Source organism: Salminus brasiliensis, chromosome 16 (assembly GCF_030463535.1).
Source record: "Salminus brasiliensis chromosome 16, fSalBra1.hap2, whole genome shotgun sequence".
NCBI classification, from domain to species: domain Eukaryota; kingdom Metazoa; phylum Chordata; class Actinopteri; order Characiformes; family Bryconidae; genus Salminus; species Salminus brasiliensis.
In genome coordinates, this window is record NC_132893.1 from 13,949,370 (window position 1) to 14,021,458 (window position 72,089).

The window sequence follows — 72,089 nt, forward strand, 5'->3', positions numbered from 1 at the left end:
ACCCCCGTGAGCAAGCCAACGGCGACAGTGGCAAGGAAAAACTCCCTCAGAGCTGGAGGAAGAAACCTTGGGAGGAACCAAGACTCACAGGGGGGACCCATCCTCCTCTGGCCAGATTGTTTTAAACATTAATGATAAAAATTACCAAAGCAGGTACAACAGAAAGTTAATAGTCGTGATATTAATAGTGTCAGACAGGCACGAGTCCATCTAGGTTTCAGCACGGCCACCAAACAGGCAGCAGCAGCTGGCGGGTGAGCCATGGGTGGTGGCGGGTTGGGGGGGGACCCGCTGGCCGGACTGGTAGGTGGCAGCTGGTTAGATGCAGGTAGAGGGGACCTCAGCGGGCAATCTTCCTGCAGATCGGGCTGGGTGGCCATTTACTCGGGGAAGGTAAAGAGAGAGAAGTTAGTTCTAAGAGGAATTTTATGGAGTGCAGAGAATGTTGAGAATCAGCATCTGGGTATGTTTGATGACTCCGGCAGGTCTGATTATCACAGCATAATTAAAAGGAGAGAGCCAGAAGGTAACACGGACACGGGCGTACCCTGAGAACACCAGCATCTGTCTGCTCCACCGTCAACAAACCTGAGTGATCGCGTGTAAGCAGCGAGACGACAGCTCCAGCATCTCAGTGTACTACAATTCCCTGGGTCCGCGAACCCCTGGACCTGCAGCCCTTATCTAAGAAACATTAATTACCAAAAGCTAAACTAAACATATAAGTTTTCAGCTTAGATTTAAAGATTGAGACTGTGTCTGAGTCCCGAACATTATCTGGAAGGTTATTCCAGAGCTGGGGGGCTTTATAAGAAAAGGCTCTTCCCCCTGCTGAGGTTTTCTGAATTTTGGGAACGCGTAAGGCCAGCACCCTGAGATCTAAGTAGTCTTGATGGTTCGTAATATACTATAAGATCCTGCAGGTACTCAGGAGCGAGGCCATGTAGGGCTTTATATGTTAATAAAAGAATTTTGTATTCGATACGAAATTTAACTGGGAGCCAATGAAGTGCAGCATTTTGCACCAGCTGAAGTTTATTGAGGTTCCTGCTGGAACAACCTGACAGTAATGCGTTACAATAATCTAGCCTTGAGGTAATAAAAGCATGTACTAGCTTTTCTGCGTCTTGTAGTGATAAGGAGTTTCTTAGTTTGGAGATGTTCCTAAGCTGCATAAAGGCTGTTCTACTAATATTAGCTATATGTTGCTCAAATGATAAATCTGAGTCGAAGGAAGGAGGAGAAGGAAGTTATGTGACATCCAGAGTTTTATATCCTTTACACAGTCCTCCATTTTCTGTAATCTAAATTTATCGTCAGGTTTGGCTGATATATAGAGCTGTGTGTCATCTGCATAGAAATGGAAATTAACGCCATGTCTGCTTATAACTGAGCCCAGTGGTAACATGTAGTATAAATAATAGTGGTCCTAAAATTGAGGCTTGCGGAACTCCATATCTTACTTCTGCGTAGTTTGAAGATAAATCATTTATCTTTACAAATTGGAAGTGTCCCGTTAGATATGATTGGAACCATGATAGGGCTGTCCCTGTGATTCCAACCATTTTCTCTAATCTTTCTAGTAATATAGAATGATCTATTGTATCAAAGGCTGCACTAAGGTCTAGTAGGACTAATAAAGATACGTAGCCTTGATCAGAGGCAAGAAGGAGATCATTCGTAATCTTCACTAGGGCTGTCTCTGTGCTGTGATTGAGTCTAAATCCAGACTGGAATTTTTCATACATGTAATTTTTACTCAGGTATAAGCAGAGTTGTTGGGCCACAGCTTTTTCTAATATCTTAGATACGAATGTTAAGTTTGAGATGGGTCTATAATTAGATAATACGCTAGGATCAAGATTTGGTTTTTTGATCAAAGGTTTTATAACTGCTATTTTAAAGGTTTGGGGTACATGCCCAAGGCTAAGGGATGAATTTACAATTGTTAAAAGAGGTCCGATTATAATTGGGAGAATTTCTTTTAGCAATTTAGAGGGAATCGGGTCGAGTGTACATGTTGTACAATTAGCTGAGGATATAATTTTTTCTAGTTCAGGCTGTGGAAGTGGGTAGAAGGCTTCCAGCCTTTGTTCTACAACTAAGTTTTGTTCTAAAGCAACTACATCAGGTGACGGCCATGTTTGATTTAATAAGCAGGGTTGGATTTGTTGTCTAATATTTTCTATTTTATTATTAAAATAGTCCATAAAAACATGACTAGTTAAAGATGTTGGGATCTGGGGTTGAGTATCTGCCTGGCTTTTAGTAAGTTTAGAGATCTCATTAAAAAGAACTTTGGGATTGTTTTTGTTTTTGTTTTTCTCGATCAGCGAGGCCAGATACACTGAGCGAGCTTTAATGAGTGCCTTTCTATATTGACTAAGGCTGTCCTTCCACGCAGAGTGGAACACCTGTAGTTTGGTCGTCCGCCATTTACGCTCTAGTTTCCGCACTGATTGTTTTTAGGTACGGGTTTGATCACTGTACCACGGTGCGAGCCTTTTTTGCCTCATCATTTTATTTTTGAACGATGCTACTTTGTCTAAGGTTGATCGAAGGGTATTCTCTAGATCGTTTGTTAATTTGACGAGCTCCGTTTGGTCTGACGGAGTGTAAGCTAAGGTTGATAGGGGTGGGAGATTTTTTGTAAACTGTACAGCTGTCATTGGTGTTATTGTGCGCTTTAGGCAGTGTTGGGGAGAAGAATTTACATTTTGCCTAAGATGTAGCTCAAAGGAGATTAGATAATGATCTGATATTACTGAGCTTTGAGGTAGAATATTTAGCTGATCAATGCTAACACCCAGGGTCAGGACTAAATCTAAGGTATGATTACAGTAATGTGTGGGTCCAGTTACGTTTTGTACGTTTTGTACGTTTTGTATGGAGACCTTCTACCAGTCTGTTGTTGCTAGTGCTGTCTTTTTTGCTGCAATCTGCTGGGGAGGCAGCATCAGGAGTGGAGATGCCAGAAAGCTCAACAAACTGATCAGGAAAGCTGGATCAGTCCTGGGCTGCTCTCTGGAAGGCTTTGAGGTGGTTGTGGAAAGGAGGACTCTGAGCAAACTCACTGCCATTCTGGAGAACACTTCCCACCCCCTCCATGATCTACTGGTCAAGCAGCGGAGCACTTTCAGTAACAGGCTCCTTCAGCTCTGCAGCAGTAAGGAACGGTACAGGAGATCGTTTCTCCCAACAGCGATCTCGCTGTACAACGCCTAGTCACTGTGCCGGGACATTATTGTGCACTGAGTGTACTAATAGAACAGTCCCGCTGTTTCTCAATCGGACACTATTCTGTTCATCAGTATGTACTGCCACACAGCTCTGTCATCTGCACTGCCACTTTAAAACTCTATACTGTAATGATACCCCAGGATGCCTTACATCACTACATTATATTAATGTAGTTACTGCACTGTTACATTACACATAATTCATTCTGTATATTACATTATATTAATGTAATTATTACTGCACTACAATCACTTTTTACGCTTTTATGCCTCTATCATGCTGCTCTCTTGTTTTGATTTTGCTGCTGTAAAAACTGACTTTCCCTGTGGGATAAATAAAGTGATCTATCTATCTATCTATCTATCTATCTAATGCCAACAGAATCTAAAATTGATACAAACGCCTTTGTTAATGGATCGTCTGCTTTTTCAAAGTGAATATTAAAATCTCCTACTATTATAACTTTGTTGCTGCACACTGCCAAGTCTGCAGAAAAATTACTGAATTCTTTTAAAAATTCAGAGTAGGGCCCTGGAGGCCTATAAATATTAATCAGTGAGAAAACATTTTTATTTGTGGCCGGATTTGATATATTAATGTAGATAAGCTCAAAAGAGGTGAAGGTGTTACAGTGTTTATGAATAATATCTAGTGTATTCTGGTAGATTATACATACTCCACCTCCTCTGCCTGATAATCTAGGGCTATGTACATATTTATAGCCTGCGGGGGTGGCTTCATTTAGAGCTATATATTGATCAGGTCTAATCCAGGTTTCGGTGAGGCAGAAAACATCTAGTTTCTGATCACATATAATTTCATTTACGATCACTGCTTTCGAGGATAGTGATCTAATGTTAAGTAGACCGAGCTTTAGGTCTGAGGTGCTGCTGTTATCGTTGAAATGAGAGATTTTAACACTGATTAAATTATTAAAACGAGCTGATCTAGATGTTCTATGTTTGGGTTTATTTCGGGGCAAAGACACAGTCTCAATACAGTGAAACCTGGGTGACGCCTCAAAGCAGCTCGCAGACGGTCGGTTTAGCCGGTCTGTCTGCGGCCTGGTCTCGGCTCTGGATTGTCAGCAGCCTTTTACGCTCCTCTGCCGACTAACTAGCAGACTATGGGCTATGCTGCACGAAAGTAAGGCAGCACCCTCCCGCGTGGGGTGGACACCATCCCTACCAAAAAAAACAGGCTTGCCCTCAAACTTTAACCAATTATCTATGAAGCCCACATGATTTTCGGAACACCACTTGGACATCCAGCGGTTCAGCGCTGTGAGTCGGCTGTAGGACTCAGCGCCGCGCCTCATTGGGATGGGACCAGAGCAAATCACGGCATCGGACATCGTCTGGGCCAGTTTAACCACCTCTTTAATATTATCCTTAGTTATTTCTGACTGCCGCAGACGGATATCATTGGCCCCTACATGAATCACTATCCTCGAATATCTCCTGTTCGCTTAAGGTTGCCGCTAATGTCCGGCGCTCTGGCTCCCGGTAAACAGCTAACGGTCACTGCTGGAGCCCCTAAAGGACGAGCTATTTTCACGTGTCGAACAATAGAGTCTCCTATTACCAGAGTACTGTGAACAGGCTCCTCAGCGGGTGTTTCGCTGAGCGGGGCAAACCTGTTTGACACGCGAATCGGGGGGGGGGAGCGTGGTGTTCCGGTGGGCTAGCTTCGGCCTTTGCGCTAGCATTAGCCTTAGCTTTCCGGCTATGCCGCCGAGACGTCACCCATTCGCCCCGCTGTGAGGGCTCTAACGCCGGAGTGGGGGGGGTGCTAGCTCTCCCTGAGGCAACGGGGGGCAACTCTTGCTCTCTATCCTTCAGTAACCCCATGATGCACACCTCTAACTGGTCCACCTTTTCCACCAGAGAGCTAACTAACTCACATTTAGTGCAAACACTATCATTATCACTAGCGGTGGGAAAAGGGTCTAGACTAAACATGCCACACTTCTCACACTCAAAAAGTCCAGCAACAGCCATAATAAAATACAAACTTACCGCTTTCAGCTGATTTAGGCACCGAAATAAGGTTGTTGTTGTGGGGTACTCCGCTTTTTTAATAAACCTGTGGACTGTAAACACAATCTAAAAGCAGTTACGAGGAAAAGCGCTAGAAAGTGATAGAAAGCAGAAAGAACAAGCTAAACACGGAGACAGTGATTCCTCCAAGGACCGGGTCTGGAGTAAGGATTTCCCACAAGCGTTTCCTTAGTCTTAGCCAGCACCTTTTGAACAAGATTTCCCCAGATAAAGCCCCTGAGGAGTCACCCCGAATATTGCTGTTGTGGGGGAAGGCTGGGTTGGCCGTTTGAAGACTCCTGACATAATTCCAAAAGACTGTCATTTTTAGACAAAACCAGAACGTGTGCCTGTGTTGATTCTGTTTGAGATCTATCACACATTAGATTCATGTTTTAAACCAATTCTGCCAGCCTTGTCTTAGTCCAGAGTAAGAAATGCACTATTTTAAATTGAATTATAATGTGTTTAAACACATACATGAGGAGCGTTATCTACAATATTTTACCACCATTCAGTAAATATATTGATGGACAGATGAATCCTGCACCTACTGCTGCTTTAATACTTGTAAGGGTTTCATATGAAATGAGTTCAGTAACAGATATGGTGCCAGTTACATTTTTTTATCTGTGGGTTGACTTTCAGAACCGTATCTAATAATGACGAGGAAGTTTGTGGACACAAAACTACGTAGCTGCAAATACCTGAAAAAAGGGGCTTGAGGATTAAATTCAGTTCTAAGTTCAAAGGATACAAACTTTTTATCAATAAACGGATCCTTTAAGACATTTCCTCCTTTTTCTCTCCAAGATGAAAAGGCCTTATCAATGGTAGAGGTAGTGAACATTGTTTTTCATCATCAGGCTCTATGTAGATAATTCATTTAGTGAAAAGACTCTTCCAAACTGCAGCCAGATTTTCAGGGACTGTTTCACAGTCTGGTTTAGTGAACAGCTAGACAAAGATTCTGGTATGGGATTATCTGGTAACGATAAGCAGATGTAGGGGCAGTTAGAGCTCCGGGCTATTGATGACCGTGATTCTCAGTCAATTCAGGCGCTCTACTGACTCTGAGACTCTGTACCCGAGATGACTGTAAGTAAATTAATTAGGCCGCTTGCCCTACGAATTTAGATGTTTTTTAGATTTAAATAAACGGGAGGAGACGGAAATCTGAAAGCTTTTTGTATCCTTCCCCACCTAGTTTTGTCTCTGGTGAAGGAGGTGTGTTAAGGACGACTGTTAAGGGTTGATGTGGATATTAATTGGTGGAGTATGTATGTGTTTATAAATATTTATGCACCTAATTGGGGGGGGGGGGGGAGAGTGGCTGTTTTCACGTCCTTACAAAAAGAAGTCAAGTTTCCCAAGATGCTTTTATTGTTTTAGGTGGTGACTGGAACTGCACAACTAATAGTGTAATGGTTAGACCGGGACGAGAGCCTCATGCTTCATCTGCTGGGATATTAACAGATGTAGAGCGCCACTTTAATTTGGTTGATTCTTGGAGGCTGAAAAACCCCTCTAAAACAATTTACTTGGGTTAAAGTGGTGGATGGGGTGGGTCAGTGCTGCTCGTTTAGATGGCTTATATCTACTGAAAGACCACGTTAATAGTTTGCTTAGAGCCTCAATTTTTCCTGTAGGTTTTGTCAGACCATCATTTTGTGTTGGTTCAGTTGTCCACTGTGTACGGCAGCACAGAGCAACTGTGCTTAATTTACAGCTCTTGCAAGATGCTGCCTTTTGCTCTGCTTTTCAGCAGTTTTGGGAAATGTGGAGGTTAAGGAAAGGGGACTATGATTCGCTCAGACAGGGGTGGGATGTTGGGAAAGCTCAAATCTGACTATTCTGCCAACAATATACAGCCCTATCCACCATGGGAAGGAGGAGGGTTCTTTTGGACCTTGAAGCTGACTTGGCGGCGCTGCGCAGAGAACTGGGAACTTTTCTGCAAGAGAGAGCAAAAGGTGCTCTTGAGAGCTTGTTTTAAACTGTTCAGTGAAATGGATGCCCCTACGTCTTTTTGTTTTTGGATTGTTTTTGGCTGTAATGAACCCAAACAGATACATGGGTTGGACATGTCTGATGGGAGACTAACTTCCCATGTGGGGGAAATGCAGGAGAGGGCGGTTGAGTTTCATTCTGCTTTATTTACAGCTGATCCAGGTGATACTGCATGCATGAAATCCTTGCTGTTAAACCTGCATAAGTTGTCCTTGGATCAGAAGTGTAGCCTGGATCAACCAATCTCAGTACATGAACTTCACACCTCGACATTCCAGAGGGCGGGTGGATGGTCTGCCTGTGGAGTTTTATAAAGCGTTCTGGAAATTGGTTGGTTCTGACCTGTATGAAATGTTATGTGAATGCATTGTGCAGGAGAACTGCCTCTGGGCCTCTGGGCGGTTCTGTCTGTTCTCCCAAAAAAGGGAGATCTGTGTGACATTAGAAACTGGCGTCCAGTAGCTCTTCTGTGCTGTGACTACAAAATCTTCTCGAAGCTTCTGGCCAACCGCCTTAAAGATCATCTTAATCATCTTAAGTCATCCATTGTGCACACGGGCCAATCGTACTGTATACCAGGGCGCTCGATTATGGACACTATGGATTATGGATTATGTTTTTAATACAGGATCTGATCAATCTTTCCAACCTTACTGATGTAAACTTTTGCCTGATTTCCTTGGATCAGGTGAAGGCGTTTGATCGAGTGGACCATGACTACCTTTTCGAGATTTCGTGACAAACTGCTCCCCAAATCCGAAATTGGTCAGTTACATTGAGCTGTTGTATTCTAATGTTTATTGTCTGGTTCAGGTGGGAAGGGGATTGAGTCGGCCTGTTGGTCACTGTTTCAGGATGGGGTTGGGTTAGAAAGCTGGAGGAGTGAAAATGGCTGCTCCCTCAAGTGTCATACTTGGTAGGGTGCTGAACCTAGTGACATCAACACTGTGGCACTGATTGATTGTTTTAAATGCTCCATCTGGTCTGCTGACTGAGGTCCAGACCAGACCAGACTGAGGTTTTTTTTTTGGACTGGATACCACTGGATGAAGGTTGCAGTGCTACTACCTACTCTACCTACTCATGAGGGTGGGCAAGGTTTGGTGGACCTTGAAAGTGGGGTTTTGGCTTTCAGGTTGAAGGCTGCACAGAGGCTGCTGTACCATGATGTGGAGTGGAGTGAGTCTGCGTGTGCTCTGCTGAGGAGGATTGGGGGTAAGGGGGCTGGACCTCCAGTTGTTCCTCATGAATCTGGAAGGATTGAACCTTGCTGGACGATGTCTTGGAGATGTTCAAATTTTCTTGGGATGGAGGACTAGGAGTGGGCCCCTGGGGGTGGGAGTAACCTATCTTTCACAATCCTGAAATAAGGATGGACATGGATCTATCACCGAGCTTCAGGAACTGCTTCATGTCAGCGGGGGACACTAAGTTGGGCCACCTGCTGATTCCAGGTGAAGGCGGATGGAACACACTGCAGCTCTTCTCGGCAGACTGGTGTGAAGTCATTGAGGCTGCTGGAAGTCACCAGCGTCCAGAGGGATGTTGGACCAACTGTCGAAAGAGAAGAGTCCTCCCTTTCCATGGCTACAAGTGTCTGCGGCTGTTGGTGACTGGCAGGAGGGTAGGGGTAACCTCCTGACCTTCTCTTCTCCGAGCCGAGGGGAGTTCTCGACTGTCAGCAGTAAGGCACTGTATGGAGTGGCTGTGAAGATGAGGAATTTTGGTGCCTTGAGGGAGGTAAGAGAGCACTGGTGGCAGGGTCTCTTGGGTAAGCACAGCATGGCAAATTTCAGGTGGCGAATTTTGTATAAACTGCCTGTGCCCAAAAGAATTCGGGACCTGCAGTGGAGGATAATCCATGGGGCCTTGGCCACGAACAAGCATGCTGCTCACTTGAACCTCCTTGTTGATGTCCATATTGTAGGAGGCCTGAGACGGTAGAGCACGTGCTTGCTGGGTGCATGTGCCTGGAACCCCTGCTGGACTTGCTGAGGGGTGTGTGCGAAGGTTGGGGACCCTTTCAGATTAGACATATTCATACTGGGTCCACCCTACTCTGTCTCTCAGCGTCAGAGATCCTGCCTACTGAACTTTCTGTTTGGACAGGCAAAATTATCCATCTGGCTTACAAGGCGGAATAGCCTTCGAGGTGAAGGTGTGACTGACCCGGTGCTGCTGTTGAAGACACTGGTCAGATCTCGCGTCAGTGTGGAATTTGCATATTATAAACTGCTGAAGTTCCAGACTGTGTGGCGTGTTGGTGATGCTGTGTGTGCTGTGGTAGATGATCAGTTAGCTGTTTGTGTGTGACGTTTGGTGGGTTTTATTGTTTATGTCTGTCCGTCTGTCTCTCTCTCACTCTCGCACTCACTGAGATGCCCTGCCATCCTGTCTGGAGGTGTCCATTTATCCATGTTCCAGAATCAGGCCTGTCCCTTTACTCAGTATGGACTTTAACATGAACCTCATAACCTGCTTCTACATTATCTAGAGCTCTTCATTATCTCTGTCTAGTTCTTTGGGTAATGTTATTTGTTTGTGCTGTGCGGGTCGACCTAAGGCAGATGGGTTCCTTGGACCATTGTGGTGCTTGCTCATAAGAGGTGTGGACCCGGATCTCTGTGAAGCGCTTTGTGACATTTGTTGTTAAAGGCTCTATATAAATAAACTTAGAATTGAATTGGCAGCATGAATCCTTCAGTACCATCATTCTCTACTGGAACACTGCTGCACGCTTCTGGACATAGTCTTCTGCCCCCTGCCCACCTATCGATGAGTGAGCGAGCCGTTTACCCAGCTTTTTGAGCTCCACTGCTGGCTGCGGGACAGATGCGTCACATAGTGGGCAGGTAAGTTATTTACATGATTTACTGGATTTTATATTTATTCTGTCATTTCTCTGCTTGTTTTAAAAAGTAATCCATCAGTGTCCCTTATAGTATCTCAGAAAAACCCTGCAGTATGGAGACTGTCTGTCCTCCACATTTGTTTGTATTTGGAGCTTCAGAAAATTTGCTTTAAAAATCTTAGCAGAATTGAAATAAATTCTTTTGCTACAACATCATTATTCAATACTGCGACTCTTAATGATATTCGAGGATTGTGTTACTGCTGCCTCCATCCTAAGGGTAGGAAAACTGGTAAATGATCATACACCCAGATTATCAGTATTATCCTCCTGATTTCAGTGTAAAGCCATTTTCATCTAGATCACGTTTCTGGTCCATCTACAGTTTTAAATCTTAGACCCACCTTCCCCTCACTGCATGCTCAGCTTCTGGGAGAGGGGTCAGAGTAAATGTGTCATACACTGGATCTATAGGAGCAGCTAGGTCAGTATGTACTAGTTCAAGTACTGCTTTTGCTCGAGCATCAGGTTCTGTTTCTACTCTGAGCAGATTTCTCTTGTCTGCAGACTTCACAGTTCAGTTTATCAATCTTACCCTTGATCTTCATGCTCTCTACTGCATAATGTGAAACATCATAGTTACTGTGAACAAGGATTGTACTCTTTAATGGGGAACTTGGTACCGTATTTTTGGCTGTGTTTGTTACGTCCTTGGTGAGAGTTCAGAGGCTGTCGCTGTTTTGTTCTGAATGCATCGACGACTCCCAGGTTTAGCTATTGCAGTTACTCATGCAGAAGTTGTCGTGGCGGAGTCACCACGATTTATGATTCAGTTCTATGCACAACCCAAGCCTCAGGTTCTGAAGCTAAATGCTGGACAGCTAGTGTTTTCATTAATAAACTTCTAGATTTCTCCATCTCCATCTCATTTCCCCCTAAAGATCTAGAGCATGTAACAGATGATCTGCAGACTGTACTCCGTTCTTGCCTTGAAAATGTTGCTTCAATCAGAGTCAAACAAATTAGCAAGGCAAAGTTAGCACCATGTTATAATGACCACACGACCACACATGCAGTATGAACCTGGTTACTCATAGCTGTGAACGTCGATAGTGACTCGAATGGTATCAATTTGGCCAAGCGGCCATCCCTACTTTATAATCTTTTTAAGTTTGCGTTTCTGTCTCTGTGTTTACTCTGGAGGAACATGGTGGCCGCGGAGGATTAATATCTCCTGACCGGCAGATCCAGCTGCTGTTGTAGAGGCAGTCGAAACTCCACCGATGGAACATGAGGCTTGAGGCTGCCTGTGACTCCAACAGTATTAACATGTAACCTATCAGACCTGTACCTTTCTTAAGAAGCTCTACTTTCCTCCACTCGTTACCTGTATTAATGGCACCTGTTTGGGGCTGTGGACAGGTGTTTTTTATACATTTAACGGGGTCAAACAGTCAGACTCCAATCTTGTGTGTCCCCCTGCTTAAGCCAGTACATGTCCAGGCCCATCTGAAATGAACCACCTTAATTCACTAGATCTCTGTGAAACTAAATCAAAGGCGCAGGTCTGTTTATTACATTGGTGGGGGTCATAAAATCAGTTCACACAGAGACCCCTGGAAGCGAAGTCTTTTTACATTTATGATGAACTTAAAACTCTAACTAAAAATACAGGTAATTTCTGAATATGAAGTTATAAAAGCACATACAAGTGACCAAAGAAACGCAAAGGGTAAGAGAGTAAATGTAAATGACTGCAGAATTTTAAATAGTGAAATAGATTTCAGACTGGGAGCTAACCAGTCAATTAATCCTCAGAGTCCATATTGTCTATTTAAGTCAAGACAGGTTGCCAAGTAGTATTAAATTCACCACTGCACCCAGTTTTAGGTAGGAGGGGTTTTCCTCTTTCTCTTTAAGTAATCTAAGCAGTCTTAGCCAGCCCCTTTTGAACAGATAAAGCCCTTGAGGAGTCACCACGAATATTGCTGTTGTAGACTGAATGTTTATTTTCATCATCAAGCTGTATATAGATAATTAATTTAGTGAAAAGGCTTCTCCAAACTGCAAACTGCTGTTTCACAGTCTGGTTTAGTGAACAGTCAGACAAATATTCTGGTATGGGTAGTTCTGAGAAGAGCAACATGTGGAACAAAAAGGAACAGCCCTGATGTTCAAAGCCCAGTAATAATGGCGAAAATCTGGTAACGATAAGCAGCTGTAGGGGGCAGTGGCAGCTCAGCGATTAGAGCTCCGGGCTACTGATGACAGCGTTGTGGGTTCAATACCTGGGCTCTGCAAACTGCCACTCTTGAGCAAGGCCCTGGCTGCTCATTGTGTGTGTGTGTGTGTGTGTGTGAGAGTGAGTTACAGGGGGAAGCCAAATTCCATCTATGTCACAAAAAAAGTCAAATGGTGAATCTGGTGTTCTTGTCTGGTACGTCGACGCTGCAATATTGTGGGGGGATCTTTTCAGATATTTCAATATTCTATGTATACGTTGTTTTCAGGAACAGACAGATGGTGGCTTTTGATACTGTGAATCAATGGAGTCTATCATCTTCACACCAGCCTCATCACCGGTTGTTTACTTCAGGATTAAAGGGTTTCTCTACATTCCTAAGACTGACTGATCGAGTTGATTCTTTAAGTGCAGAGAAGCAAATCCCACTACCACAGTTCTGGAGGTTCCACCAAGATCCCAATATTCCTCTGGGTCCAGAGTTTTCAGAGACAGGATCAGAAACAGACAGAGGCGGCCGCCGTCATCCCAATGAGTGATTCTGAGTCAATTCAGGCGCTCTACTGACTCCGACACTCTGTACCCGAGGTGACTGTAAGTAAATTAATTATACAGCTTGCCTTATGAATTACGAGCTGCCATATTCTTAGACCTTCGAGTTACTTTAATCCGGATGCCTTTTGTAACCCAGGTTATAAAAGCCTGATTAAAGTACATTTTTTTAGTAAAAGTAAATAGTATTAAGCAGATTTAATAATAATTAATTCTTAATTAAAAAATAAATAAATAGCAGATAACCTATTTATAATAAATACCTAAACTAGATCCAAGCTAAGTTGAGAAAATAATGTAAATAAACAGACACTTTAAAAAAAAAAAAAAAACTTTATTAAGTCCAGAAATAATAATTTTTTTTTTTTTTTTTTAGATTATTTTACATATTTAAGCATTATGTTACACCTACCAGCCAATAAGGTGATTAGTTAGATTTACATGCGCAGGAAATTCGGCTGACCTTGACCGAGATCTTCCTGCTGGTCAAGCAGCCGCCATGAGCAGTGGTGTTCCCTGGAGGAGAAAGTGTCAGAAAGTTAGAAAGGTTGGATTTATGTGATAAAAGCCATCGTAATATCTAGCTAAGCCTTCAGTTACTTAAAGCGCTGGGTCGTCGGACCCGAAAAACACTCCGCTGGTGAAAGAGGAGCGTTATTAGCTGGGATTTACTGGATTTTCACATCGGTGAGTTAGCTTTAGCCGGCTATGCTAAGCTAGCCGTGTATTTTCTGTGGGGTTCAGTGCTGGGCATGCCCGTGCTTAGACAGCTCTGTGTAACTGTATTAAATGATTTATGGTGGTGATAACTGAGTATGCTTAAAAATGATATCCGTTGGACATTAAAACGTTTATTTTTATTCTTATTTGAGATTTCTTCAGCGTGTGTAGCCACAGGCTGGGCCGCGTGAGGCTGGAAAAAAGGCGCGTAGTTTTAGCCTCGCGCTGCCGAGAGGTTAACCCCTTAAAAGCCAAACCATGCAGTCCACTCTGCTTCTTCATAGAAGCTTCATATACTGTAAATAAGCTCATTTAATTGTTAAAGAAACTGTAAATACTGTGTATAAGTGCTGTTAAATGTATATTTCTGTGGTTAAGTTGATGTTCACAGTCAGTTAAAACTTGAAATTAACTGAGATTTATGACCTTTTATAGGTCAGGTTTTTTTGCCAGTGTTCAAATGGGACCTTTCTACGCTGGATGGCGAGCCTCTCTGAACTGGGACCGTGTGTAAAGCAGTTCACACACCCTGAGGACATCACTGACCTGAGAAGCATTCTTTTTTATTTAATGTTTTCATCTGTAGCGCGGTAGGAGGAAATACTTACCTTTCCACAGACTGGACCTTTTGCACATTCACACCTCAAACTACAACCTGTGAACCACAAAGACATTCACACACACACAAACAAAAGGTATTCATATTGAATTGTACATATTTTTATTTTCTTTGTTTTATTAACATTTCCTATTTTTAATGAAAAAACAGGTAAGTGGATGTTATCCAAATCCCTCCGAATCTCAGTGAAGTGGTGAAGTGTTGCTTGCTTTTTTACTTGGGGTCATCTTTAGCTTGTAAGGTAGGCTGGTTTTTAAATATACTTCTAAGTAGATTCTGCTAACACTCTTGTCTTAAGGTTAACATAGAAGCTTGGTGCTTACTAGTTGATTGAGGTGCTGATTCAGGTGTAGTTTCAGGCCAGCTAGAAGTGTGAATTGCAGAGGAGGAGCCAAGTGCCTCCAGTCTTGATAAATTAGGTGTGGTTTGTTAGACGTTATGACTCCTCACTAGAATATCAGCTGCAAAACATTTTTACCTAACTCTATTCTGTTGTACTTGAAGATGTGCTTTGCAATTCCTGTCCACACCTCTGACAGCAGCCGGAGGTGCAGATACCGATGCAGACGCTGCAGTTCCGGTAACCTCATTTACCCACCTTGTTCTAATACCAATGTGATGGTAACTGGAGGACTGTGGAATTGCCAGTCTGCAGTGCAGAAGGCAGATTTCATTTCAGCTTTTACTTCTGCTCGGTCTCTAAACTTCCTGGCACTGACTGAGACGTGGATCACCCCGGACAACTCTGCAACTCCAGCTGCCTTGTCGTCTGCCTTTGCCTTCTCCCACTCTCCACGAAAGACTGGCAGGGGCGGCGGCACCGGTTTACTTCTCTCTGTGGCGCTTCACCCCGCTCTCTTTTTCTAATCTTGACATTTCCTCTTTTGAATACCATGCTGTTACTGTCTCTTCTCCCACTAGACTTCAAATCATTGTTCTCTATCATCCTCCTGGTCCTTTGGGCAGTTTCGTTGATGAACTGGATGTTCTCTTGAGTGGACTCCCTGTTGACGCCCCACTTATTCTACTCGGCGACTTCAACCTTCCATCAGAGAAACTCCAGTCTTCATGCCTTCTCCCAATCCTATCCTCCTTTGATCTCGCGTTCAACCAGTCTGCACCAACACAGAGCAGGGAACACTCTGGACCTGATCTTCAGCAGACCTGTCCCTGCTCTGGATGTGGCTGTGACTCCTTTGTACTTCTCTGATCACCACTTTCTCTCCTTCTCACTCTCCCTCTCTGCTCCTTCAACCACCACTTCTGCAAGCTCTTCCACTCTTTACCGCACTCTTCGCTCTGTTTCCCCTTCAGCTCTTGCCTCAACTGTCCTGACCACTCTTCCTCATCTTGAATCTTTCTCCTCTCTCCCACTTGAAACTGCTACAGACACACTCCTCTCATCTATCTCCACCTCTGTCGACCTTCTCTGCCCTTTCTCTACTAGGTCAGCAAATTCTTCTCCACCTTCCCCGTGGCTGTCAGATGTTCTCTGCAACAACCGTAGAGAGCTAAGACTGGCTGAAAGGAAGTGGTGGAAGTCACAACACGACTCCGACCTCCACTCCTATCAGTCTCTTCTCTCCAGGTTTAGAACAGAAGTTGCTGCCGCTAAAGCATCCTACTACAGGGGGAAATTGGAATCATCCGCGTCTGACCCACACAAACTCTTCACCATCTTCTACTCTCTCCTCAACCCTCCTACTCCCCCACCTCCCACTACCCTGTCTACAGAAGATTTTGTCTCCTTCTTTGAAGAAAAGGTTGACAAGATCCGCCGATCTTTCCCCCTGCCTCTACCCCCCTCTCTAGGCACTGCCCTCCTCCTCCCTCTTCTCTGACCTGCTTCTCTCCTCTTTCCACAGATGACCTCCTACATCTTCTCATCTCCAGTAATCCTACCACCTGTCCACTAGACCCTGTTCCATCCCCTCTGTTCCAAACAATCGCTCCAAACCTCCTTCCTTTCATCTCCTCTATCATAAACAGCTCTTTGTTGTCAGGTCTAGACTTAATATTGTCTGATACAAAATATTAAAGGAAAAAGCTTTTTGTCTTTTTGCCTTTTATCTTCATCTGAGACAGCTGTTGTGATGCTTGTGCTCTCTGCTTCCTGTGTTACTTTACAGTACTCTCACTGACCATTGTTTGCGTTTCTGTCTGTGTTTACTCTGTAGGAACCGTGGAGGAGCAAGATCTCCAGGTGCTCTGCAAAGAGGTCGAGCTTTACTGCTGCTGTTGTAGAGGCAGTCTAAACTCCACCAACGGAAGACGAGACTGGAGGCTGCTCGTAACTCCTCCAACGCTGGCCATCTTAAATCCAGCAGTACCTGCGTGGTGAACACAGAGGGTGGTTGTCTCCACTCCCGCACCGGAGAGGACCTGGGGCCGTCGACGTGGCCTGGAAAAGCAGAGGGCTCCTCCACCACCACAGCCAGTTTTCACCTCAACTAACTGGTGCGAGGTTATCAGTTCTTCAACCACACCTACTCCCTCACCGAGGACAGCTCCTCAGGGCGGTGTATTCATTCTTGGGTAAATCCCTCAAAAGTATCTGGACCAGAGAAATGGCTCAATCTTTTTTTTTTCCCCCTCTCTCCAGGAGTCCTGGACATTGCCATGTGGCTTTGGTACCATCCTCCACTTTTCTCTGCCCGATGCAGTGAGGCCCTGAAGGTGCACTGCTACACACTTCTGGACACCACTCGGAAAAAGACAGGACCCCAGAGTAGGCAACTGGATAGAGGGCAGGTAATTAATTTACATGATTTACTGGATTTTATAATAATTTATTCTTTAGGGCGCGGGGAAAGACGACCCTAACAGTTTTATCAAGAAGCAGCTCAAAGTTTAGCTACCAGTACCAGTTAAGGGTCTTGTTATACTTGAATTTATTTTTATCTTTATGGTTTTGAGTCTTGAGCTGGAACATTTTAATTGTCTAAATGGGCCTCTTAAACGTGCTAGTTTGGTCTGATTAATAATCCCATTTAAGAGATTGATATTCCCAAATGCAATAATAATGCTTCTTACGCAACTGCAAATACTACAACTAAAGAAGTTCTTATCTTAGTACAGAGGAATTGGGAGATTACGATGTTAAACCAAGGATGGATCTAACCAATCTGGTGGACTTTCAGTTAGAGGTGGGAGCAGATAAAAATAGTCATTAATCATTTTAAATTAAACAGATCAGGGGGTGATATTTCTCAGTCAGCTGGCCGCTAGCTCTGAGCTTAAGCTATCTATTACTGCATTGTCTTTACTCGACTGCTGGCAGCATCTTAATCCGAGCACCAAGCAATAAACTTTATCTGCGAGGCACAAATATTTCAGCTTTAATTTAGGAGTGAATTAACTGAATTGTTTAATCAGGGTTCAGTGAACAATTGGAGGTTGTTTGGTAGCAGTGAATGGTTTCTTTAGGAATAATTCTATTGCATTTGCTTCTTGGCGACAGAAAAGACACAAGTATCGGGACCTTTCTTGTGCTTTTAGTTTAAATTCAAGAGCAATCAACAGTCTCTTTCTGGTGATATTGCAATACAAATAGTTTTATTTAAGAATGAGCTTAATAGTCATTTTGTCAAGGTCTCATGATGGAGAAGTAAAGTTAAAGGTACACATATTTGTCACTGTACAGTGTACACTTACAGAACATGCACAAATCAATGATGCTTTTTACAGCTTCTCTTCAGAATTATATAAATCAGATGTCCCAAAAGAAACCTTATAGTGCCCCCTTTTTCCATTTCTTAGATTTGCCACAATTTTCCATTGACGAGGCATCTTATTTAGATCAGGATATTTCTCCTATAGAATTTAGAGACCCTCTGTCAGGGGCAGGGGTTTCTGTCTGGGCTGCAGTTTCTCCAGGTCTCTTCTGTAGCGGATCCATATATTGATTACTGCCACTGTAACGGTGTGCCACCAAATGTAGATGTACCATCTTCAGGATCTGATGCTGAACTTGTACAGTGCAGATAGCATATCAAGAAGGTCAACGCCTCCCGTGAACCTGTTGTATATGTCAACAATGGCTGGTCTTGGAACCATTATGTAGATTTTGGTTTTCCGATCCCAATGCTTCACATTGCCCAGTGGCTCAACGCCAACAAAAGAGAGCAGGTTTACAGCTTTGTCATTCCATTTTACAATGATGTTCCTGGTTTCAAGTGCTCCACCAATGGAACTGCTGAAAAGATATTGTCAGCTAAATTGATTATTATTATTTATTTATTCTTTTTCCTGCAGGATGAGTTGAGGTCATTTTTAGGACATCTCCTGTAGCACCAACGTCAGGATTTTCTCCCCCTTGACACACGTCGAAGTCTTAGATAGCCACTTTGCCCAACACTTGTGATGTTTTCCTGGCATGTAGCACCGTAGCTGTGATTTTCCTTTGAAAGGCACCATGATTTCATCAACAGCGTGACATTTTCCAGGAGGTATGCAAAGAAAGCGTTGGCGTAGTTTCTCTAACCATGGCCTGAGTTTCCACACTTTCTTTTTTTGCATCCTCAGACACATTGAGGTTGTCCTGAAAGTGAATCAGCGTCAGCAAATTCAGGAATCAACCCTGTGACATCACAAACTTGTCTATGTACATTGGGCATCTGTACTAACCCCATGTGCATGCACATACCCAGAATTTGCTTGATTTCTTGGGCGTTTGTGTTCACCGACTTTCTGTTTTTCTGCACTCTGTGCAAGTTTTTCTTCTGCAGTTTCCTGTAGCATTTCCTCAGTCACACAGTCTTTGAAACTTATATGGTGTCCAGTCAAGCCTCACTTCAGTCTTCCTCAACACATTCCACAAACTAAGCAGATGGAGGTTCAAACTGTTTTCTTTTCCACAGATGCTCCTTCCTTTTCACTTTGCCCCTTGCCGACTGCTTTGGTGTTGTCCTCTTCTGGGCCTTCATCACTATCTGGGTTTTCCCTAATCTTATATTTCTCGTCCTCCTCCTCCTCATCATCTTCCCCTAGCTGCTCCATGTCCATGAATTCCCATCCATAATCCTCTTCAGAGCATCTTCAACACTGTATTTTTTGCCATCTACAAACACATACACACAGATTATTGTGTGTATTTTCTTTGGTCAGTTTTTAGTGAAAATCAGTAAGCAAAAGGAAGTTACTAGCAATCGTACCATCGCAACACCCAACTAATCATTAATCATGATACAGCAAATTGCATATCAAATTTTTTGCTCTAAATGTTAATTGTAATTTAAACATTTAATTAGTTTACTTGGGGAAAAAAATGTATGTTGCTTGATGTTATGTATAATGCATGAAAAACAATAATCAAATTTGGTGTTTGGCATTATAGGGCTAAATACATATGCACCTTATGAAGGTGACCCAAAATTAATTACATTTTAAAGGTTTAATGAATTTTGCAAGGATCTTGGGTTCCTGGGTGGTGATTTTAATTGCGTCTTAGAAGCTGGTCTGGACAAATCTTCACTCCATATGGTTAATTGTAAAGTTCTTCGACATGAGTATGCAGTCAGGCCTTCTACATATCTGGAGAGAACTACATCCCATGACTAGGGATTCTACATTTTATTTCCTCCCCATGGCTCCTATTCAAGACTGGATTACTTTCTTATTCTTACTAACTGTATACATATGCTGTCAAATTGCTTTTATCTGACCACAGTCCAGTGTATTTGGAGGTCACACTAAATTTAACAGCATTAAAAACTCCTCAGTGGAGATTTAACACATTTACTAAATAAAGAAGCTTTTGCTTCCATGTTAAAGAGAATAACAGATTCTTGGCAAGACAACTGCAACTCTCCAGTTACCAGTGCAGTTAAATGGGATGTCCTCAAAGACAAAGACACCACGGGGCAGTGGTGGCTCAGCGGTTACAGGGTTTGGATAACGAGGTTGTGGGTTCGATTCCTGGGCTTGGCAAGCTGCCACTGTTGGGCCCTTGAGCAAGGCCCTTTCCCCTTTCTGCTCCCCGCGCTGGAGTTGGCTGCCCACCGCTCTGGGTGTGTGTACTCAATGCCCCTACCTAGTACACGTGTGTGTGTGTGTGTGTGTGTGTGTGTTCACTACCACAGATGGGTTAAATGCGGAGGACACATTTCATTACAGTGTACACTGTACAGTGACAAATACGTGCACCTTTACCTTTACTTTGCGAGGTCATTTAAGCTCTTATGCGTCTCTCCAGAAAAAAAAACTAAAACCAAGCCGAAACCAAAGAAAAATTTGGAAGCTGAGAAGCTGCAACTAGAACACAAACACACAGTCTGATACAAACTGGTCCCTGCTAGTAAATGCTAAATTAAAACTTAACCCTGAATACACTCCTCATATTTCTAAGTTGTTACATTTTTCTAAACAGCAATACTATGAGTTTGGAAATAAACCCAGTCGTTTATTAGCTCACCAGCTTAATTACAACAGACTGAACGATCTATAAAAGCTATTAAAACTCCTTCTGGTGAGATTTCCTACCACCCTCGCATAATTAATGATCCTTTCTTTTTAAAAATGGCTTTACACTTCAGACTGTAGCAGTTTGCATTTAGATAGATCAAATTACTTGGATAACATTTCTCTCCCTAGAATGTGCTTCCTATCGACCCATTAGTCTACTTAATGTAGATTACACATTTCTAACTAAAGCACTGTCTCACCGACTGGCAACATTTCTTCCATACATCATTAAACCTGATCAGACGGGATTCATTAAATCCAGATATGGATCTAATAACGTTCACCACCTTCGTAATATTATAAATCTTACCAAAAGAAAAGACTCCTTAGATGCTGAGAAAGTGTTCAGCAGGGTTGAGTTTTTTTCTTTTTGCACTACTGGAGAAAATCGTATTGGGGAATAGTTTTATAAATATAGTAAGTTTGCGTTAATAGAGGCTGTGGGGTCTAAATACAACAAACTCTCTTATATCTGATATTTTTCCAATTAGAAGACACTGCAGACAAGGCTACTCTTTTTGTCTCTCTCTCCTCATGTCCTGAGCGGCCTGTCTGGAGTTGCCCTTTTTTGGTTCAGTTCCTGCGTCTTGGTATCAGGCCTGTCACGCTACTCAGCAGAGTTCCAACAGTCATCCTAACCCCTTTCTCTCTCTCTCTCTCATTTACATGTACTGAGATGCCCTGCCATCCAGTCTGGAGGAGTCCATTCATCCATGTTCCGGAATCAGGCCTGTCCCTCTACTCAGCAGAGGTTTTGACACAATCTCCTAAAAAATAAAACATCAGGCAGCTATTTGTCCAAAACGAAAGCAATCAGGAATCTCTATTACTGAAGAACCAGCTACTGCTGAATTGGCAGCATATAAACAGGAACCAGCCTTTGATGTAGATGATCAGTTAACATGGTGACGTACAACCATGTCACCTACTCACGGCTGACGTTATATTTGCAGCGCTGTCTGTTGTAATGTAGGTAAATTCTTCCTCATTCAGATTCCAGTCCTGGAGTTCAGAGTGAAGACCCTCAGCTGTATTGGCTGCAGTGTGGCTCTCAGGTGAAATGAAGTGTACAGTCAGTGACCTGTACAGAGTCATATTAGTGCTTCACCACATGTCAGCTGTCTGAGTAAAACTCCGCTCTCTTGATCAAACACTCAACTTCAGCTTGAACATTATTCTAGTAGCTCGTATGGAGAGTTCAAGGTTTGTAGCGTTTCTCTGAATGATGACTTGCAGTGCTTGCAAATTAGTAGCATTTCCACCCTCTGTGGTGATCCGTTTTCTACAAAGACGGCATGTAGTTAGGCCGTTAACATCCAACAGTTCCCCGTGTTTGTCTGGTTATAAACCAAAATATTGCCAAACTGCCGCAGTGACCCCCTTCTTCTGTATAGGCTCATCCATTTTCACAGTCTACCCGGGAGAAGGCCACATGAGGCGAAGTTGTTCATTTGCACGTACCCAGCATTCTTTAACCACATCTCTACAATCTTTTTAAGTTGCATTTTACAAAGGTAATTTGTAGCTGTAGTTAATTTTATATTTATGATGTCATCAATACTTAGATGCTGCCTTATTTGTTACATAGGACTAAATGTTTAGTTTACCGTAGAATACTTGCACAAAGTCAACGGTTAAATAAAGCCATTATATTGCACTGAACATCGTCATTGTTTAAATTATTGATATTTAATATCGTTTATCGTCCCAAGGCTAGTAGGGTCACGCAAAATTAGAATTTATTCAACTCGAATGGTGTCATGCAGAAAAAATCGTTATTAAAGCCGAATCATATTTCTCCTTTCTAATCTATAGTAACTAAAACTGCCCTGGATTCATTTTCAGTACTGTAAACAAACTCACCTGCAGTCATAAACTGTTATTTTTGCTGACATTAGTAGTAATGATTATAATCTACTCCCCTTAACTAACTGCAACCCTTAGCAAGCACCTTCCCCTCCACAGCTTCACAGCTCTACTGTGCCACCTGTTTTACAAATACTACACCACTATTGCCTGATTCACTTGTGTTCATAAGCTTCGTCCAAACGGAAACGGGAGCTCCATACAGTGATGTCTGCCTGTGTTTCTTTTCATTGAACGTAATTTGATCTACATTTAATTGCATGTTTTTCATCTGAGTGTGTAACTGCTTTGTTCTCCTCGTAAGCAGTACTGCACATGTATATGGACTGAACATTTGTTGAACACAAAAATAACCAGAAATAGACATTTTTGTTGATGTTTAATTCAAGATAGTTTCACGTCATCTCCAATTAAAAACCCTTGAATACAAAGAGGGTTTGTGAACAATTTTTCTTTTGTGGGTTTGGAAACAATACCTGACCAAACCTACTTCATGTTTTATTGTCTTTTGAAATGAAAGTCGGCTAATTTCACACATTTTGTACATTTCTATTTTACTTGAGTACATAATTCAGCGCGACCAGGGAGCTGACGTGCCTTGACCTGTGATTGTATTTCAGTGAGGCAACAATGCTTCGTTTTCAGTGCGACTCCGAGCTGCTGTTTCGATGAGGTCCTGCTTTGAAAGCTTGACATGTGATTCAACACAGAGCAGCAAGCCATCATTCCTACTTTATGGTCTTTAATATTAGCGCTGTCTTCTTTATCTGAGACAGTTGTTTTGATCCTTGTGCTTTCTGCTCCCTGTGTTACTGTACAGCACTCTGTCTCACTGACCGTCGTCATTTCTTTTTTCTCTGTTTGCTCACAAGAAACGGTGCGACCATGGAGGAGCAAGCTCTGCAAGGAAGTTATCAAGCTTGACCCTCAGATCCAGCTGCTGTTTTAGAGGCAGTCCAAACTCCACAGATGGAAGACGAGGCTGCCTGTGGCGACTCCTCTAATGTGGTCATCTAAATTCCACTTCACTCCTGCAGAGGGCCTGGGTGTGTCTGTGTAGCCGGGAAAACAAAGGGCTCCTCCACAACCATGCCGGTGTTCTGGACATCACCAGGTGGCTTCCCTTGGCACTATTCTACGCCCAACGCAGCGAAGTCCTAAAGGAGCCCTGCCTCACACTTTGGAAAAAGACAGATGCCGGGATCATCTTCAGTCCCCCTCCCACCTACCAACTAGTAAGTGCGGCATTTCCTGGCACCGAAGTAGTGGAACCAACTTCCCTGGGGTGTCCGAACAGTAGAGGTGCTTACTGTCTAATGCAAACTGTCCAAACGCAGACTGAAGACCCACCTCTTCCAAGGGTATTTGGGTGAAGAGTAGAGTACTATGGTCTCATTATTGGCTTGTGTTTAGCAGTGTCTAAGCTTAGAGGTATCTTTGAATTTTTAGTCTATTCAAACTAGCTGAGGTTATTCTTGAGTAAACAGTGAAGCTCTTGTGTAAGTCGCTCTGGATTAGAGCATTAGCTAAATGCCGTAAATGTAAATATACCACAACCAATATGAGAAAATATAAATGAAACAATGCATGTCTATCATAGACTTAACAAACTCCCTCAATACTTAAAACCCTAGTATTCTGATAGAACAGACTCATTTTAGCTATTTAAAAACAGTGTATACAGAAAGAACTCTGACATAGCACAGAACAGGAGTATTATGTCCTTTCAAGATGCATTTTTAATCAAGTTTCCATTGTCCTACACTGAAGCTGATGCCCCTTTTTGGAAAAACAGTCCCTAAGCTGCTGTTTTGCACTGTGCTGCAGCACATGTTCAACCTCCTGTGTTTGTAGGAGTTCTTTGATGCTGCTTCTCTCCTGCTTCCTCTAAAGCAGGAGGCTTGTCAGTTTGGACAGAATCCTAACCTGCCCTCTGTGCTAAGACCAACTGATGTGGACTGTAGCCATGGACCTTTTGCCTGCTGCTCTTTTCCATAAGGCCTCAGTCCAGTGCAGTATCCCAGTCACAGCTGTTGCGTCTTTACTTTCACCATAATCTCAGTGCGTGTTTGGTTGCCGTTCCAAAAGTGCATTGCTCCATGGACTGTATGCAGCTGTTGTCTTTACTTCTATGTTGAAGTTTTCCTCCATTTCTGTCTCTTCATCATTGTTGAATTCTCCTCTGTTGTCACTGAACAGTTTCTGAGGTGGAGCATGCAGACTGATCCTATCATGAACAGCGTTTCACTATTTCAGAGGACTTCTTTGTGGTCAGAATGCGGTCTGCACTAAACCGTGAGAACTGGTCAATGATGTGAAGATACCACACGCCTAGTTCGAGTTCCTGCAGATCTATTGCCCCAATTTCATTGTACTGAGATTTCAGAGGTAATACCACTGCTGGCCTACTAAGATTTAGTGTTTCTCTGCTCAGTTCATTTTTTCTGAGACTGTCAGGATTTGGTTGTCACTGAGAGATTCCAGGTCTTTCTTCTTTGATTGATTTAATTGATGTGAAAGTCAACTTTGTACATGTAGTCAAAACCAGCTGTCGTTTGTTCACATCAAGCATGCTGGATCTAGCAACTTGAGCCCTTTCGGCTGCGTCTGTTCCTCTTGCACAGAGAAGCTTCTCCCGAGGCGTCCGTTGTTCATGTCAGTGAACTGAATAGTTGGAAGGTAAGTGATTTTACATGATTTGCTTGATTTCATAACCATTTATTATTTATTTCTCTGCTTGTATTAAAAAGTAATAAATCCATGTCCCTAATAGTATCTCAAACCCTGCAGTATCGAGACTGTCTACCGCATAGTTTAATTGTAGCGTCTGAAAATTGGCTTTAACATCCTTGTTGTATGGAGTTTCATTTTGAGCCTAGTGGCTATTTAAGTCCTTGTTGCAAATAACTGCAGTGGTCATTACAGCAGATGTCCAGAATTCTTTAGGTAATTGGATCTCTACTAGCGTTCACCGTTCCATATCAAATAGATTTCTCCAATTTCTGTCTGCAGTTTTTAGATGTTGTGATCAAGGTGCTGAGGTCTCACGCCTTATGCCCTTCTCACTGACCAATGACTGAAAAACCCTTGCTGTGAACTTTGTACCATTATCTGAACAAATACATTTACTGTTCCATTCAGTCCAGCATCACTCTGTAGCTTTTACAGTTTCACCCTTCATTTTCAGGAAGTACACAGACTGCGTATCTACAACCCTCTTTTGCACACTGGATCTATAGGAGCAGCTAGTTCAGTATGTACTAGTTCAAGTACTGCTTTTGCTCGTGCATCAGGTTCTGTTTCTACTCTGAGCAGATTTCCTTTGTATGCAGACTTCACAGTTCAGTTTATCAATCTTACCCTTGATCTTCATGCTCTCTACTGCATAATGTGAAACATCATAATTACAGTGATCAAGGATTTCATGCTGTGTTTGAATATTGTAACACTGTAACCATCACCGCTGTGATCATTGACCACATTCAGGTTATAAAGCCTATTGTACTCTTTAATGGGAAACTTGGTACCACTTTTGTGGCTGTGTCTTCTTTTTATTACCTTTGTGGTGTTGTGATCCTTGTGCTCTCTGCTCCCTGTGTTACTGTACAGTCCTCTCACTGACCGTCGTTCATGTTTTTATTCAGAGGAACGAACTCTCCACGAGGTCGTCAAGCTATTATGGCAGATCCAGCTGCTGTTGTAGAGGCTGTCCAAACTCCACTGACGGAAGCCGAGGCTGGAGGCTGCCCGCGACTCCTCCAACACCGCCGTCTTAATTACAGCACTACCGGCGCAGCAGACAGAGTTGTCGTCTCCTGTCCCGCACCTGAGAGGGCCTAAAAGTATCAGTGTGGCTGGGAAAAGCCGAGGACTCTTCCACCACCACAACCATTTTTCGCCTCTGCTAACTGGTTCGAGAACCTCAGCTCTTCACCTGTTCCGGCACAGAGGACTACTCCTCAGGGCGGTGTTCTCACTGTTGGAGATTCTTCTGTAAAACACTGAAAAGTCTCGACCCTAAAGAGTAATGCCACAATCTCCTGTTTTCCAGCTGCCCGTGTCCTGGGCGTCACCAGGTGGCTTTGGCTCCATCGTTCTCCACTATTCTCTGCCTGTTGCAGCGTGGCCCTGAAGAAGCACTGCTGTACGCTTCTGGACACTGTTCGGAAAAAGGATCATCGTCTTCAGCCCCCTGCCCACTTGACGACGAGTGAGTGAGCCTCTTCTTGCTCCACTGCTGGCTGACAGGTCCGTCTGCGCTGACTTCGTAGACAACTGGCAGAGCTTTCCTGCGTCTGGTCCTCTTACACAGAGATGAGCTTCACCTGAGCCACCTGGGGTCCATCGTTCTCTCCGGGAACATCAAGAAGGTGACAGGCCAGGACTGACTGGCCCTTCCCAGTCACACTGTCAGGTTAGTGAACTGCATAGTTGGCAGGTGAGTGATTTACATGGTTTACTTGATTCAACCCATTTATTCTGTCACTTTTCTGCTTGTATTAAAAAGTTATATCAGTGACACTTATAGTATTTCAGACAAATCCTGCAGTGTTGAGACTGTCATGGTTTTTAATTGTAATGATCTCTAGCCCCTAAAGCAGTCCTTTTCAATGAAGTTATGACTGCTAACCACCTTAGTTCACCAGATCTCTGTGAAACTAAATCAAGGGCGTAGGTCTGTTTATTACATTGGTGAGGGTCGGTTCACACAGGGCCCCCTGGAAGCTTTTGCATTTATGACTGTAACTGTAAAAATACAGGTAAATTTCTGCATATGAAGTTATAAAAGCACATACAAGTGTCCAAAGAAACGCAAAGGGTAAGAGAGTAAATGTAAATGACTGCAGAATTTTAAGTAGTGAAATAGATTTCAGACTGGGAGCTAACCAGCCAATTAATCCAATCAGAGTCCATATTGTCTATTTAAGTCGACAGGTTGCCAAGTAGTATTAAATTCACCACTGCACCCAATTTTAGGTAGGAGGGTTTTCTCTTTAAGTAATCTAAGCAGTCTTAGCCAGCACCTTTTGAACAAGATTTCAGTGTAACTGACTGTACTGCAAGGACACAGTTCTGAAGTCTTCCACCGGCGTTACATTTACTGCAGGATTAAAGTGTTTCTCTACATTCCTAAGACTGACTGATCGAGTTGATTCTTTAAGCGCAGAGAAGCAAATCCAACTACCACAGTTCTGGAGATTCCACCGAGATCCCAATATTTCTCTGGGTCCAGAGTTTTCAGAGACAGGATCAGAAACCGACAGAGGCGGCCGCCGTCATCCCAATGAGTGATTCTGAGTCAATTTAGGCGCTCTACTGACTCCGAGACTCTGTACCCGAGGTGACTGTGTAAATTAATTGGACCGCTTGCCTTACGAATTTAGAATAAACTGGAGGAGACGAGACGCCGTATTCTTAGACCTTCTAGTTACTTTAACCCAGATCCCTTTTTATATTTTAATTTTCACATTTGTTTAAGGCCGTTGACTTTTTGCAGCCATCTGGACTCGAAGGACGAAGATGTGCATTGCCTTAAGATAATTTCAGTCTCACAGTTGTCTGAACTGGGAATCAGATTTGTTTTAAATTGGAAAATTCTAGGATATTGTGTTTCCACGTCTAATAGGCCCAGTAGAATATTCTTGGGATCTGAAAGAGCAGAGAACCTGATGCGTCACATGGAGCTCTGTCAGAGGTTGAATGGGAAAATCCTCCATTTTTACATTGTTTTATTTGTCTCCAGATGGTGTTGACAATATGTATGAACATATAGTGGTACAAAAGATTGCAGCTGAAACAATATCAGTATCTTGTACTATGAGGATCAGTTTGCAGCTGTGCATGTAGTCTTGGATGAAGGACAGAGACAGTTGTTTAGAGAGCCAGGTGAATCACATAAATCCCTAGTCAAGACAGGGGGCAAATAATTGATACTACTTTTACACGGTCAAGATCTGAGCTGCCAAGTGAGAATGACAAGACTAAGACTAACTTACCAAACATTTCCCAAACATTTCTGGTCTCAGAATGAATGATATTGAGCATGGTAAGGCCAATCAGCTGTTTTGCTTGCACCACTTTAACCAGAGATGCCCCCCTTATTGACTCAATGTCCCATGTCCAAGGAAGCAGAAGTTATAAAGAAATAAATTCCCTTTTGGAAAATGAAGTCATTGTTGCATGTGAATCTTCACTGGTGAATAGTCCTCTGAGAGCGGTAAGTGCAGCAGTATATCCTGCTGGTCCAATTGTACCTAATCCAGCAACTATTGGGATGCAATATCTGCTGAGAATTCATCGGTTCATTCAGTTGCATCTGGCTAGAGCTCCCGAATTTGGTCCTTATTTCATTTCTTCTTTTTGGTTACAGTGCAGTTAAGGATGTTTCTCAGCAGGAAACCTCTGCCTTTTACTCCAAACTCGTCACCAGCAAAATCATATCTGTCTTCTCCTCGCCTCAATCCAACATGGTGGATCCTCTGGTGCACTGAAGAAGATCATCATGGCGTGGCTCTCAGCAACGCGGGAAGAATTCTTTACGCACATGTCTACATTTCAGGATGTGTTCAAAGCTAGACTATCTCATGGGTGAGCAAAGACAGCAGAATAAACTTCTAGCAGGGCACTTTTTATATAGCAGGTTATATTTTTGTGTATTTGGGCAGTTCACTTATTTTATGTTTTTTGTTATTTGACTCGTTTGAAAGTCTGGAAATTTAAGTATAACAAGACCCTTGTCTTTATGATTTTAAATGTTTTTAATGGTCCAAATAAGCCTCTTAAACAATTATTCCGTTGTTCTTGCTCTATCAAAAACGAACTGACCTTGGTCTGATTATGAATCCCAATTGAGAGATTTTGATATTCCCAAATGCAATAAATTCTATAGAGTTGCTTCTTATGCAGCTGCAAATAACAACTAAAGGAGTTCTTATCTTGGTACAGAGGAAGTGGGAGATTACTATTATAAGGAAGGGGTGAAGAAAGAAGAATAACACACATTACAACAAAAGTAAGAAATGAGAATATTGCCTTTATTTCAGTTTACGCTCCAACTCTAAGAGATACCAGTTTTTCTTTTCTGTTAGATTCTCTAACAAATCTAGTGGTCTTTCAGTTAGTGGTGGGAGCAGATATGAAAAGTCATTAATCATTTATTAACTAAACAGATCAGGGGGTGATATTTCTTAGTCAGCTGGCCGCTAGCTCTGAGCTTAAGCTATGTAATACCACATTGTCTTTACTCGACTGCTTGCAGCATCTTAATCCGAGCACTAAGCAACATACTTTACATGCAAGCACAAATCTTTCGGCTCTGATTTTAGGAGTGAATTAACCGAATTTCTTCTGTTTAATCAGGATTCAGTGCACGATCAGAGGTTTATTGGGAGCAGTGAATGGTTTCTTTAGGAATAATTCTGTTTTTGGTTCTTGGTGACAGAAAAGAGAAGTATCTGGACCTTTCTGGTAATATTCTTAAATAAAATGATTTGTATTGCAATGAGCTTAATATTCTTCTAAGAGAAAAAGCAGAATTCCTTATTATAAGGGTTAGACAAAATGACTATTTTAATAGAAGCAGGCCCAGTCACCTCTTGGTGCTAAAACTCAGTAATGAGAAATTCTCAAATATTGCAGCAATAAGGTCCCAATGATGAACTACTTATAGAACATGCACAAATCAATTATACTTTTTACAGCTTCTATTCAGAATGATATAAATCAGACCAGTCCCAAAAAAAATCTTAAATATTGCCTCCTTTTTCCATTCCTTAGAGTTACCACAATTGTCTACTGACGAGGCATCTTATTTAGATCCGGAGATTTCTCCTCTAGAATTGAAAGAGACCCTCTGTCAGATGAAAAAAGTAAAGTCTCCTGGTTTGGGCGGCATCCTTGAGAATGCCTTTTCACTATATTGCTGGAACCTCTAGCTCAAGCAGTGCGCTGTTTTATTCCTAGCTCCCTATAATAAAGAAAGCCCAACGTCATATTTCAGTTTATGTGACGAGGTTTTGTTCTTTTTTTAGATAAATCAACAGATTCAATTACCTCTGCTTAAAAATGTCAGGCCCCAAGATAAACTGGGATAAATCTTCACTTTTCCCCTTAAAGTTTCAGTTAGACCAAAGCATGCTACCCACTTATGTCTACCCCCAAATACCTAAAGTGGTCCACCACTGGATTATGTGTCCCACAGTGAGTGACTGTCCTCAAAAAAATGGTATACTTGAACAAATTAAATAGTAAATACTAAATTGGATAAACTTGCCCTCACTGCACTCCAGATCGTAGTGGTAAAAAAGAATATTCTGTCTAGACTGAATTTCTATAGTTATATGATACATATGCTCCTGCCTATAAAAAATATTGGGATACACTCTACCATTCCCAATACACATGCATAGTACCTTAAACAACCTTGAATAAAATGATCTACTGTACAGAGGTGTAAGTCAGATGGTGTTCTTGCATTTCTAGAGTTTGAAATGTATGCTCAGACGTTCACCTTAAAACCTCGATCAACATGCCTGAGTCAAAGTGCTCATAATTCATGCTGCTCAATAGAGGAGGCTCTGGTACAGGCTCTGGTAGCCCTGTGTAAAGTAAAGGTCTTATATTTTGTGTTTTTTCCCACTAGATACTGTGAACTATATTTTGGACCCATAATTTCGCTCCTTATATTACTTTGGCATTAACAGTTGTTTAGGCAGACATACTCTAATATGGCATGAGCTCTCTCCACTCTTTCATAATCATTATTTACTGATGGGGAATGCTCTGTTTCATTGCCCCCCAATGGGAGAGCAAAGGAGTTTAACCTCCAGGTGATATCTGTAGTGAAAATGGGTTAAGATCTTTCCAGGCTATCAAAGAGTAATGTAATGTGCCCAGCACCTCTTTCTTTAGGGATCTGCAGCTTAAATCAGCCCTTTGGCATCAGAGACTCACTGAACTCCAAATTACATCCCCACCTCATGCTTACAGTGCTTTACTCCAGCCTTGCTCAGCTTCCTGTATTTTTTCCTTCCTGTATTGTTTTTGTTTTTGTTTTTTTTTTTACTTTAAGCCTCTTGTAGACGGTGAGAGAAAATATGGTCTTTTCTAACATTACTTTCATGTGTTATCAACTTGTTATCAAATGGTTATCTTAATCCTTTGTCTCACCTTTTGTTACCCTTCGTCTGCCGGCCTAAAGTGGTCACTCTCTCTCTTTGTATACCATCAACCCCCCCCTCAACTTCATCCCCCTCCTACCCCTCCTTAAACTCCTCTTCATCAACCTTTCTCCACCCACAATTTCCAATGTATATAAGGCCCTCTCAAAATACCCCTAATCAGACTGGGTTGACCGTGACCGATCGAGTTGTACATCTCTGTGTGTATCAATAAACTCATCAACACTGAAGATCCAGACTCCTGAATCTGTCTCCTGGACGCCGGATTTCTAACAACGGGTTGGACTATGTGTGGTCAAAGGATCTTGAGTCTTTATGTTTTGAGGACCATGCATGGGAAATTATCGATTTATCTTTGAGGAATCCTGATCACCAAATAATCCACTGGATATTTCTACTTAAATTTTATCTGACATCATTAAGATGATTCCATATGCAGCTTTTCCAATCTCCAGCTTTTGATTTGTGCTCCTTAGGTAAGCTTGGCACCTTTCTGCATACATTTTAAAATAGTTAATAAACATTTGTTCTCAAAAAAAAGAATTTGCTTTAAAAACGTGACCGGGTCAGAGATGGCTGCTTAGGCTTTTACTCCGTTTTTACACCTGTCTTTATTCACACTCCACCTCGGTTTAATCTCTTTAATGCAGTCCCACTTTTGATATACCTATGACTGATACTTCTGGGGATAAAGATTTTCCCATTTCTTTATCTACGCAGTCCCAGAGACTTAAAGACAAGAAAACAAGTTCTGGAATCCGCTGAGGGGGACGAAGCTAGCATTCCTGCTAATACTCAACCAAACATGGCCATTCTTCATGTTGAACTCAGATCTATCGGCTGATTTTAGGATAATATGGAGGGCTGTCTTCAAGATATTGCAGGCTGTCTCCTCGGTGGAGGCTTCATTATCCACTTTAGTGACACAAGGTACCGCCACAGAAGGCAGATTTGGAAGAGGTTGAAAACTTGGTGGCTGAAGGTTCAAAATGGTGGAGTTCCTGAAATTGTTGGTGTGCCTGAAAATGCAGAAGGTCTGAACAAGTCCTCTTCACTCCATATGGTTAATTGTAAAGTTCTTTGACATTTGATCATGCAGTCAGGCCTTGTAGATATCTGGAGAGAACTACATCTCATGACTAGGGATTATACATTTTCCTCTCATTCCCATGGCTCCTATTCAGTACTGGATTACTTTCTTATTCCTACTAACTGGATACATATGTTGAAGGTCTGTCAAATTGGTTTTATCTGACCACAGTCCAGTGTATTTGGATGTAATGGTAAATTTAACAGCATTAAAAACTCCTCAGTGGAGATTTAACACATTTACTAAATAAAGAAGCTTTTGTTTCCATGTTAAAGAGAATAACAGATTATTGGCAAGACAACTGCTGCTCTCCAGTTACTAGTGCAGTTAAATGGGATGTCCTCAAAGACACTTTGCAAGGTCATTTGATCTTATGCGTCTCTTCAGAAAGAACTCGGAGCCAAATACCAAAGAAAAATTTGGAAGTTGAGAAGCTGCAACTAGAACACACACAGTCTGTTACAAATTGGTCTCTGCTAGTAAATGCTAAATTAAACCTTAACCCTGAATACACTCCTCATATTTCTAAGTTATTACTTTTTTCTAAACAGAAATAAACCCAGTTGTTTATTAGCTCACCATCTTAATTACAACAGACTGAATGATCTATAAAAGCTATTAAAACTCCTCTGGAGAGTTTTCTTATGACCTTCGCATAATTAATGATCCTTTCTGTAACTTTTTAATATCGCTTTACACTTCAGACTGCAGCAGTTCACATTTTAGATAGATCAAATTGCTTGGGTAACATTATTCTCCCTAGAGTCTCAGAAGTTGATCAGACTCTTTTGAATGCCCCCTTTACACCAGAGGAGATCTGGGATGCTATCAGGGCCATGCCCTCGGGAAAAGCACCTGGCCCTGATGGCTATCCAGTCGAATTTTACAAGAAGTTTTGGTCAGATTTATACCCCATTTTTATGCCCATGATTAATAATAGTTCTGAAGAAAATTGAAATGCTCTACTGTTAAAGCACAAAAACCCAACAGAATGTGCTTCCTATCGACCCATTAGTCTACTTAATGTAGATGAAACCCTACTTTTAACTGTTTCCTTAGATGCTGAGAAAGTGTTCAGCAGGGTTGAATGGAACTTTCTTTTTGCTCTACTGGAGAAAATCGTATTGGGGATTAATTTTATAAATATAGTTAAATTGTTGTATTTAGACCCCACAGCCTGTATTGATGCAAACAATCTTATCTCTGATGTTGTGCCAATTGGAAGACACTGCAGACAAGGCTACTCTTTCAGCATTGCATTTTGCCCTAGTAATAGAACTCCTTGCTGAATACATTTACATCTAGGTTCATTATATCAGGAGTTTTAGTGGGAGAAGCGGACCATCGTATCTCATTATTTGCAGACGATATACTTCTATATTTAAAGAATCCAGTGACCTCTGTTCCTGAAATCAGAAACTTCATCACTAATTATAGTGTGCTATCTGGCTATAAAATCAGTTTTGGCAGGTCTACAGCTATTCAGCTGAATGTCCTGAATTATGTTAAACTAAATCTACCATTCCAGTTGACAAAAACTGGCTTTAGATACCTTGGGATAACAATTACCTCTGACCTGAACCACACTTCTAGGGTTATTGCTTGTGTGTTTTCCTCCTTCTAGATTAACCGTGGATCCTGCCGGCTCCTAGAAGACCCACTCACCAGCCCCCTTCATTCCTCCAGGATCACCAGGTAGGTCACTTGTCAGAGTCACAAGTCTACTGTGTATGGCCTGGGGATGAGTCAGCTAACACTGACTTCATCACGTCATCCTAGATCTCCAACTTCCCTACCATTTATTTATAATTTTGACAAAATACCGTCTCTCTCTGATAACTTTGTAGTGTGCGATATGTTGCTTTCTTGGAGAGATGCTAGAACATATATAACATAATTCCCTAATTGTATCTCTATATGATCACCACTCTCCTTGAATCCAGATCTACCCTTTCAGCTTGGGGACATTGGGCTTAGTAATTGGACATTAAGGGGCATCGAGGATTTTTCTAGTTTATTCATAGCAGGAGTTCATTCTGTTCTCTGTATCTCTTAAATGCAGTAGATTCCTCACTGGAAGATGACACCATCAGTATTTTACATATTCTATTTTGTCTAGTTAAAGTGTATTGTTATTCTGGTCAAAATCAGATATTCCTTCCAGAAGGAATGTGGTTGAAGCAGATTGCCAAATGATTACGTTTGGAAAAGCTAACCTGTGAGTTGCCTCAGAACTCTTTACCAGAATTTGATCCCCTGTACAGTTGTACTTGGAAAAGGACCAAAACCGAAATTCCTTAGACATCCCATTTGCCTTGTATTTGACACTGAGGAAGAGGTTTCTCCATCTTCCCATTTCCCCCTAAATATCTAGAGCATGTAACAGTATATAATATATCTAAATGCCTTAAATGTAAGTGTAAATATAGTAGGCAGGTGAAGGATTTAATTGATTACACCCATTTATTCTGTAATTTCTTGGTTTGTATTGAAAAGTAATATCAATATTCCTCATAGTATCTCAGACAAACCCTGCAGTATCAAGCACACTGCTCCTAAAATACACTCGAGTTGGAGTTACTGATTTACAGATCCCGACAACATGCTCAGTTTAACAGAACCACCCCCGCAAATAGCAGTAGTCTGCTGCTTCTCCTTCTTGCAGCCTGGTGAAGACCTCGATTATGAAGTGCCCTCACTGGTGCCTTACCATATAAACCTTCTGGACGTAGGTACATCAGGGCTTCCAGCTGTTCAGTTTTCATTTATTTGAAACCCTACCCAGCTACTTTACAACTACATTTCATGTTGATGGAAAATGACAAGATGAAAATGACCAATTTTATTAAACACAGAGAAATAAGGGCTTATAAGGGTTATATACACACAAAGTATCACATTGTTTAAAATGATGGTTAAACATGATTTGATTAAGTAGAAAATGTAGTGCAGCTAATGTACATGGTATATAATAAACAATACTAGAAATGCTCACATTAGTATACATACTCCAGTCAAGTGCAATGACCTTATAGTAAAAAAGTAAATGCAAAACAAAATGTACACCAACAGATATGAATAAATATAATACAGAAAATATATAACAGACTATAAGGTGACTTGAGAGACGTGCAGCTCTTACTCCGGTGGGAATTGTTGCTCATTAGTCTGTTGAAAAGAAAGGACAGTTTATAGCTGTGCAGCTATAAAGAATAAAGAAGATAAAGAATTAAACACTGTCAGCATCGGTGTGGATTGCTGCTATTTTTGTGTCTCATGTTGAGGTAAATATTGCTTATTGCTATTCTCTAGAGCTTCAGAGGCATCCATGGAGCTCTCCAGAGCTGCAATCCCTTCTTCTAGATGTGCTAGATCTTCTCTATACAGATGAAATTTGTGAACTTGTAGGCCACCAATATTATAATTCTGTGTTGATAAAAGGATGTATAATTCACAATGTGGTTTGAAAACATACTAGACCGGTCTGAAAGTCTTCCACTTGAACACCCAAAACTGGAAAAGGTGCTTAATCTTCTGCCTCTAACTAGGGTTGGATGTGCTTGGACATTCAAAGCTAAAATAAATATATACCATAATCAACTCATGTACACAGGAAAGTCACATCATTTTACTAAAATATGAAATCACGAAAGTGAAATCTGACCATATCCACCGATTCAGTCACAAATCCGAGTAATCTCTTGTAAATGTGTAGCTATATGGATTTTATTAGTTACAACGGAGAAACCACGCACATTAGTAGCTAGGAATGGGCATGAGTAGTGTTACTCGATTTGGACACTAGAAGTCATTCAACATATCTCACAAACATTTGAGTCAAAATAGTCAAACTTTTGATTTATTTGGCAAATAATTCCGTCACGCTCTTTGCTGTTGAGGGAGTAAACTGCTGTGGCCCATCTATTCCTCTGGCGTTAGCCAGCACTAGTCTGGATAGCTTTTCCTAGCACTAGCCATCTCAAATGTCATCTTGATAACCTAGCTGTACTCGGACCACTAAATATAAATCCAAGCACTCTAATGTTTAAATGACTTAAAATGCTCATCCCCGCTAGTGGTTGTTCTAAATGATCTTGCTGAGGTTAGCTAAGCTTAGCTGAAGATCAGTGCTCACCTTTTCAGGAGAAAATCGGCCAGTTCGCCGTCCGTCTTGAAGTCCTTCTGGGCTCTAAGCTGTCTCCATCGATCAGACGCATCACCAGTATTTACTCTTGTTTTACTCCGTATCTGGTCATGGATCAAACAAATTTAGATAGAAATTGGATATTAAAATGTAGCTAGCATCGTGATATAATGACCAGACATGTACCAATCACTTGTAGCTGTGAACAAGACGACATCCCTACTTTATAGTATTTCATTTTAGCTTTGTCTTCTTTATCAGTTGTAGTCCTGTTGTGCTCTCTGCTCCCTGTGTTACTGTCTCGACTGACTGTCGTTTGTGTTTGTTTACTCTTGAACATGGTGACCGGAACGAGCTTGACCGGCAGATCCAGCTGCTGTTGTAGAGGCAGTCTAAACTCCATCGACGTGGCTGTCTTTCTTCCAGCACTACCTGTGTGGTGGACACAGAGGGGCGTCGTCTCCACTCCCGCACCGGAAAGACCCTGGGGGTGTCAGCGTAGCCGACTGCTACGTCCTTGAGGCCAGTGTTCTCACTGTTGAAGATTCTACTGTAAAACCCTTAAAAGTATTGAAAAGAGTAACGCCGCAGTCTCCTTTTTTTCAGGGGCCTGTGTCCAGGACTCTTTCGGCGTAATCATCGTCTACTATACTTGCTGACACAATGGTCAGCTGGGTTCTGTGTAAAGCCATTTTCATCTAGATAATCATGCAACATGTTCAGGTTCCTCCAGACTGTTTGAGATCACACAATGATTTATTCAGTCCACAGACAAGCTTTTCACCTGTATTTGACTTTCCTTCAAATCCCTCTGCTTGCTCCATGCAGATCTCGCAATTAATCGGAGCGTTCAAGTAGGCTGTTGTAACGTCCATCTGGTGGAGCAGAAGGTTGGACTGTGTGGTAATCTGCATCAAAGAGTGTATAACTGAAGCTGGAACTGAAAATGTCTCCATGTAATCCACTCCCATTGGTTGACTGTAATCCTTAGCAACATATCAGACTTTGTACATTTCAGATCCATCTACACTGTTTTTAATCATAGACCCACCTTCCCACCACTGCATGTTCAGCTTCTGGGAGGGGGGGTCAGAGTAAATTTGTCATTTTCAATGAGAGATCTCCTCTCCTCTTTCAGAGTCAACCCAAAACTGTGATTTTGTTGAACTCCTTGCCTCTTAAAGCTCTGTGGTACGTTACAGACCCTGTAGCAGTAGTCAGTTCTGGTCAGTGTCTGATCTTCAATATCTGACACAGTCAGTTAAGTACTGAGGTGCTTTCCTGTCTCTCTTTGGATGGCATGTACTATGTCTCTCTCTCGTTTTAAGTGGTGTCTTGAGCATCAGTTGCAGACTCTTGAACCTCCTCTGGAATCTGACAAAACAACTTTCATGTTCTTTCTTGTTCTTTCATACCCTACAAAGACTCCCTTTAACATTTTGACTCTAGCTTCATTCTCTCAGGCTTTTGTCCTGTCAACATTTTGTACAGAGTTTCAAACAGCTGTTGAAGCCCCTGTTGCGAATTACTGCAGTGGTCATTACAGCCCATCCAGAATTCTTTAGGCAAGTTGCTCTATTCTAGTACACACCTTTCCCTATCAAATAGGGTTCTCCGATTTTTCTCTGCTGTATTTTGATGTGGTGAGGAAGGTGCCACGTTCTCATGCTTGTACTCTTCTCACTGAGCAATGCCTAAAAATCCGTTGCTGTAACTGAACAAATATATTTTACTGTTCAGTATGGAGGTAACATCAGCCAAGAATCACTCCGTAGCTTTTACAATTACACTCTTATTTTTCAGGAAGTTCACAGACTGCACCCGAGTAATCCTCAGTAAACGCCGGAGTGGAGCCCATGACTCCTAACTATTTTAATGGAGGGAAAAGTTAGTGCGCTTACCATCGGTTTATTCGAACCGGATCTGAAGGATTTTTGCTTTCCACAGCTACAGCCCCCCAAAATAAGACCCTCACAGTAAGGTCGCACTAATGAGAGCACACCTGAATAAACTGCCAACACTCCACTTGCTCTTAAATTGTACATGGCATTCCACAGCATAACTCGCCTGTTTCCATCCCAAACACAGAGCTCTTAACTTTCTCCAGCTTGAGCTTAGCTGCAGGTTTTCTCATGATGTGAATGTTTTCGACATGCAGGCTTCTTAGAAAAAGCAATTTTTCCTTTGTTGTCTTCAGATATTTTCACAGGTGTATATTGATCACAGACCATGCCATAGAGTAGCTGTTCTTGTAACACAGTTCCTGATCAGTTGTACCCTTTGAGTACATTGTTACAGGCTTGACTGCAGTCTAGTGTTGTTCTTTTGACTCAGACAAGTACTGTGATAATTTACTGGTGGTCCAACTTGGATCAGGTCTTTTACACACTGTAATGGTTGTGGCTTTGCAGCTCCTCTTCAGATAAAAAGAATAGTAATGAGGAGAGTACCATCCACTGGTAACAGTGAGCATTATATTTAGTTTACTGTACCACAAATTCACTGAACAGAACATCCACCAGTCTAAACCAGGGAAGTCCTTGGTGTGAGTTGATTCAAGACTAAAGCTGAGACTTGTATTTATTTATTTATTTTTCTTACATTTTTAATTAAGGTCTATTTATTCACATTTGTATCATACAGAAAGCACTAATTGTGAAAACAGCCCCCTGAGGTCCCCCACCTTAGACACCCTTGCCACATTTGGGTCAAATTTGAACTTTTATAAAGTCTTTAATAAAAATACAGGTAATATGATAATAAAGCACATACAAGTGCCCAAGGGAAGGCAAAGGGTAAAAGAGAGTAAATGTAAATAGTGAAATAGTTCAAACCGGGTGTTAACCAGCCGATTAATCAAGTCTATTTAAGTCAAGACAACCTGCCAAGTAGTATTAAATTCATCACTGCAGCCAGCCAAGCCGATTTTATTCTATAAACTGCATCAAGTCGTTCACCCAATTTTTGAATCTAGGAGTGTTTTGTTCTTTACATTCAAGCAATATAAACAGAGGAGAATGTATTTGTGGAGAAGCAAATCCGAATACCACAGTTTGAGGTTCCACAAAGATCCCAATATTCCAATAGTCCAGAGTTTTCAGAGACCGGATCAGAAACCGCCGACATCCCAATGAGTGATTCTGAGTCAATTCAGGCGCTCTGCTGACTCCGAGACTCTGTACCCGAGGTGACTATGTAAATTAATTGGACCGCTTGCCTTACGAATTTAGAATAAACTGGAGGAGATGGGACGCTATATTCTTAGACCTTTGGGTTTCTTTAACCCAAAACCCTTTGGATATTTTAATTTTCACATTTGTTTTAGGCCATTGACTTTTTGCAGCGATCCGGGCTCGAAGGACGAAGATTTGCATTGCCTTAAGATCATTTCAGTCTCACAGTTGTCTGAACTGGGAATTTCTTGCGAACCAGATTTGTTTTAAATTGGAAAATTCTAGGATATTGTGTTGGAATATTTTGATTCTCAGGGTTCTCAGAGTCAATTCAGGCGCTCTACTGACTCTGAGACTCTGTACCCGAGGTGTCTGTAAGCCAATTATTACAATTGGTTGCCTTACGAATTTAGAACACACTGGAGGAGATGGGACTCCATATCAAAGGGATCCAGGTTATCTGAACAGGGATCCAAGTGTCCAAAGGTCTTGGAACATTTAATTCCCCAATTTGGTTTTGGGCAGAGTCATTCCATGGTGCGAGTAGCCTTTCCAGTGCCAACAGACTCTGTACACTCCATACAGAGCGACGATTGGATCATGGTGAAGGACTTGAGGAGAAAATTGTTGAAATCAACTCGATAGTTGGGGCCTTGGTGGGTTCTGCACATCACATCAACTGCTGTTCTAGTAGCTGTTTCTGAATGTGTTTACTCTCTAGAAACGTAGCGAGCTCGGAGGAACGCCTTGCAGGCGCTCTGCAAGGAGGTCGTCAAGCTTGACCGACTGCTGCTGTTGTAGAGGCAATCCAAACTCCACAGACGGAGGAGGAGTTCTCCAACACGTCCGTCTTAATTCCAGCATTGCTGGCATGGCGGACACAGAGGGTTTTCGTCTCCTCTTTTTCCTCTGCTAACTGGTTTGAGGTTATCGGTTCTTCGACTTCACCTGCGGACAACTCCTCAGTGTTCTCACTGTTGGAGAGTCTTCTGTAAAATACTTAAAAGTATCGGAGCCAAAAGAGTAACTTCATAGTCTCCTGTTTTCCAGGTGCCCGTGTCCTGGATGTTGCCAGGCAGCTTCTGGACCATCGTTCTCCAGTCTTCTCTTCCCGATGCAGCGAGGCCCTGAAAGAGCACTACTGCACGCTCTGGACACCGCTCAGGACTGACTGGCCCTTCCCAGTTACACCAGTCAGGTTCGTGACCTGGACAGTGGGTAGGTAATTGATTTACTCGATTTTATAGCCTTTTATTCAGTCATTTCTTTGCTTGTATTAAAAAGTAGTTACTCATAGTATCTCAGACGAACCCTGCAGTATCGACACCCTGTCCCCCGCATGGTTTGTAACTGTAATGCCAGAAAACTGCTTTAGGGGGAGTCCCAATTTTTTCCCTTTTCTGTTAGATTATCTAACAAATCTTTGTATTCCTATCCGCTCCCACCACTAACTCCTTAATCTTCATTTAGACAGATGAGGGTGTGAGATTTCTGTCAGCTGACCGCTAGCTCAGAACTTAAGCAATGTATTACCGCCTTGTCTTTGTCTTTTTCGACTGCTGGCAGCATCTTGATCCGAGCACTAAGCAACATTTTTTTTTTTTCTCCGCAAGAGAAACTGCACTGTTCTTTCAGGGATAGACATAAGTATCTGCCCAATGTCTTTCTCAGACCACGATAGTATTTGTTACTGGGATAAAAATGACTACAAATTATGGCTGTGTGCCTTGAACACCTATTTACTACACAATGAGTTCGGCTCTCAATTGAGTAAATGAATCGAATTGTGTTTTATCAGGGTTCAGGGGACGATCAGAGTTTTGTGGGCAGCGGTGAAAGGATTCTATTGCATTTGCTTTGTGGCAGAAATGACGTAGCTCGCAAGTATCTGCCCTTGAATTTAAATTTGAAGCACACACGTCAAGAGTGCCCTTTGTCAGACCCCCTCTTCACTATATCGCTGGAACCCGTAGCTCAAGCAGTGGCACAAACTTTATGCCTAGCTCCCCCATTATAGTAAAGAAATCCCAACATATTTCCTTTGATGCAACAGTGTTTTGTTCTTTTTAGATAAATCATCAATTCCACCTCTGCTTAGTTTATTTATTGATTTTGAAATGTCAGGTCACAAGATAAACTTGGATAAATTTTCACTTCTTCCCATACATTTTCAGTTAGACCAAAGCATGCTACCCACTTATGTTCCAGTGGTGGACCACTTTAGGTATTTGGGTGTATACTTGTATCCCTCAGTGAGTATGACGGTCCTCAAAGATTTGGTATACTAAAACAAATTAAAATTCATACACTCTATTGGCCTTGCCTATCGTGCTGCACGCCAGGAACGTAGTGGTAAAAATGAACTGTTTGCCTAGACTGAATTTCTATAGTTATTTGATACCTTTTCCCCCTCCCTAAAATATTGGAATACACTCTCTAAGGTACTATCCATGTGTATTTGGAATGGTAAACGACCTCAAATTAAATGATCTACTTTACAGAGGTGTAAGTCAGATTGTGGTCTTGCATTTCTAGATTTGCTCATAATTAATAACATTCAATAGAGGGGGCTCTGGTAGACCCATATAAGTTACAAGATTTTAGATTTTGTCATGTTCCAACTACACACTGTAAACTAATATTTTGGACCCATAATTTCACACATTATATTAATTTGGCATTAACAGTTGTTGGGCAAACAAACCCTCACTGAGTTATATCTGCCAGTCCTGGAAATTTTCCTGGTTTTAATCTAGAAATGGCTACATACAACTCCTCAGCAGTGACCTTCTGTATTAGTCTTTCATTTTGTTAATCTGTTACTCTGGGCAATTTTAAGGAGTCTAGGAATTGATCAATCTGTAGATCATTTGGTGCTAGTGATTGGGAGTATAAATCCTTATAAAATATTTCAAAACTTTCTTGAATTTTCTGCATTTTAAATTCTAGCTCTTCTGGTCTTTTGGATTTCTAATTTTATAATTGATGTTTCCCTGTTTCTTTTATGTTTATAAGCAGAGTTTTGCTATCTTCCTCCCACCTTGTAATGTCTTTGTTTAAGGTATAAAACTGCCTCTTGTGTTTTTAAACTATATATCTCAATTGATTTCATGATTCAAGATTGGGGCATGATAGGAAAGATCTATTGTACCAGTATCACTGCCCCCCACCTTTGCTAAAAATAAAAAAAGTCTATTGTTGAGTAGGTCGAATGTGGAGAAGAGTAATGTGTATAGTCCTTACCGGACGGGTACTCCCATCTCCCTCCAGATGTCTGTTGATTCCAATTCTTTCATCTTTCTTCTCCTTTTTTTTATAACATACTGGACTTTGTTGTGCAGTCACTGTAGAAGATTCAACTTGGGTTTAAACAAACATTCCAGCCCCCACCACAAATCCGTGTACACTGTGAGCTACTACTAATCCTTCTATTTTCCCTGTCACATCTCAAATCTCCCATCTTAATCAGAAATATCTGATGTGTTCAAATAACAGTGTATTCCATATCAAAAGAGCAACACCTGTTCTATACAAGGAAAAATACAAGTGCTTGAAACCCCTAGAATTTAGATTCACTGAGACTACTGGTAGATTACTACTGGTAGACTACTGGTAGGCTTCTTGTCCTTGAAGTTGCTGATGGCCTGCTGGGAGGATCCTAAAGCAAGGAGGTATGGCTGACATGGTCCATTTGCCTCTGTGCTTATCCAGGCTCCTGCAAGACTACAAATACCAATAACATCAGAGACACTACTAATTAAAACAAAAAGCCATGATTTGCAATAAAGATCTGCCATACTTTATGAAACTTTACAAGATGGTCTGTAGCCTGGTGTTTACTCATTTGGGTTGTTTTCCTGCCAGGAGACTGAGGTGGCAAGATGTACTACAAAAGGAGAAGTCATGTCATAGAGATGCCATATCACTGTCCCAGTCTGTAGATGGCAATGGATATTGCAAAAAAGTAATCCCAAATGTAATTATTGTGCAACTACCCCATATGAATTAGTGCATATAAAGTACTTACTGGTGTTATACTGGTACTTGTGTAGGTACAATGAGGAACAAGGAAGTAACAACTGGGGGCTTAGAATTAGTTTCTAGAAAAAAAGGTGTATTTCTTGAAAGGCTTATACTGTCGTCTGATATATTTACGTTGTCTTTAATGGCACAATAATGCATTCAGTTCCTGGTTGTACCTACTCTTCCTCATTGTAACTATGTACTGGTAAGTATTTCAAATGTTACTGTAATTGTTCTTAGTTCAGTTTGCTTTGATGTGGCTTTTTTTTAGTTTTGATAGAAAACAGGCTTTATCCTGAAATGACTTTGCTCACAAATTGACAATTTAGTTATATAGTAGTTGACTCTAAAAGTCATTAAACACCAAACATGACATGGATAAAGGCAAAAAATGCAATTCTCAAATTAATTTTATATAATAATTTTTGCTCAAGCATACCTGGAGCATCCGCTAATGACTGCTCTCCTTGCTGGTCCCTGGCTGATTTCAGGCCACTTCTCCAATAATATAGCTACTGTTTCAGTGCCAAAATAAAAAATCCTGAAGTATCTAAAAAAACACAAAATGATGCCAAATAATTTCTAAAGTTTACTGCACAAAACCAAATTCTTTCATGATGTTTAATTTCCAAAATATTTTATTAACGTTCGGGGGAAATACAGAGAGGACTGTAGATGTCCCAGAAATATGGACCAGTCACTGCCTGTACTCCAACTTTTCATGCATTTTTAGTTGTATGGTCTCTGTCACTAGTACGGTTCATTAGAGCTTTGGCCTCTTTCCAGAACTCATCTGGTAGCTGGTTGTTAATGTGGCTAATGTTGCTGTTGGGCCGCCAGTGGCTTCCAATTTTTTTTATTTTGTTATACAATTTTAGTATTTTAGACCAGATACTGGTTACACCAACTTCTACAGCAAAAGGACAAGGAATTGACACAGAAAATGCATTTTAATATATATATATATATATATATATATATATATATATATATATATATATATATATATATTCATGTTATTTTATCATATTCCAAATTAATTATTTCATAACATCAATGAAGAAACAGGATTGACTTGTTTTCATTCTGATTTCAGTTCTCATACAATTTCAGTTTGTAAAATAACAGCTATTGTTTTCAAAGAGAGAGAGAGATTGATTTGTAGAGTACCTCTACATTTGGCTGTACATAGTAATGGTCATGATGGTTAACTATGGGTTCCAGAGGGCCAATATTCTGGTCATCTCCTGATTGATTCATCGATGGCGGAGTAAGGTTTAAAACCTCAATAAGTACCCGTTCACTCTCACTCTGTGGCAGGCCATAAAGCTTGTAAGTGGCATCTATTGGGGGACACATTTATAATAAATATATTTATTATTTATTTATTTATCATTTGAACATACAAATTACATGCATCATAAAATATTAAAACTGTCTCATGGAAGTTTACATTTAAAATAAAATTACAATTACAATCTAAATGAAACCCTATTAACACTACTGTTCATGCTAAACAGTTAGTCACCATTTAAGTTATAAAAAAGTAATATGTTTGGCACCTTAAATTACATATTTACATACTTTAATTGGCCTCAAACAGAAAGGAGTCAAATGATGTAACCAGTTCTTTGATCCTATTTAAAATAAAAGTAGGCAAGGTATTTTGCAACCGAAATATATTTTCTAAAATAAACTAAAGATAAAATGGCATGAAAATCAATCAATGAAAAAGGCAATGAAAAGCAGAGATTCTAAGCTTTAATATGGTGTCTTTGTTTCTAATATTGGACCTGTAATGCTTCAGATATACTGCTAGATATTCAGTGACGGATTTGTAGCCCATATTCGGGCTATAGTGTTTTAAGAGATTAAGCACTGCTGTCCCTCCAAGCTTGGAGAGAAGAATCTTCTTTTTCAGCTGAACAGATAAAAAATGTCACAAAATCAACATAAACATCCAAAAAGAAAATCTTATTTAAGGGCTTAAAGATGATTTTGCATCTTAGGCTGCTGAACTGCTGAACAACATTTCTTCTTCTCTTCTAATTTGTTTAAGTGGTTAGAAGCCGATACTGTAATTATCTTTTCCATTCATGAAACGTATAATTACCATCACAGTCATCCTGGATGACAAAGCAGATGTCCTTTGAGGTTGTGAGATCAGCAAACACCTCTTGATCCACATCTGTCCCATTCTCATGTCACTTTCCAAAGTGCATCACGAGGTACAGAAAATTTGTCACTGAAAGAAATAAAACTGAAAAACAATCTCTCAAATTACCCACAAAACACTATAGCTCAAATTTCATAGTACAGAAAAGCATTTTACAGAAACCCTACCTTCTGCAATTGAAATCTTTCAAATAAGCCTCTGTAATCTTTGTGTACTTTTCTTTGAGTCCTATACTGCACTTTTAAAATCATGTTGCTCTGATTGACAAATCACAAGATTTATAATTTAAAATGCGAATCACAGAAAAAAATGGACCATAGACCAGTGGTGTGTGATTTGCATCATCTACAATAATATCTCAATTGTTGTCATAACAATCTGCAAGCAGACATTATGGAGTAGGTCTCTCACTTCGCAGAAACCCCTCAAAACCACGCCTTAAGAGTTCACATTTTCGCTAGTCGCTAGACATGGTTCATCATTAGCTTGGAGGTGGTTTTGCTTTGAAAACACAGAGGTTTCTCCTTCTGCAAATCAGGTCACAAATCGGTTGCAATTGAAGACAGCTTGACATTCATATTTCACCATCTGCAAACTGACCACTGTGCTCAATATGAAGATTATATATAATTAAAAAAACACTACAGGCCGAAACCAACCAAGGAGCTGTTGGACCGTAATCTGTGACAGTCTAATTCTTTGACCTCAGTAAATGGTTTGAGATTTCTACTTGTGTGCAAGGGCATTTTATGCAGATTATTTATTGTGTGCAGTCACAGATGGCCATTATCAGATTATGTGACTGCACTGTTTCTTATAGAAATAGAGTATTGACATTCTGCCATGTGACACTGCCAGAAAGTGTGACCCCTGTATACTTCTATAAGAAACTGTGTAGTCTCACAATTTACAGTTTAAGTGAAATGAAGTTGAAATTGTAATTTTCAGTGTAAAATATATATTACATTAATGTAAAATAAATTTAATGTAAAAAAAAGATTTTGTAAAATAGTTTGTAATGTCAATATTTGTAATAACGTGCAGTTTTTGTATTATGTTTACTTTATTTTAGTAAATAAATAAGTGTAAAAGTCTTGCATTGGTCTAGCTTTTTCTAAACACATTTTGAAAGATGCAAAGTATTGTCTAATTATCATTGTCTGCAAAATCCAAGAAAATATTGATCTGCGTTTTTGTCAAGATTGCACACCCCTACTGTACACTAACTCTTACTTCCACTAGGTAAAGTTATACAATATATTATATAGCTTAACACAAACATAAAGTGGCAGAAGCTATTACACCCAGTTAGCCAAGCATGTTCTATACACTCGTCGACAAAAAAAGCCTGCAAAACAGCCACTCTGTCCGTCATTTACATATTTGACTGTTAAGATGTCCTAACTGCATGTGGCTGACTGGATGGCTGGCTGTCTGTGGGCAACGTTGGTTGTCTGGCTGTGCATGTGCAGCGCTGGCTGGTTGTTTGTCTGGATGGCTGTCTTTGTCAGTGTACAAATCTGGCTGTCCGTCCATCTGTGGCTGTCTACAGTGGGGGAAAAAAAGTATTTAGTCAGTCACCAATTGTGCAAGTTATCCCACTTAAAAAGATGAGAGAGGTCTGTAATTGACATCATAGGTAGACCTCAACTATGAGAGACAAAATGAGAAAAAAAAATCACATTGTCTGATTTTTAAAGAATTTATTTACAAACAATGGTGGAAAATAAGTATTTGATCAATAACAAAAGTTCATCTCAATACTTTATATATCCTTTGTTGGCAATGACGGAGGTCAAACGTGTCTTCACAAGGTTGGCACACACCGTTGCTGGTATGTTGGGTCCATTTCTCCATGCAGATCTCCTCTAGAGCAGTGATGTTTTGGGACTTTCAACTTCCTCCAAAGGTTTTCTATGGGGTTGAGATCTGGAGACTGGCTAGGCCACTCCAGGACCTTGAAATGCTTCTTACGAAGCCACTCCTTGTTGCCCTGGCAGTGTGCTTGGGATTGTTGTCATGCTGAAAGACCCAGCCACGTTTCATCTTCAATGCCCTTGCTGATGGAAGGAGGTTTGCACTCAAAATCTCACAATACATGGCCCCATTCATTCTTTCATGTACATGGACCAGTCGTCCTAGTCCCTTTGCAGAGAAACAGCCCCAAAGCATGATGTTGCCACCCCCATGCTTCACAGTTGGTATGGTGTTCTTTGGATGCAACTCAGCATTCACTCTCCTCCAAACACAACGAGTTGTTTGTACCAAACAGTTCTACTTTGGTTTCATCTGACCATAAGACATTCTCCCAATCCTCTTCCACAACATCCAAATGCTCTCTAGCAAACTTCAGACGCGCCCGGATATGTACTAGCTTAAGCAGGGGAACACGTCTGGCACTGCAAGATCTGAGTCCCTGGCGGCGTAGTGTGTTACTGACGGTAGCTCGGTAAGCTGCTTGCCTATTGCAGATTCAGTCTTCCCAGCCTGGTGCAGGTCTACAATTTTGTTTCTGGTGTCCTTTGACAGCTCTTTGGTCTTCACCATAGTGGAGTTTGGAGTTTGACTGTTTGAGGTTGTGGGCAGGTGTCTTTTATACTGTTAATGAGTTCAAACAGGTGCCGTTAATACAGGTAATGAGTGGAGGACAGAGAAGCCTCTTAAAGAAGTAGTTACAGGTCTGTGAGAGCCAGAAATCTTGCTTGTTTGTAGGTGACCAAATACTTATTTCCCACCATTATTTGCAAATAAATTCTTTAAAAATCAGACAATGTGATTTTCAGAATTTATTTTCTCATTTTGTCTCTCATAGTTGAGGTCTATCTATCTTTTGCAGTGCAGCTTCCTGTTGCTGTTTGGGACTCAGTGCTGCTGTAGCATGTTTCCATACGAACACTGTTGTGTACTGCTCTGATTACGGAGTTTTCCAGTTTACAGTTTTGATCATTATTGTTGTCTTTCTAATCTGCTTTTTTACTGGCTGTACACCAGTCTACTCTTACTCCAAAAGCCCTTTCTTCATTTTCTCCTTTCTTCTCTCTCCCCTTGTGCTGAGCCGCTCGCTGCTGACATGAGTCCCTTCAAGGTTGGGTGCTGGTGACTACCGTCTGGGTCAGACTCCCACTGTAAATCCCCCTATTTTGCTGCGCTCCTCCTAATCCTATTGTTTGTTTTTCCTTTCCCCTCTTTCTCGCTGCCCACTGATATGCTGTCCTGCTCTGGGTTCTCATACTGTTTTTCCTTCCCCCTCTTTCTCGCTGCCCACTGATATGCTGTCCTGCTCTGGGTTCTCATATTGAGTCATTCTCTCTTCACTGCATAGCTGTGCATATGACTATTTACCTGCATGCACTTTCACATTGCTCACTCTCATTTTTGGCTTGATGTCATCTTTGCAGCGGCTCTTAAAATTCACTATTGTTTCTTTTGTTGATTTTTATTCTTGTTCTGTCATTTGTTGTGCTATCCGGTGTTGACCAGGGGAGAACTGGTTCCCCTTTTGAGTCTTGGTTCCTCTCAGGGCTTCTTCCTCTTCTACTTTTGAACATATGAGATTTTACTTTATTTTATGATAAATTACCATAAATGTCTAAAAACCTGCTTTGACTTTGTCATTGTGTGGAGTTGTGTAGAACTGTCTATTGTAGAATAAGTGTGTAAACAAAATGAAATGTGAAGAAGGTGAAAGGAGTGTGCAGACTCCGGCTTGACTGTATGTACTCCTTATGTACTTGATCAATGTATTCTGTGTAGTTCTCTTCAAATGACCGGAGTGGCACTTGTTGTTGTTGTTGTTTGGATTTTAAGATGTGTGTGATCAAAAGATGTGACCATCTGAAGAGTCAATGGCAACGGCTGGTAAACATCCTGACTCCATCCTACGTTGACAACAGTATAAGGTGTGAGCCTAGCGCCGCCTTTGCTGCCTGCGATGACACTGAAGGGCAAAGACTGTAACAGGACAAGTCTGGACACAGCATCATTTGAACAACGGCATTGGACTGATTGTGTTGCTTGCTTCCCACCATCTGATCAGATCTGATCCAGGACGCTTTTTCAGTTTGAACAGAAATGGACTTTTAGGTTGGGGATGTGCCCAGAACAGAAATGAACTCTGGGCTATTTTGAACACTTTCTGAGGAATATGGCCCAGAACATTGTGCACCCTTGGCATCCTTTCAGGAACCCAGGACTCTGTGGCCTGAGAACAATTTGTTTGATTGCTACAATTATTGTGGTTCCTATCATTTTCACACACCAGGACAATGCACTGCCTAATGTTTTGTCAATCCTACCAATGTCTCTTGTAATTTTCTGGGTGTTGCATCCAAACGGGCTGAGCTGTTCTCATGTTCGACACTTACCAATGCTACTTTAGGGAATGATGACATGTGGGTGTCCTATGTAGCTTTTACAGCCAAAGTGCTTCAGGACTGAAATTAGGGTTGAGCACAGCAGTCGTTACGGGATGGTTGGATTCCATGTTTGGTAACTGGGAAAGGTTTTTGATCATTCTCTCTAGTCTCATCATATGGATTGGAATGCTTGTGCTTGGTGGCTGCTGTATTATCCTGTGCATTCAAGGCCTTATTATCTGAGTGGTAAATAAGTCTGTTTCTTTCCAAGTGTATTTTGGCCACAATTCTGTTTCTACTGTAATGATCCTGATTACTTCTGCCTGTGTCATTTGTACAGTCCCATGCTAAAGGAGGCCTGTGTTTAGAGAAGGAAAATGTATTGTATCAAATCCTTTGAGTATAAATATGTAGTCAGTCCTTGTTTTCTCTAAGATGTTTTAATTTGGCTTGAAACCTTTAGTGTTTTCTGCTCACCGTGAAATGACCCACCATACCTCATGGACTCCCTTCCCCCAACTACCCCCCCCCTCCCCAACCCCCACCCTCATCTAATGTTGCTGCGCTTCTCCTAACTCGTGTTTTCCCTCCTTTCTTTTCTTTTCTTCTATCTCTCTCTCTCTCTCTACCTACCTACCAACCATATATTGAGATGCCTAGTTCCAACCGATCAATCCTGGTACCACCACTTCTCTCCACTACCCTGCTGCCTGCTGTCCTGCTCTGGGGTTTTGCATGGATTCATCCTCATCTCACTGAATGACCATGCATACCTGCCTGGACTTTAACATATCACCCACCTTCATCTTTTATGGCTTAACAGCAAATTTCCATATTCTCTTAATTCAATTATTGTGCTATCTGATGTCGACCAGAGGAGGATGGGCTCCCCATCTCAAGTTTTTTTTCCAGGTCTCTGTAAAGCTGCTTTGTGACATTTGTTGTAAAAAGTGCTGTATAAATAAACTTAAATTGAATTGATCTTTAATGATTTATTTCCTTTTAACAATTGTTCATATTTGTACACTATTTTCCTTTTTTTTTTTTCTTATTATTGAAACTTCAAGCATATATAACCAAGTTATGATGCCAACTGCTTTAGAGAAGCTAGGGCTGTTTAAGGTTGGATTTCATAAATACTCTTCTATATTCTGAAAGCAATGTATGAAGTCTTTAATCCCTTATTTTCTACTTATATATATGTTAAACATTTGCTGCCGTTGTGTTATAGTGGTTGGAGTTGGTCTCTTTGTAGTATGCCAGGCCATTTATAGCCATAAAAATATTAAACCTGAACTGGTCACTAATGCTGACAGAGGTTTCTGATGGGATTTTCACAACAGGCCAGAACATGTCACAGTATGGTAATTGACAATTGGTTGCATAACAGTTACGAATTACTTCATATTAATCAATTCACTAAAGGGGTGAATACTACATATTAATTAATTCACTAAGGGAGTGAATACTACATATCAATTAATTCACTGAACACAAATTTACATACGCCTTTATGGTAAAGTTATCTTTACCTCTTATGTATTTGTTTATTTTTTCTGTAATCTTCTCTTGAACTGAATTTAGAGCATATATTCACCTATGATTTTGGCTAAAATCTAAACTAAGCCTGGATGTAATTTAGTCCTCAAAAGGGGGGAAAAGACAAACAGAAGAATTGATCAATATGTAGAATTCACTCTCTGTATGTTTAAATGCACTGGAACTAAAGAAAAACGCTCTAGCTCGTCGCTGTTGCCTAGACTTTGCAAAGGCTCAAGGGAGGGTGCAGGCAGATTGCCTCTCCAAGGCTGCCTCTCCAAAGTGAGGAGAGGGTTCCAGACACCAGGTGATGAGACCTAATAAGCTGCCTTTGTCTTTGATTTAGGAGAGTTTGTTTGAATCTGAAATTGTGTCGGAACTAAGTATGAAACTAAATAATGAATGGAGGGTCTCACCTAACTCTACTTGACCAACTGTATAAAATGTGAAGAAGAAGAGAAACAAAACATGTCAGTCCACCTTTCAAATATCTCTTGCAATACATTAGAAAATTATACAATAAATACAATAAAAAATATGCCAAATATTTTATAGGTTAAACAATATTTCACTGATACATGTAAGAATTATCACAAAATATATTATGTTAAGAAAAGAAAAAGAAATTATAAATTGTCCAGACTGACGTGTTATCCACCTTTATGCTTTCTGCCTCAGCTAACTTACTTTAGCCAGTCACTTAACTGTAAAGCTAAAAACAATGATATTATGAGCAAAACTAAGGTGATTTCTAAACAAACTTTAGACAATATTGAAGTACAAGTTAGATTTAACCCATTAAGATTACATACAGATAATCTTACTTACATAAATATAATCTTAAATCAAAAATCAACTTCTGTTCAAATCTCCATTAGTGAGGCATTTTCACAGCTCGTCATGCAGGGAAGGCAGGTGAAGATTTTCCACCGGGGCCGCTGTTACACTCAGCTAGCTCTGTGTGTAAAATCCTTAACATTACAACTCACTAAAATGGTGGAGGGATACATGCTGCAGGGTGTTGTGCTGCAAAAAATAGGCCCGAAAGAAAATTGTACTGTTCTGAGATCAGACACTTTTTCCCCATCATCATCATCTTTCCATATAAAACGCAGAAGACACGTGTAGCTTCATTGGTGGGTTTGGATAGGAAATAAAATGGCTATATCTGAGTTGTAGTCATGGCGACCGACATCTGGTTCCATTCAAGATCACTGCAAAGAAATCAGAGTGGGTAGGTTTCTCTACAGTGAAGCACAATTTCACTGCAGTGACCCTGTCTGACCTGTCCAGCTCTCTGAATCACTGCTGAATCTGAACGTCCTGAACAGCAGATTCTCTATAATAAAGATCTGATGGGTTTGATCTTCTCTTACTCCTCACTCTGGTCTTCACTCTGTAACCAGGTTTGTTTCTGAGAGAACCACAAAGGTTTCTGTGAGATTTTAAGCTTTTATTTTTTAGAGAGGTGAGTTCAGGCTCCTGTAGGGGGCGCTATTAAACCCACACAGTAAAGCATCACAGTGCAGAATGACACACTCTCTCTCTCTCTCAATGTGAGATTTTAGCTTTTACAATTCCTTTCAGACTAAATAGACAAATAAATAAATAATTCTCTCAGCTCTTCTGCTCCACTAAACCAGCGGACCCCAGCCTGAACTGGTCTTACTGGGAGGTCTGTACTGGTTTAGAGGCAGAGCTGCTGGTAAGGGAAAGTCCAGTCAGCAGTGAGCTCCTGGCACTGATCCAAGTGCAGCTGCGTCGGTGGACCTGGGTCGGAACCCTCCTTTATGACATCATCTGTGACGTCACAGCAAGGCCCAGTGCAGTGTGCCATTCTCTCCAGCAGGTCAGGGTCAGTAGGTGTCCTCCTGCTGACCTCCTGCAGGACCTTAAATAGTTCTCCGTTCAGAGGAACTTCCAGTCGCTGTTGGAACCAGTATGTTAGAGTGGGAGAACACTGAAGAATGTAGCAGCAAAACCCAACAGGCATCAGCTCTGTGAGTCCAAACCTGTTTTTTTTTTTTAGTGAACTTTTAGTTGAACTCTCCCTCACTCATCTCTCCTCTCATTTCTTCTTCTAGATGTTTTATTAGGTAATCTAACGTACTCTGTTAGGATCCAGAATCAGGCCTGTCTGTCACTGAAAGAACTAATAATGTTATTGATCATCAGAACAGAGAGCAGACATTAACATAAGTTCACCCTAATCCAGTTGTCTAAGAAGAAAAAAATTAAAGGAGACAAAGAAAAGACAAAGATGACAAAAAATCTAAAGAAATGAAAACAAAAGAGAAAAAGAAAGAAAGAAAGAAGAAGGATAAAGACAAAAACAAAAAAGACCAAGACGACAAAGATAAAAGAAGACAACTATAAACACAAAGAGGATAAAGAAGACAAAAAAGACAAATACCAAGAAAAGAATAGAAGAAAAACAAAAGGAAAATATATAAACTAAGAAAACACAAAGAAAAAAAGACAAAGATAACAAACAAAGAAGAAAAAAGAAAGACAGAACAAAAAGAAGAGAACAAAAAACAAATAAAAACAAGATAAAGACAAAGAAGACAAGAAAAAGATGATGAAGACAAAAAAGAAGACAAAAACAAAGGAAAAGAAGAAGAAAAAAGAAAAGAGGAAAAAAAGGAAAGACAATAGAGACAAAGTCAAAACCTCAAAAAAGAAAAAAAACAAAAGAAGACAACAAAAATACAAAGAAGAAAAAGACAAACAAGACAAAGACGTGAAATACAAAGAAAACAAAGAAAAAGACAAAGAAAAAGATAAAGACAAAAGATAAAATAAGACAAATAAAATGACAAATAGAAAAAAAAGACTGAAATGAAAGAATGAAAACAACTATAAACACAAAGAGGATAAAGAAGACAAAAAAGACAAATACCAAGAAAAGAATAAAAGAAAACTATATATATAAAGACTAAGAAAACACAAAGAAAAAAAGACAAAGATAAAAAACAAAGAAGAAAAAAGAAAGACAGAACAAAAAGAAGAGAACAAAAAAGACAAATAAAAACAAGATAAAGACAAGGATAAAAAAGAAAAAGACAAAGAAGACAAGAAAAAGATGATGAAGACAAAAAAGAAGACAAAGACAAAGGAAAAGAAGAAGAAAAAAGAAAAGAGGAAAAAAAGGAAAGACAATAGAGACAAAGTCAAAACCTCAAAAAAGAAAAAAAAACAAAAGAAGACAAAAATACAAAGAAGAAAAAGACAAACAAGACAAAGACGTGAAATACAAAGAAAACAAAGAAAAAGATAAAGATAAAATAAGACAAATAAAATGACAAATAGAAAATACAAAGAAGAAAATGATAAAGGAAACAAAAAGACAAAGCAGAAAAAGAAGAAAAAGATTAATGAAGACAAAGAAGATGATGAAAATCTAGGGAGATGAAAACAAGAGAGAAAAAGAAAGAAAGTAGAAAGAGAAAGACAAAGACAAAGACAAAAAAGACCAAGACGACAAAGATAAATGAAGACAACTATAAACACAAAGAGGATAAAGAAGACAAAAAAGAAAAGAATAAAAGAAAAAATATATATATATATGAAGACTAAGAAAACACAAAGAAAAAAAGACAAAGATAAAAAACAAAGAAGAAAAAAGAAAAAGACAAAGAAGACAAGAAAAAGATGATAAAGACAAATAAGAAGACCAAGAAAAAAGCAAGAATAAAAAGACAAAGAAATGAAATACAAAGAAAAGAGGAAAGGACAATAGAGACAAAGTCAAAACCCCCAAAAATAAAAAAAACAACAAAAGAAGACAACAAAAATACAAAGAAAACAAAAAAAGAAAAGACAAAGAAGAATGACAAAGAAAAACATAAAAGAAAACTAATAAAATGACAAATAGAAAATACAAAGAAGAAAAGGATAAAGAAGACAAAACGACAAAGAAGAAAAGACAATGAGGACGAAGAATAAGAAGACAAAGACCAAGAAAAGAAAAGGAAAAAAAAGAGGAAAAGAAGGAAAAGAAGAAGGCTAAGAAAATACAAAGAAAAAAAGACAAACAAGACAAAGACGAAGAAGAGAAATACAAAGAAAATTAAGACAAAGAATAAAGACAAAGAATAAAGACAAAGAAATCAAATACAAAGACAAAGAAAAGTAAAGAAAAAAGAAAAACAAAGGAAAAGAAGAAGAAAAAAGAAAAGAGGAAAAAAGGAAAGACAATAGAGACAAAGTCAAAACCTAAAAAAAGAAAAAGACAACAACGACAAAGATAAAAGAAGAAAACTATAAACACAAAGAGGATAAACAAGACAAAAAAGCCAAAGAAAAGACAAAGATGAAGACCACAAAAGAAAAAAGAAGAATCTCTCTGCTCCCTGTGTTACTGTGCAGTACTCAATAACAATCGTTTACGTTTCTGTCTGTGTTTACTCTCGAAAAACTTGGCAAACATGGAGGAGTGATCTATCCAGGCGCTCTGCAAGGAGGTCGTCAAACTTAACTGCTGCTGTTGTAGAGGCAGTCCAAACTCCACAGACGGAAGACGAGGCTGGAGGCTGCCCATAACTCCTCCAACGCTGCTGTCTTAAAACCAGCACTACGGCGTGGTGGACACAGCGTTGTTGTCTCCACTCCTGCACCGGAGAGGGCCTGGGGGTGTCTGCGTGGCCTGGAAAAGCAGAGGGCTGCTCCACCACCACAGCTGGTTTTCACCTCAACTAACTGGTGCGAGGTTCAGTTCACTTATAATTTGATGTTTAAGCTGTGTTCAGTTCTTTTGGAGTTTGGAAATTAAAAGTCTTGTTATACTTGAGTTTATTTTTAATCTTTATGGTTTTGAATGTCTTGAGCTGAAATATTTTAATGGTTTAAATGTTCATAAAATGAATTGACCTTGGTCTGATTAAAGAGCCCCATTTAAGAGATTTTGATATTCCCAAATGCAATGAATTCTAAAGAGTTGCTTCTTATGCAACTGCAAATAACAACTAAAGGAGTTCTTATCTATGTACAGAAGAATTGGGAGATTACTGTTTGAAACCAAGGAAGGGGTGAAGAAAGGAGAATAACATACATTACTACAAAAGTAAGAAATGGAAGTATTGCCTTTATTTCAGTTTACGCTCCAACTCTAAGAGATACCAGTTCTTTTCTGTTAGATGATCTAACAAATATATTGGACCTTCGGTTAGTGGTGGGAGCAGATATGATCATTTCGGTTAGTGGTGGGAGCAGATATATAATCATTTATTAATTAAACAGGTCAGGGGGTGATATTTCTCAGTCAGCTGGCCGCTATCTCCAAGCTTAAGCTATGTATTACCACATTGTCTTTACTCGACTGCTTGCAACATCTTAATCCGAGCACTAAGCAACATACTTTATCTGCAAGCTCAAATCTTTCGGCTCTGAATTTACGAGTGAATTAACCAAATTTCTTCTGTTTAATCAGGGTTCAGTGGACGATCAAAGGTTTGTTGGGAACAGTGAATGGTTTCTTTAGGAATAATTCTATTGCTTTTGTATCTTGGTGACAGAAAAGACACAAGTATCTGGACCTTTCTTGTGCTTCAAGTTTAAATTCAAGTGCAATCAACACTTTCTGGTGATATTGCAATACAAAAAAAGTTTTATTTAAAAATGAGCTCAATATTATTCTATTCAGAATTCCTTATTATAAGGGTTGTATTATAATTAATGTACCTTATTATAATGTCTATTTTAATGGAAGCAGGCCCAGTCACCTCTTGGTGCTAAAAACTCAGTAATGAGAAATTTTCAAATATTGCAGCAATAAGGTCTCATGATGGAGAACTACTTACAGAAAGCAATGAAGCTTTTTACAGGTTCTATTCAGAATTATATAAATCAGATGTCCCAAAGGAAACCTTAGATATTGCCCCCTTTTTCCTTTCCTTAGATTTGCCACAATTGTCCACTGACAAGGCATCTTATTTATTTAGTTCTGTTATGATACCTTTGCCCTTCCTAAAAAAAATTGGGATACACTCTAAGGTATTATCCATGTATATTTGTAAATGACCTAGAATTAAATTATCCACTTTACAGAGATGTAAGTAAGATGGTGGTCTTGTGTTTCTAGATTTTAAAATGTATGCTCAGACATTTACCTTAAAACCTCGATCAACATGCCTGAGTCAAAGTGCTCATAATTTATGCCGCTCTTGTAGCCCCATATAAATTACAAGGTCTTATTTTGTGATGTTTCCACTAGATACTGTAAACTATATTGTGGAACGCTCCTGGCGTTCCACAAGGCTGGGTTCTTGGTCCTCTTTTCTCACTCTACACTAGCTCTCTTGGTAAATCTCATGGATTCTCTTACCACTGTTACACCGATGACTCTCAACTCATCCTTTCTTTCCCACCGTCTGACACAGGTTTCTACCCGCATCTAAGCATGTCTCACTGATGTTTCTTATTGGATGGCAGCTCGCTACCTCAAACTCAACCCCAGCAAGACAGAGCTGCTGTACATCCCGGGAACTGCTGGACTTCAAAACGATCTTGCCATCTCCTTTGAGAACTCACTGGCCACTCCATCTACAGAAGCTTGACGCCTTGGTGTAGTCCTGGATGAGCAGTTATCTTTCTCAAGCCATGTTGCAACTGTAACTCTGTCATGCAGATTTCTCCTGTACAACATCAAGAGAATTCGACCCTTCTAGAGAGGACACCCGGGTGCTTGTTCAGTCTTTTGTCAACTTATCCAGAATGCAACAGCATGGGTCATGTTTCAGCCACGTCACTCCTCTGCTGCGTTCTCTTCACTGGCTTCCTGTTGCTGCCCGCATCAGATTCATAACCCTGATGCTGGCCTACAAGGCCAAGAACGGACCAGCCCCTCCGTACTTGATGGAAGTGGTCAAAGGATGATGCGCACCAAGAGCCCTTCAAGCTTCAAGCACGACTCTGCTTGACCCGCCATCCCTCAAAATCCACAAAAGACAAGCGTCCAGGCTTTTTTCTGTTCTGGCACCAAAGTGGTGGAACGAACTTTCCCCTGGGCCTCCGAACGGCAGAGTTGTTCGCTGTCTTCAAACGCAAATGGAAGATCCTCCTCTTCTGACAAAAACAAAACACCAAAGCGCTAGATTACACACTTTGTACAGTGGCCTTCATCTGAGGGCTGCAAAGCTTCACAGGCATCTACTTCTGCTTCAGTCTATTCTGTACAAGCTGAACCCCCTTATTGCCTCCCACGCAGCCCTTTTAAGCCGTACGCTCCTCCCTCATCATCCTGAAGTGGACCAGGTGTCTACTAAGAGGGTGGTTATCACAAACGATGACAATACAACAGATAACATGGACGTTATAAATGATGCTATCTGTAATTATATGTATATCCTGGGGTTATTGGTTGTGTGTGGGTTTCTCTCTGATAACGTTGTGGTGTACAATATGTTGCTTTCTTGGAGAGACGCTAGAAAATATATTGAAGTCCCTAATTGTATCTCTTTATGGTCACCACTCTCCTTAAATCCAGATCTATCCCTTCAGCTTGGGGACATTGGGCTTAGTAATTGGACATTAAGGGGCATAGAGGATTTTTCTAGTTTATTCACAGCAGGAGTTTTAAACTTATTTGAACAACTCAAAGCACTTTCTGGACTCCCTAATACTGAGCTTTATCATTTTCTTCAAATCAGACTTTACCCAGTCCTGTCAGAAAAGTGGCAAGTTTAGATTTCAACTCAACGAATTGGAGAAACAGCTCAGCTCAAACAGCTCAAAGTAGAATCTCACCCCTTTACATTACTTTATCCAACATGGACCCATGTTGAAACTAACTTGGGAGAGGGATCTAGGATTGACATTTGAGGTCTGGGGTCTCGGATATTTGTAATTTGACCTTTTCTTTACACCTGTCCGCCAGCACAGCAGATTCCCTAATACTTCAAACATGTGTTTTAAATGCTTTTCTGAAGTGGTCACAGTTTTACATGTTTTCTGGTTGTGTGTGAAGTTGCAGAACTACTGGAAGGAAATTAATTTTCCCGTACAAAAAAAAATGGCATACAGTTTGTCTCCAGCAGTGTAACTCTGAAACGCTGTAGACCCCTCACTGGAAGATGACTCCATCAGTCTTTTACATATTCTATTTTATCTAGTTAAAAAGTGTATTCTGTTATTCTGCTCAAAATCAGATATTCCTTCCAGAAGGATGTGGTTGAAGCAGATTGCCAAATGGTTCTATATGGAAAAGCTAACCTGTGAGTTGCATCAGAACTCAGAACGCTTTAGCAGAATTTGGTCCCCTGTACTTGGAAAAGGCCTGGACTGAACTTTGTTGTCTCGGTTCGTCTTTCTCCGGAGGAGGTCTTTTTTAAAAAAAAGGAGACTCATAACCACCGTCTTTTAGTTGTAACAATGAAATATTTTATTCCAATTAAAAGTACAGTGTGGAGAGAGTCTGCCAATTCTGAGTGCCCCTCGATCTCTCTCTCCCCGACATAGGAATGCCTTCTATTCTGTTGGATTGTTCCCATATGCAGAATGTTTGCATTTCATCCATAAGGAACACTCATTAGCCCCCACCATTACATACGTGGTCCACAGACACATCTGGACCATGTTTAAATCTATGTCACGTACACCCAAAGAGATGTCCAATCTAAACAACATCTTATGTTCGTTCGGTTCATGTACAGTTTTCACATTTGGTCAGGAAACGGGGCACCCTTTCCTTTCCGCATCTACCCAATGGGCCTCACCATATCATTCCTCAACTCCATACCATTCCTTCAGGCCTATGAACATCTGCATGGCCAATAAATACACCACAACTTCCTTACAAATATTCATTTTACACCTGGACATCCTGATGTATTACATCCCGTTTTCCTTGTATTTGGATTTGACACTAAGGAAGTGTTATTATACTTATTACACTGAGAGACACAAACTTTCTCTATTGTCTATATGTGCACAGCTCACATTGTTTCCCAGGGCTCAGGATGGTTTTTGTTTTTTGTAAATATTGTAAAACCCAATCAAAACCTAAAGCAGTCATTGTCAACTAAGTTATGACTGCTAAGCCACCTTATTTAACTAGGTCTCTGTGAAACCGAATCAATGGCGTATTATGTTGGTGGGGGGCATAATCGGTTCACAGCATCACAGCTGGCTTACTGTACTTCATGATGGAACATCTAAACAAGCAAACATTCATCATTGAAAATTCCGGGATTGTGTTGCTGCTGCCACTCGAAGTGAAGGAAAACTAGTAAATAATCCTCAACCCAGATCATCAGTATTATCCACCTGATTTCAGTGTGTTTGTAGACCAGTGCACAGCTGGGTTCTGTGTAAAGCCATTTTAATCTAAACTGACAAGCTTTTCACCTGTATTTGACTTTTCTTTCAAATCCCTCTGATTGCTTCACATACATTTCACAATCAGAGCGTGTTGTAACGTCCATCTGGTGGAGGTGAAGGTAGTACTGTGCGGTCATCTGCATCAAAGTGTGTATTGGTGTAACATCTGCAGTTGTGGTGGTGTAACACCACTGCATGTTCAGCTTCTGGGAGGGGGGGGGTCAGAGTAAATGTGTCATTTTCAATGAGATATCTGTGATGTTGAACACCTTGCCTCTTTAAAGCTCTGTGGTACGTTACATACCCTGTATTACTGATCAGTGTCTGATCTTCAATATCTGAAACTGTCAGCTAAGTACTGAGGTGCTTTCCTTTCTCCCTTATGGATAACATGTGCTATGTCTCCCTCAGTTTGTGCACCATCTTGAACATCAGTTTGAGATTCTAAAACCTCTTTTGGAGTCTGAACACAGCTGTTGGCTTTCGCCATGGAAATCCTCCACTGCCATTGTCTGGTCAGTCTGGGTTTGGTGTTCTGTAACACACGTAAGAAATTTCACAAGCCTGTGATTAAGGACTTTCCCTGTGTCTGTAGGGTACAACAGAGTCCATCATATCTAGTCAACTATCCAAAGACTCCCTTTCACATCTTGACTCCTGCTTCTATCTGTCATGTTTGTAAGGGTAGCGTGCTAATCTGAATACTCATCTTTTGAAAGGTTAGGCTTTCAAATGCAAATGACTGTATTGGTCATTGCAGCATATGTCCAGAATTCTTAAGGAAAATTGCTTTATACTAGCATGCATATTTCCATATCAAATAGGGTTCTCAAATTTCTCTCTGTTGCATCATTTTGATGTGATTTAAGGTGTTGGTTTCACACCTTATGCCCTTCTTACTGAGCAATGACTGACAATCCCTTGCTGTGAACTCTGTACCATTATCTGAAAAGACATTTTACTGTTCCATATGGAGAGGAGTCTGCCAAGATTCGCTCAGTGGCTTTTACAGTGTCACTCTTCATTTTCAGGAAGTACACAGACTGCACCTGAGTAATCCTCAGTAAACTTTAGTGTATCTTACCCTTGATTTTCATGCTCTCTACTGCATAATGTGAATCATAGTTACAGTGAACAAGGATTTCATGCTGTTTGAATATTGTAACACCCTGCAACCATCACCACTGTGATCATTGACCACATTCAGGTAATAAAGCCTATTGTACTCTTTAATGGGGAACTTGGTACAGTTTTTATGGATATATTCATCTTGTCCTTGTTGAAAGTTCAGAGGCTGCTGCTGTTCCATTCTGAATGCATCGACTCCAAGGTTACGTGGAAGTGATCGTGGGGGCATCACCACAATTTTTATGGTTCAGTTCTATGCACAACCCAAAACTCATTCTAAAGCGAAATACTTGACAGCTACTGTTTTCGTTAATAACTTTCCAGATTTCTCCATCTTCTTCCCATTTCACCCTAAAGATCTAGAGCATGTAACAGAATCTGCAGACTGTGCTCTGTTCTAGCCTTGAAAATGTTGCAATCAGAATCCAACAAATTGGCTAGAAAAAGCTAGCACTGTGGTATAATGCCCACACATGCATTATGAACCCAGTTACTCGTAGCTGTGAACGGCAATGGTGACGCAGAATTTGAATTTCTCTGCCCCTATTTTATAGTGTTTAATATTAGATTTTCTTCTATCTGAGCCAGTTGTTGTGATCCTATTGCTCTCTGCTCCCTGTGTTACAGTACAGTGATCTGTCTCACTGACCGTTGTTTCTTTTTCTGTGTTTACCCTGGAGGAACATGGCGACCAGAGAAGGACGAGCTCTGCGGGGAGGTCATCAAGCTTGAACCAGCTGCTGTTGTAGAGGCCGTCCAAACTGCACAGACGGAAGATGGAGCGTCAGTGTGGCCAGAAAAAAGCCAAGGGTATCTCCACCACAGTTGGTTTTCACCTCTGCTGGTTTCAGGTCCTTAGCTCTTTGCCTTCTCTTTCACCTGCTCTGTCACTGAGGACAACACCTTAGGGCGATGTTCTCATTGTTGGAAATTCTGCTTTAAAACGAGTTCTCAACGAGTAACACCACTATCTCCTTTTTTTCAGGCACCCGTGTCCTGTATGGCTTCGGCACTATCTTTCTCCACTATTCTGTTTCTGGACGTCATTTGAAAAAAGAGCAGGATCACCATGATGATTGTCTTCCTTGCCCTCCTTGCCCACCTACCAACGAGTGAGCAAGCTGTTTACCCACCTTTTCACGATCCACTGCTGACTGCGGGACAGGTGTATCAGCGCTGAATTCGTAGGGAGAGCTTTCGGGAGTGGCTGGTCCTTTACCGCAGAAATGAGCTTTCTCCCGAGCTGCCTGGGATCAATCGTTCTCTCCAGGAACAACAAGAAGGTGCTACACCAGGACTGACTGGCCCTTCCCAGTCAGGTTAGTGAAATGCATAGTGGGCAGGTAAGTGATTTACTCGATTTTATAGTAATTTATTGTCATTTCTCTGTGTCTGTCTCCCACATGGTTTGTAATTGTAACACCCAGAAAATTTGCTTTTAAAAACAATTCAGTAAAAGCAGTTCTCTCTTTGAATTTGGGCTGTTAAATATACAATCTCTAGCCTCTAAAGCAGTAATTATCAGTGACAGGTTTCTACAGGAGGACACAATGGGGAAATCTTTCCAGGGTATTTCACCTGAACAATGGTCCATGCTTATCAAGGCAGTGCAAGAATGTACAGAGGTTTTTAATGTCTCCGTCTGCCCCAGCTTTAAACTAATTTACCCAGCCACTTCTGCCCATCTGTGTGCCACCAGTTGAGTGTTTAAGAACAGTCTTTTTGTTAATGATCAAATGAGGGAATAAGATTTTTCATTTCTTGTATACACAGGGGCTCAGGTCACTACTTTTTCCACAATGGTTTGCTCATCTTTAGGAGTACTTTTAACAGACAGACAGGGATTTGGTAATGCTGGAATTTCTATCTTCACCCATAGATTTCAATCTAGGACCTAAAACCATTTCATGGCAATTTTGGGTAGGAAAGGTTTAAAAACATTTCTTTGTCTATTAATACTGATTCTTGTGTTTGGAACATTGCCTCTTTGAAACTGTCTGATTTGGCTCATCACCCTATTTGGTCTGTCAAGGATGATTGTGGTCTTCTAGATATGGATCCAGTTGTTTTCACAGGTCATCAACCTCTTTGTGCTAAACAATATCCTATTAACAAGGAAGCTTTGCAGGGTATCAAGCCTATCACAGAGCAGCTTAAGAATAGAGGTATCTTGGTCAAAACAGTATCTCAAACAGTCCTGTGTAGCCAGTTCGTAAAGCTAATGGAACTTGGCGGCTAACTGTGGACTACAGAGTATCAGCATATAGACAAGCTAACTCAATTAGTTACTGACCCATCCACCATTTTTGATGGCATTCCCATAGCACACAGGGTTTCTTCTGTCATTGATATGGCCAATGTTGTTTGGTTAGTTCCATTAGCATCACAAAGCCAGCCATGGCTTGCATTCACTGTGGGGAATGTGCAGTATCAATGGACACGGGTGCCACGGTTTTCAAAACAGGCTGGATACATTTTGCAGTCATCTGAATCATCATGTTTTGTTGAGCAGTGAGAATGAGATTTTTGGGTAGCAAGGGACACTATGCCAGTCATGACAAAGCTTAGCTGTGGTGGTCTGGTGTGCAATTTTTAGGACAGGGGGTTACCCAGGGTTCCAGAGGAATTTTACCTGCTAGACGATCAGCAATTAATGCAGTGTCATTACCAACCGCAGTGCACAAATTGTGAGCTTTCTTAGGCCTCTGTAACTACTGTAGACCTTGAATGAATTCTTATGCTGCTCTTTCACAACCACTATACAATCTGCTTTAAGGTATCCCTGGACAACATGCCCCTCTTATGCACACAGAAGACACAACCACTGCTTTTGCAAATTTGAAATCAGCCTTCATATCTGCACCAGCTCTTGGTCTTTGTGATCCAAGCAAGCCTGTCTTTGGGCATGAAGGCACTGGTTTTATGACATCCTGTCTGAATCAGGAACATGGTGGTATGCAGCGTCCAGTAGCTTATCATTCAGCTAAGTTAGATTCTGTAGCATGTGTGGGTACATGTTTAAGAGCAGTACAGGCCACTTATCTGGCACTGTTGGCATGTGAGCCGCAGACACTAGAACAAAGAGTCACAGTCAAATGTCCTCATTCTGTGTCTGCACTGCTGAACATGTCTGTATGTTTTTAGTAACGGCCTCCGGATGGGGCAACTGGCTTACAGTTTTGACAGCTCCTCATGTGGTGATTGAGAATGCACCCATGAACAACCCTTCCTCCTTTATGATGTCCTCACTGGCTGATGCTGAGGAGTGGGGCTGGGGCGACACGCTGATGTAATGGGCATTAAATTACGAGATTACGTTGATTTGCATTACATGCATTGATGAGTCGCAAAGATGGCTGCGCCTACTGAGCCCGGGATTTATCCAAAGCTGCATCTACAAAAAATTGCCTGCATGCGTCTAAAGTGTGGGAGTATTTCAGTCACATTGCTAACCGTTTCTTAATCGTTTAGTGTAGATAGCTGGTAAGGTAGATACCTAAGGCTTTTCATGGTACTGTGGGAGCTTTAATACACATGTAGCTGGTTCTCAAATCGCTTTCGGTCAACATGTATAATCCACAAAATGTCAGATTTCTTGTCCTTGAGGTGTGTAGGATACATGTCATTTGTGCATCTAAAAGTCCAGTCAGAGCATAGCCATTTAGTCTTTTTATCCATTTATAGATCACATGCGTTTTAATGTAACCTTTAATATATTAAGTCTAGGATGGCTATGCGTTTTCCTCATGCTTCAGAAATTTGTGTGTGTGTGTGTGTGTACAGTGGAGAAAATAAGTATTTGACCCCCCACTTACTTTAAAAGTTTTAATAAAAAAAATAAATGAAACATCTCATAATTTTATGCCAGCTTTATTTTAACAGTGACACATAGAATATCAAAAGAACTGAGAAAATTACATGAAATGAGAAATAAAAACTTTAATTTCATTGAATACCTTTCTTAGGGTCATATTCTGTATTTTTCTTCTTCCAAACATGTCAAGTTGAGTTGAGGCCAAAAAGCTCAATTTTGGTCTCATCTGACCACCTTCTCCCAGTCTCTCTCAGACTCATTATGTTCATTGGTGACGTTTAGGCGGGCCTGGACATGAGCCTTCATAAGCAGAGGAACCTTGCGTGCACTGCAGGATTTTAAACCATTATATCTCAGGGTATTACCAATGTTTTTTTTGAAGACTGTGGTCCCAGCTGCCTTGAGATCATTAACCAGCTCCTCCTGTGTAGTTCTTGGTGATTTTTAATCTTTCTCATGATCAGTGAGACGCCACGAGGTGATACCTTGCATGGGACTCCAGGTCTAGGTCGACTGACAGTAATGTTGTACTTCTTCCACTTCCAAATAATTGCACCAACAGTTGTCACCTTCTCATCCAACTTCTTACTTATGGCTTTGTAGCCCATTCCAGCCTTGTGTGGGTCAACAGTTTTGTCCCTGACATCTTTAGACAGCTCTTTAGTCTTGCCCATGGTGGAGATGTTGAGTCTTTTGGCAGGTGGCCTTTTACACAGGTGACAATTTGGGACAGGTGTCTCTCATGCAGGTAACGACTTCACTGAGATTAGGGTGTGTCAGTGGTCTGTGGGAGCCAACATTAGTCATGTTTTTTAGGGGATCAAAGACTTAGTTCCCTCAATTATTTTTATTTAAATATTATTCCTTTTCTAGATTTTCTTTTTGATGTTCCATCTCTCACTGTTAAAATAAAGCTACTATAAAAATCATAGACTGTTTAATCATTTGTCAGAGTACAAACTTTCAAAATCAGTGATGATCAAATACTTATTTCCTCCACTGTATATATAGCTGCTAAGGTCTCACGCCTTATCCCCTGCTTACAGAGCAATAACTGTAAATGTGTTGCTGTGAACTCTGAACCATTATGTGAACAAATACATTTTACTGATCCATATGGAGAAGAATCGGCCAAACATCGCTCAGTAGCTTTAACTGTTTCACCCTTAGTTTTCAGGAGGTTCACAGACTGCATCTGAGTAATCATCAGTAAATGTCTGAGTGGATCTCCAACCCTGGATCTGTCCAAAAGCTCCTTAAATCAGTGACCTCATTTAATATTCACCAAGCTTCAGCCGCATTGGTCAGTATATAATGCGGAGTCTCAGCCAATCAGGAGCTTCAGCTGTAAAGCAGCAGTGTGGTCTTGCAGCAGTGTGGTCTTGCAGCAGTGTGCAGGACAAACAAGCCGGTGTGACCCAGCTCTGTAGCTCCTCTGGAAGACTGAGCTTTAGAAACTGCTCAAGCTGTGTGACTGTGGGTGCCTTTAATTTAGAGTCTGAGACACAAAGTAAGCTGCTGTTCATTTAGTTTGGGAATGGCTTAGTTCTGTTGCTATGCTAGCTTTCTCCTTAGCAATGTAGCTTCAGTGTTTACCTATGTATTACTGAATTTTCATGGTTTCTGTTATTTCTTCATGTTTTGCGCTACTGAATGTTTTAGGTTAGTATGGATGGTGTAATTCTGTGGATTTGTGCTAAATTTGTGTTCTTACTCAACGTCCTGGTGTTTATTGAACTACTGCTCAGAGGCTGTTGCTGTTCCTCTTTTTGTCCTTGTGGGGGCGCTAAAACCCCATAGTTTAAGCTGTGGAAACGGTCAGAGGCATGTTAAAGCTGGTGTCTTGCTAGAAGCTTTAAGTGGTAATTATTAGCTTGGTTTCTCCTGCCTGTTGAGCGTATACACATCTCTCTCTGAATGAAGTCATTTAGTAGCACTACGATATAGACCTGGAGCCTTTCTGAACTTTTATTTAATATTGTGCATGTATTCTGTTTATTTCAGAGTCTTTATTCAGAATCAGAATCTCTTTATCAGAATCAGAAAGAATCAGAAGAATCAGAATCAGAAATTCCTCAGCCTGTCCTCAATTCTCCCTCACTTATTCATCATTCACCCATAACGCTGTCATATTTCTAATGCCCAGTGCTCCATGCTTCAGCCTCATTTTCAATCCAGTCTCCTTCAGTACAACAATTTCTAGGAGCAGCTAGGTCAGTATGTACTAGTTCAAGTACTGCTTTTGCTCGAGCATCAGGTTCTGTTTCTACTCTGAGCAGATTTCTCTTGTCTGCAGACTTCACAGTTCAGTTTATCAATCTTACCCTTGATCTTCATGCTCTCTACTGCATAATGTGAAACATCATAATTACAGTGAACAAGGATTTCATGCTGTTTGAATATTGTAACACACTGCAACCATCAGCATTGTGATCATTGACCACGTTCAGGTAATAAAGCCTATTGTACTCTTTAATGACAAAGTTGGTCCCATTTTTGTGGCCATGTCTTCTTTTTATTAGCTTTGTCTTCTTATCTTATCCAGGTGTTGTGATCCTTGTGCTCTCTGCTCTGTGTTACTGAGTTTCTGTCTGTGTATTTACTCTGAGGCGACCACAGAGAAACGAACTCTCCCGGAGGTCGTCAAGCTTGTATGGCAGATCCAGCTGCAGTTGTAGATGCAGCCAAACTCCACCGACGGAAGACAAGGCTGAAGGCTGCCCGTGACTCCTCTAATGCGGCCATCTTAATTCCAGCACTAGCGTCTCCACTTCCGCACCTGAGATGACCTGGAAGCGTCAGCATGGCTGGGAAAAGCAGAGGCTAACTGGTTCAAAGGTCCTCAGCTCTTCAACTTTGCCTTCACCTGCTCCGGCACCAAGGACAACTCCTCAGGGTGTTCTCACCGTTGGAGATTCTTCTGTAAAGCCCTTAAAGTATTGACCATTCAGAGTAATGCCACAATCTCCTGTTTTCCAGGTGCCCGTGTCCTGGACGTCGCCAGGTGGCTTTGGCTCCATCGGTCTCCACTATTCTCTGCCTTATGCAGCGTGGCCCTGAAGAAGCTCTGCCGTCCGCTTCTAAACACTGTTCTGAAAAAGCCAGACACCAGGATCATCATCTTCGACCCCCTGCCCACTTACTGATGAGTGAGCGAGCCGTTTCCCCAGCTCTTGTCGATCCACTGCTGGCTGCTTTATAAATCTAATTAGAATATATGATCTCTTGCCCCTAAAGCAGTCATTGTGAATTTTAATGTGTTTTAAAAATATAGATGAGGAGTGTTCAATAACAGATGGTGCCAATTACATTTATCTGTGGGTTGACATTCAGAACTGTATCTAATAATGATGAGGAAGTTTGTGGACTTTAAAACTACGTAGCTGCAAATACCTGAAAAAATGAGCTTGAGTAAGTTTAAATTCATTTCTAAGTTGAAAAGATTCAAACCTTTTTATCAATAAACAGATCCTTTAAGACATTTACTCCTGAAGTGTGAATGTCACACAGTGCACATCTATAGTGTATTTGTAGGGTAAAAAAAAAAAAAGCCACCGGCGTTACGTTTACTGCAGGGTTAAAGGGTTTCTCTACATTCCTAAGACTGACTGATCGAGTTGATTCTTTAAGCACAGAGAAGCAAATCTCACTACCACAGTTCTGGAGGTTCCACCGAGATCCCAATATTCCTCTGGGTCCAGAGTTTTCAGAGACAGGATCAGAAACCAATAGAGGCGGCCGCCGTCATTTCAATGAGTGATTCTATCATGAGTCAATTTATGCGCTTTACTGACTCCGAGACTCTGTACCCGAGGTGACTGTAAGCAATAGAATAAACAGGAGGAGGCGGGATGCCATGTTCTTAGACCTTCGAGTTACTTTAACCCATTTGATATTTGAATTTTCAAATTTGTTTTAGGCCGTTGACTTTTTGCAGAGATCTGGATTCAAAGGACGAAGATGTCCAAAGCATTGCCTTAAGATAATTTGAGTCTCACAGTTGTCTGAACCGGGATCCAGATTTTTTGAAATTGGAAGATTATAAGGTATTGTCTTGGAATATTTTGATTCTCAGGGTTGTTTAAATTTTCCAGGGGTCCAAATTTATTAATTCATTCAAAAGTGTGTGTGTCTGAGTCTGAGTCTGACAGTCAAGTAAAGGCAGTGGAAGTTTGCTGGGGGACACGGACACAGAGATTCATAAAACAAACTGGTCCACGTTGTCCACTCAACAGACATTCAAGCAAAACAACATTTGATTTGGTGGCTCATGAGAAACATGCAGAGAGGAACTTTGTGGATAGAGAGCAGCAGCTTCAGGAGACCTTGTTACAAGCTCAGTTAATGTACTGCCGGACTGAGGAAAAGCAAAGATTTTTTTTTTAACCAGTATAAATACAAATAGGTTACAAATAATTGATGATACTTCTGTTACACGGTCAAGATCTGAGCTGCCAAGTGAGAATGACGAGACTGGGAATTTCGTCAACAAAAACTGTTAAGTCATTAGTCCAAGGAAGCAGAAGAAGGGTTATCCAAAATGATAAATTCCCTTTTGGAAAATGAAGCCATTGTTCCATGTGAATCTTCACTGGTGAATAGTCCTCTGAGAGCGGTAAATGCTCAGTATATCCTGCTGGTCCAATCGTACCTAATCCTGCAACTACTGGGATGCAATATCTGCTGGGAATTCATTCGCAGATCAGGTGGCTAAAAACAGCTATGTCAGGAAATGCAGTAGTGCTTCAGATGTTTTCTACAAAAGTAGAACAGAAGTGTAAGAATAATGAGGATGTGTCCGATGTGGATATTTCAGACTTGACACCTGACATATCTTCATCATCAAATGATGGAATTGTTTTGCAGCAGTCTGATGATCAGATATTAATATTGTCTAATACTCACTGTCTAATCCACCACCACTCACTAAAGGAAAAAGCTTTTTGTCTAAAAAAGAATCAGTTCAGGAGTGTGTCTTATGTACAGGAGAGAAGAAAGAATATAAGCCCATTTGGATCTGCATCTGTCTGTCATAACAAATGGGACGTTTATATTGATTAATATTGCAGTTCCCCTGGATTTAGAATAGAAGTTCACTGATCTACCTGTGATCATGTTGAATGGCTAAAAGCAGTGACCTTTAAACGCAGTAATCCTATCCTACACATACTATTTTATTTGTTTCGATGCGGTTCTGCTTTAGAAGCTCGAGACGTGACTCGACACAGAGCGCCAGCTCTGTCTTCATCTGAGACAGTTGTTGTGATGCTTGTGCTCTCTGCTCCCTGTGTTACTGTACAGTACTCTGTCTCACTGACCGTCGTTTAAGTTTCTGTCTGTGTTTACTCCCAAAACTTGGTGACTGCGGAGGAGCCATATCTCCATATCTCCAGACTCTCTGCAAGGAGGTCATCAAGCTTGACTGCTGCTGTTGTTGAGGCAGTCCAAACTCCACAGATGGAAGACGAGGCTGGAGGCTGCCCATGCCGCCTCCAATGTCGCAGTCTTAAATCCAGTACTACTGGCGTGGTGGACACAGCATTGTTGTC